The 70435-nt window shown below is 47.5% G+C and overlaps 2 protein-coding genes and 2 long non-coding RNA genes across 6 annotated transcripts in view; 1 reads left to right on the top strand and 3 right to left on the bottom strand.

Moving 5' to 3' along the window:
• Window positions 1–2267: 2267 nt before the first annotated feature.
• On the bottom strand, window positions 2268–6686 carry LOC309520751. The gene is made up of 3 exons (XR_014214374.1): window positions 6586–6686; window positions 5184–5407; window positions 2268–2880 (listed from the first exon to the last, which is right to left on the bottom strand). It is a non-coding gene; the product is annotated as an uncharacterized lncRNA (long non-coding RNA).
• A 4960-nt stretch (window positions 6687–11646) lies between these two features.
• ECM1 (extracellular matrix protein 1) lies at window positions 11647–23896 on the bottom strand. Its single transcript, XM_082202330.1, has 7 exons — window positions 23760–23896; window positions 18775–18876; window positions 17877–18220; window positions 15603–16040; window positions 14841–15061; window positions 13171–13258; window positions 11647–12873 (listed from the first exon to the last, which is right to left on the bottom strand). The coding sequence occupies exons 1-7, from the start codon at window positions 23827–23829 to the stop codon at window positions 12694–12696; spliced, it is 1443 nt and encodes a 480-aa protein (XP_082058456.1). The 5' UTR covers window positions 23830–23896; the 3' UTR covers window positions 11647–12693.
• A 6750-nt stretch (window positions 23897–30646) lies between these two features.
• Window positions 30647–34177, top strand: LOC309520767. The gene is made up of 2 exons (XR_014214393.1): window positions 30647–31521; window positions 33119–34177. It is a non-coding gene; the product is annotated as an uncharacterized lncRNA (long non-coding RNA).
• Window positions 34178–43364: 9187 nt separating this feature from the next.
• TARS2 (threonyl-tRNA synthetase 2, mitochondrial) overlaps window positions 43365–70435 on the bottom strand; it is a 37908-nt gene continuing 10837 nt past the window's right edge. Inside the window, exons 5-19 of one of the 3 annotated variants that reach the window (XM_082202177.1) lie at window positions 61304–61421; window positions 59494–59558; window positions 57866–57944; window positions 56688–56834; window positions 56119–56217; window positions 55001–55167; window positions 54705–54867; window positions 53939–54076; window positions 53510–53587; window positions 51969–52069; window positions 48801–48905; window positions 47459–47531; window positions 46214–46328; window positions 44634–44789; window positions 43365–43930 (exon numbers count right to left, since the gene is read on the bottom strand). In XM_082202177.1, coding sequence (XP_082058303.1) covers window positions 44641–44789; window positions 46214–46328; window positions 47459–47531; window positions 48801–48905; window positions 51969–52069; window positions 53510–53587; window positions 53939–54076; window positions 54705–54867; window positions 55001–55167; window positions 56119–56217; window positions 56688–56834; window positions 57866–57944; window positions 59494–59558; window positions 61304–61421 — 1597 coding nt within the window. In that variant the 3' untranslated portion in view covers window positions 43365–43930; window positions 44634–44640. Of the gene's footprint in view, window positions 43931–44161; window positions 44790–46213; window positions 46329–47458; window positions 47532–48800; window positions 48906–49536; window positions 49689–51968; window positions 52070–53509; window positions 53588–53938; window positions 54077–54704; window positions 54868–55000; window positions 55168–56118; window positions 56218–56687; window positions 56835–57865; window positions 57945–59493; window positions 59559–61303; window positions 61422–70435 lie in introns of those variants that run through there. The other 2 variants (XM_082202176.1, XR_014214252.1) reach the window with 2 other exon arrangements.

The following is a 70435-nucleotide window of genomic DNA, read 5'->3' on the forward strand; positions in this document are numbered from 1 at the left end:
GGTAAAAATGTTGAGCTTTCTTAAGGGGAACCAAAGTTGTTGAGCTTCTTTGGCGGGAGACAGTGATCTACCAGTGATCTACCACAGACATCTGGTGATCTATCGGTAGATACCTGTTGGACGTGCCTAAATTAGATGACTGATTGGTCCAGAAACATGGTCAATATATAAAATAAGAAAAGGCCAGTTTGACCCCTTACGGACTTTTTTCTTGAGGCACTAGTTTTTGCACCCATTGCACAGCTTGCACAACTAAGGCCCACTCTGTTGAATAGATTTTGGCCTCCCCCACTGACTCCCTAAAGCTCATAATAAACCTTCCACTGCCTCCCTGCCAAAAAATAATAATTCTTCTTTTTAAACCAGTTCCCAATTAAATGCTTTATCCTGGAGACTTTGTGTCCTTTAGGATGTCGAATCATGTTCATTATATGACCAGAACATGAGGCAGATGTGTCCTGTCATTCTCCGACTCCTCCGGCTTTCCAGGGGGCGAAGAGACAACCCCCCCAAAAAAAAAAATCTGTTCCCCAAACAAATGGCTGAGCGTCTATCTTGAGTGATGTGTCAGAGGTGCAGCTGAGCCAGGAAAACTCCAGTCCTGCTGAGGTGCAAATTAAACCGTGTCTAAAAGATCTGGCACTGCAGACCGGCTGCAAGTGGCCAGTGCCAATGCAGAGGCGCACCCTGGTGGTTAAATACCTCTGCTGTTTTTGCTGTTATTGGATGTTGTTCATACAATCTCCTTATATTCACCGTGCCGAAAGGATGTCGCTGTTGTTTTGCATGCTGTTATGCTTCTTCTCCTGTTGTTTTCTTATGTTATGAAACAGTTTTACAATGTCTGGTGTTGAAATGCATTCCTGCCTTCTCTGTTGCTTGCCACTTTAATAATAATAATAATAATAATAATAATAATAATAATAATAATAATAATAAATTTTATTTATATCCCGCCCTCCCCAGCCGAAGCCGGGCTCAGGGCGGCTAACAACAATAAAACAGTACAAAAGTACAACATAAACAACATTCTAAAATCATTCATTATAAAAATTAATTAATTTGGGCATTTCCTGGAGGCATTTGTACAAATAAAACATATGAACGAACATATATGTTTTTATTTTGATTATATGTTTTGTGGTGTTATATTTTGATTTTGTTCTGGGAACTGACCCGAAACCTCCCGGTATAGAGTGGTATATAAATTCAATTAAGAATAGGAATAAGAATATTCAATTAAGAATAAGAGTATTTTACGGCAGTCACCATCAGTGCTAGTAAAGGTAAAGGGACCCCTGACCATTAGGTCCAGTCACGGACAACTCTGGGGCTGCGGCGCACATCTCGCTTTACTGGGCGAGGGAGCCGGCGTTTGTCCGCAGACAGCTTTTGGGTCATGTGGCCAGCATGACTAAGCCGCTTCTGCAAACCAGAGCAGCACACAGAAATGCCGTTTACCTTCCCGCCGGAGCGGTACCTATTTATCTACTTGCACTTTGACGTGCGTTTGAAATGCTAGGTTGGCAGAGCAGGGACTGAGCAATGGGAGCTCACCCCGTTGCAGGGATTCGAACTGCTGACCTTCTGATCGGCAAGCCCTAGGCTCTGTGGTTTAACCCACAGCGCCACCCGCATCCCTACCATCAATAAAACACCAGTCATTAAAAGCTTCCCTAAACAGGGCTGCCTTCAGATGTCATCTAAAAGTCTGGAAGTTGTTCTTCTCTTTGACATCTGGTGGGAGGGCGTTCCACAGGGCGGGTGCCACCACCGAGAAGGCCCTCTACCTGGTTCCCTGTAACTTGGCTTCTCGCAGTGAGGGAACCGCCAGAAGGCCCTCGGCGCTGGACCTCAGTGTCCAGGTAGAACAATGGGGCTGGAGACGCTCCTTCAGGTATACTGGACCGAGGCTTTTTGGGGCTTTAAAGGTCAACACCAACACTTTGAATTGTGCTCGGAAATGTACTGGGAGCCAATGTAGGTCTTTCAAGACTGGTGTTATGTGGTCTCGGTGGCCACTCCCAGTCACCAGTCTAGCTGCCGCATTCTGGATTAGTTGTAAAAAACACCAGTGCCACTTATCCTGATTAATTTAGATTTTACACAAATCCAAAAGCAGGTTCTTTGGCACAAAATATGGTGCTTAATAATAATAATAATAATAATAATAATAATAATAATAATAATTCTCTAGAAATCTCACCAAGATCTGGAGGTATCTGGTTTGGAGGGATTGACTTAAACTTGGCCCACTATACAAGATGTCACATGCTATGAAGTCCTTTATTTTGTGATTGTCTAGGAAAGAATTGTCACATTGTTACATCGGTCATGTTACGTTGGTCACATTTCATTTGCCGGAAAACCTCTTTTCTGCAGTTTTCAAATAAACATTACCAATGATTTGGCACTTGGCCGTGAAACCCTAGTATAGTGCAACAAACAGAAGAAAAATTGATTCATACTTTCAGAGGAAAAGCTTGCGCATGTTACAGATAAGTTATTGAGGTTGCAAAGCTGTTACATTGGCTACATCTTTTTGAAAAAAAACACAATAAAAAGAAAACATTTAAACAACCTCGGCCATAATGATTGATTGTTTTTATAGGGAAGGATCGAGGCAGGTAAGAAACAGCTTCATGTTAATTGGAGTTACATAATACTAGTCAAATCACACGCAGTATATATGCAAAGAAGCTGCAAATGTTACATTGGTCACTACAGAATCGCTCATCAATTCTTGAAATCGTAATTTGGGAAGCGGGAGTTCTGGTCAAAACAGTTTTCCATGGCGGCACCATCCATTAGACAGCACTTATTATGTTCCATCTTTACTGCCCCTTGCTTTTCGCACATCTTCTTCAGGAGGGCTGACCACTGGACCAAGAGGGAGACAGATGAGATGGTCAATAAGATGGCTAAGTAGGGTTTCTTAATCTGGGCCACTCAGATCCTCTTTTTAATATGTGTCCGAATGTCTGTTTTGCAAAATGTGTGTGTGTGTGGATTTGCACACAAAACAGCAACAGATTGAGAAGAGGGCAGCTTTGGGTCGTCTGCAGAGCACTCTCTCGTCCCGAAGTAACCAACGATCACATTTGGCATTCGAGACGAGGCTGTTCTTTTGACTCCGTACAGTGGTACCTCAGTTCTCGAACGTCTCCGTGGACGAACGTTTCTGGAAAACCCGGAAGCAAAGGCTTCCGTTTTCAAACGTGCCTTGGAAGTCAAACGGCTTCCGCCGTGTGTTTTTCAGTTTTCTCCGTTGAATTTGCAGCCTGCCCTTTCTTTGCGCCTCGGTTTTCGAACATTTCGGAACCTGAAGGGTCTTCCGGAACAGATTACGTTTGAGAACCGAGGTACCACTGTACAACTGAATCCTAATTGCCTTCCCAATCACTTCCCATCACTTTGCCCGGACACTGAGGTCCAGCGAGAAGCCAAGGTACAGGGAACCCGGCAGAGGGCCTTCTTGGTGGTGGCGCCCGCCCTGTGGAACGCCCTCTCATCAGATGTCAAGGAAATAAACAACTATCAGACTTTTAGAAGACATCTGAGGGCAGCCCTGTTTAGGGAAGTTTTTAATGACTGATGTTTTATTGTATTTTTAATCTTTGTTAGAAGCCGCCCAGAGTGGCTGGGGAAACCCAGCCAGATGGGCGGGGTATAAATAATAATTTATTATTATTATTATTATTATTATTATTATTAGTTGGGAAATGAAGGCACTCTTGTCAGGAGCAAGAGCTAGTATCAAAAATGGACACCTGTCTTAATTTGGGAAGGGGTGTGATTGTCTTATTGTGGGTTTCAGAACCACCACCACCGACCGCCAGTCTTCACAATGTCTGGTTCCTGGTTCATCACACTGGGAGATCCTGACCCACCTAACGCAGGGGTGGCGAACATCTGTACCTCCCCAAATGTTGATGGACTCCAGCTCTCAGCTGCCCCAGCCAGTATGGTCGAGGCAACATCTGGAGGGCCACAGATGTTCCGAACCCTGATAAGATTAACAAATTTTGGGTGAGAACAGTTGGGCCTCGGAGATAGGGATTGTGTCCTTTTTTTAAAAAAAAAAGGATTCCCTCAGAATGCTTTATAGGGCATATTCAACACCAACAAAATCCAAGCACACAAGGAATGTTTTTAGACCCACCCCCCTTCCAAAGAAAGGAAGGAAGGAAAGTGAGGGAGGGTGGGTGGGAAGGAAGGAAGGGGAGGGAGGGAGGGAGGGAAGAAGGAAGGAAGGAAGGAAGGAAGGAAGGAAGGAAGGAAGGAAAGGGAGGGAGGGGGGGAGGGAAGGAAGGAAGAAAGGAAGGAAGGAAGGGAGGAAGGAAGGAAGGAAAGGGAGAGAGGGAGGGAGGGAGGGAAGAGGGGAGGAAGGACGAAAAGGAAGGAAGGAAGGAAGGAAGGAAGGAAGGAAGGAAGGAAGGAAGGAAAGGGAGGGAGGGAGGGGGGAGGGAAGGAAGGAAGGGAAGAAGGAGGTGTTATGTACTGAGTTGAATAGGATCCAAACTGCAGCAGTCTGATTGGTCCTAGAACAATAGGATCCAAATTGCAGCAGTCTGATTGGTCCTAGAACAATAGGATTCAGAATGCAGCAGTCTGATTGGTCCAAGAACAATGCAGCAGTATGATTGGTTGGCAGGAACCACCCAATCATGCTCCAGATAGAAGTGAATCCACAACCTGATTGGCTTACAATAGAATTCCAGAATTAACCAATCATGTGCGGCCCATTGTGTAAATAATGTATATAAAGCAGAGACTGTGAGGGGACTTCCATTCATTCCTCCTCACCACTATGAGCTGAATAAAGAGCATGAAATCACTTTGCGACTCTGAGTATATTTCAGAAGGAAGGAAGGAAGGAAAGGGAGGGAGGGAGGGAGGAGAGGGAGGGAGGGAGGGAGGGAGGGAGGGAAGGATGAAAAGGGAGGGAGGGAGGGAGGGGGAAGGAAGGAAGGAAGGAAGGAAGGAAGGAAGGAAGGAAGGAAGGAAGAAGGAAGGAAGGAAAAAGTTGGAAAGATTACAAGTCTTTCAAAGGATATCTAAGAGCAGCCACCCCCTTAACCTGGAATGAGCCTAAGAGCAGCGCCCCCCTGACCCCACAAGGCCCCCATATTAAAGCAGTTGCCATATTTGTCAGGCCAAGGAGGCCAATGAGAAGCACTCACTGCTTTCTGGGAGCAAGGGAGCTTCTCCTTTTCAGGCTGCCGGCAGCACTTGCCCAGAGCGTCTCCCAGATCAACGAGGACATTAGCCTTCTCATAGACGTTTGAGTAATCGGAGTCTTTCAGGCCCTGGGACAGCTTCTTACTCCCATCCTTGCAGATGTTCCCGATATTCTTGGCGCTGGGGCGGGCAGGTGGGAATTTTTCTGGCCCTCCTTCAACCCTTGCTAGTAATAGTAATAATAATAATAATAATAATAATAATAATAATAATAATAATAATAAATTTTATTTATACCCCGCCCTCCCCGGCCAGAGCCGGGCTCAGGGCGGCTAACAACAGTAAAAATTACAGTAAAAACATAATAGGGGAAAACCAAAAAACCCCAATTTAAATTACAGGTTAAAATGCAATTTAAAATGCAACCGCATTTTAAAAGTAGCCCATGGGGAAGATGAGAGAGAGAGAAGGATGGAAATCAAACTACGCTCATCCCAATAGAAGGAAGACAGCACTGCCAAAGATGACGAAGGAGATTGGCATAACAAACTAATGAACTATACTGGACACACCAGACAATTCCCCCCCCCCTTTTTTTTAAAGGGAGAAATGTTCAGGCACAATCAGTAAGCTTTGTGCATTGATTTCTACATTAGTCGAACTTTTAAAAGCTCACTTGTAATAATATATATAAGGTTTTAAAATTGGATAGTTAAGAGTGATTCTGCAGACGTGTATAAATAAGTAAAAAAATATTTTAAAATTGTACCAGGAGGGGGAGTTGGAGGGAAGTCAATTAAGATGTATGATTTTGATTGTGATGTTCTTTGGGGTTTTTTTGTTTTTTATCATAAAATTAATAAATTGTATCAAAATACAAGAAAGAAAGAAAGAAAGAAAGAAAGAAAGAAAGAAAGAAAGAAGCAATCTTTCTCTCGCCCTCTTTATCTCTCTATTATTATTCATTACAGTGGTACCTCAGGTTAAGTACTTAATTCGTTCCAGAGGTCTGTTCTTAACCTGAAACTGTTCTTAACCTGAAGCACCACTTTAGCTAATGGGGCCTCCTGCTGCTGCTGCGCTGCAGAGCACGATTTCTGTTCTCACCCTGAAGCAAAGTTCTTAACCTGAAGCACTATTTCTGGGTTAGTGGAGTCTGTAACCTGAAGCGTATGTAACCCGAGGTACCACTGTATTCCATTTGTTCACCGCTTCCTACCAAAGTCTCAAAGCGACATATGAAACAATAAAATACGTAGTAATGCCAATTCATATCAAATACATTGATTTGTTAGTATATGATTTTCTTTTGTTGCATGACCTAAGATTTCTAAATGACGGTTTTCCTAAGAAACTAGCCCCATCCCCCAACACGGATAGTAGTTAGAACAGAGACCCACTAACCTCGTCCAGGAATCTGTATCGGTCGCTGGCGCATATCTGTAGGGAGAATCAGGGGGGAAAAGATAATGATACATTAAAATTTGGTGTTTTGTCTTGTGTTTTTTTTAAAAAAATTATTATTATTATTATTATTATTATTATTATTATTATTAATCCCCCTCCCTTCCCTCTCCAAGGAACCTAGGTCAGCAAACAGAAACACAAAGCTAAAATAGTGTAAAACAGTTAGATCATTCTAAAAAAAACCCAACATAACTTATTACATTTGAAAGCATCTAAAAGCAGCTCCAGTTAAAATATTCTAAAAGCCTTTAAAGCGGAAACATGGCTCCATCTGATGACTGTGGTGTTGCCAGGACTTGATGTTGTGCATAGGGGCTGTAGCCCTGCTTTGCATGCAGAACACCTGCTTTGCATGCAGAAGGTCCCGAGTTCAGATCCTGGCATCGCCAGGTGGGGCTTAGAGAGACTTCCTGCCTGAACACTCAGACAGACACACACCCCCCATCAGGGATGACCACTGCTCTGGCTCAACACAGGCAGCTTCCGGTGTTCCTATTTGAAGCTGCCCTTTCCTCAGAACCATGAGGACTAGAGACTTACTTTATTTTAAAAGGGGAGTGCCACGGCTCAGCGGCAGAACACCTGCTTTGCACGAAGGAGCTTCCCAGTTTGACCCCTGGCACCGTACAACCGTACCAAAAGAACTTCCTTGACGACTTCCTTAATACCTGAGTTAAGGGACGCAGTGGCCTCTTCCCGGATTGGGGTGGGATGGGGCTTAGCTAGAAAGGGAGATTTTGTTCAGGGCGGGTCCTACCGTTAGGCAGAGTGACATGGCTGCTTCCAGCAGCAGGTGGACTGGCTCAGGGAGGTGTTGGGGGGGGGCTGCCCTGCCCTCCATCTTGCCCAGTGGAGGATGTGAGGGCGGGGTCCTACGCCAGGCATAGCGAATGATCCTAGTAGACATAGATTCATAGAGCTGGAAGGGACCAACAAGTCTCAATGAGTCCAGCATCTACTCTACAAATGTGACAGTCCCTAAAAAATTATGGGACCTTTTTGTGTGAGTTTCATATGGATGTAGAAACGGCCACGTCAAACAGCCCATAAATTGGTTAAATAAATATGAAGAAACCTGAGAAAAGGCAACTCCCCACAGTTACAGGCCCACAGGGATGCGGGTGGCGCTGTGGTCTAATCTTGGGCTTGCCAATCAGAAGGTCAGTGGTTTGAATCCCCGCGACGGGGTGAGCGCCCGCTGCTCTGTCCCAGCTCCTGTCAACCTAGCAGTTTGAAAGCACACCGGTGCAAGTAGATAAACAGGTACCTCTGCGGCAGGAAGGTAAACGGTGTTTCCGTGCAGTCTAGTTTCCATCACTGTGTCTCATTGTGCCAGAAGCGGTTTAGTCATGCTGGGCACATGACCCAGAAAGCTATCTGTGGACAAAGGTCAGCTCCCTCAGCCTGAAAGCGAGATGAGCGCCCCAACCCCATAGTTGCCTTTGACTGGACTTAACCGTCCAGGGGTCCTTCCCCTTTTTACCTTAGAAACCCCACATGTCAAGCCCTTTCCACAGGAAAGGCTCTCCAGGGCCAAAGCTCAAGTGGATACTGTCCCACCACCCAGACTCAGAGACCTCAGTGGACGCAGGTAATTTAGCCTCCCTATATTTAATTCTCTCTGTCTCCTCTGCTTTTTATCTCAGACACCACCACCTCTTGCTAAGTCCCAGGTTTCTTCCTTCACTTCTCTCTCTCAAATTTTCTTTTCTTGTGTGGTAGGCAGCATAAGACAAGTCTCTCTCTCTCTCTCTTTGAGGCAGGGTGGGAGAGGGCAGGCTCATTTCATTTAATTTGATTTACTTTTAAAGACATTTTTAATTTGGGTTTTATATATACACACACAGAGAGAGAGAGGGATGCGGGTAGTGCTGTGGGTTAAACCACAGAGCCTAGGGCTTGCCGATCAGAAGGTCAGCGGTTCGAATCCCTGCGACGGGGTGAGCTCCCATTGCTCGGTCCCTGCTCCTGCCAACCTAGCAGTTCGAAAGCACATCAAAGTGCAGGTAGATAAATAGGCACCGCTCTGGCGGGAAGGTAAACGGCGTTCCCGTGCGCTGCTTTGGTTTGCCAGAAGCGGCTTAGTCATGCTGGCCACATGACCCGGAAGTTGTACGCCGGCTCCCTCGGTCAGTAAAACAAGATGAGCACCGCAAACCTCAGAATCATCTGTGACTGGACCTAATGGTCAGGGGTCCCTTTACCTTTACCTACACACACACACACACAGAGAGAGAGAGAGAGAGAGAGAGAGAGAGAGAGAGAGAGAGAGAGAGATGGAGTGGGGAAGTGACTGTGGGCACGGTTGCTGACGCATTGGTGGCTGGTCAACTTCAGACATGTTTGGAAGAAAAGGAATATCTGGACCCCCTTTCCATCCGGCCTCAGGTCTGATTTGGTACCCAAAGAGCCTTGATGCACTGCCTGGTGACCTCTGAATAACGCCTGCCCTGCCATGATGCTCAGGGAAAGCAACACTGTGTCATCATCTGTCAGGGAACTGACATCGGAGGGAGAGGCGAAGGGGAGGCTCCCAGATAATGCTGGCGAAGGACCCAGCAGCAGGGGGAGAAACAGCTCAGTAGAGGGGGAAGCCAATCAGCGCAACACCGGGAATAAAGGGGGGGCAGACGGGGGAAGTGGAGAGAGGGCTCCAGGACCCTTCACTGGACATCAGTGAGGAGAGCCCAGGTCCTCCGCTACCCACGCCTTCCCTGCGCAGAAGACTCCCGCGCAGTGAGAGGAGGAGGAGACTGGGTGTCAAACAACTTTTATGTTGGAAGAGGTTCAAGAAATGCCCACTGACGGATTCTGCCAGTGACTGAGGCAGCCATGATGAGAAGGGGCTGTGCAGTCGGAAAGTTTTAACAAGGCAAATTAACCGAGAAAGGCACCAGTTTACGCACGAGTAACTCATACCCATTACATCATCTTCCAAGAAGCCTGCCTTGCAAGGGGCCATTCTGAAGCCCACCCACACTGTGCCAGCTTGCAGATCTCGCTTGGCAAGCTTTCTCCTTACCCCGCAGTACATGTTTGCCCTAGTCTGGAACAAAGAAAAGGAGTGGGAAGCAAAGCAAGTGAAATCTCAACTTGTAGTTAGTGATGGATTCTCTTGTAGGTCTACCTGAGCCTGGAACAGATTGCCCCAGGACGAACCAAGAGACCAAGAGAAGGACCTGTAGCTTCATAGCCATATTGAAGTTGGACGGAATTGGCTTCTCTCTCCTGGTTTGTGGTTCTGGCTCCAGACAGTTCCTCTCTGCTCCTTCTTCTCCTTCTCTCTGCTATAGGTGCTGATGGTTTTATAAGCTGCTGGGGGGTGGGAGAGAATGATAAACTGTTGCTGAGTGTACCCAAAATACAATTCTGTTTAAAGGTCTTTGTTGGCTTTAGGGATTTTTTAATATATACTTTAAAACATTTTGTTCTTTTATCCTTCTACGTGGCAGCTGATCTCCCTTGAAATTACAAGCCACAGAGACTCACATAAAGACTAGGAAGTGCAAGAGAAAAGTTTATAAATAAGTAATCTCCCCCTTTGGCCAAAAGAAAAAGTCCTATGGGGTAACTATGAAGATAAAATATTTTGAATGGGGGGTGGGAGTCAGGATCTCTATTTGGAAATAGATTACTCTGCCTACCCAAAATGCTTTGTCACTTGAGGCAGAAAATCCAAATAGTGGGTACGCCAATGAACCTTGAACAGGCAATAACATATAATTCAATTTTAGCATTTCTAATGCATTAACATTGGTGCATTAAACGGCCACCCAACCCCCCACAAAAATTGAGCGTCCTTCACACCTAGCTAATCTAAATTGGGTTTTAGTTTATTTGCACACACACTTCCACCACATGTGAAGTGTTGTACAAGTGTCCCTCCTCTCACTTATGTGGGAGTTACATTCTGGGCCCCAAAATCATGTAAGTGTTAAGTAAAAAGGTAAAGGGACCCTTGACCATTAGGTCCAGTCGTGGCCGACTCTGGGGTTGCGGCGCTCATCTCGCTTTATTGGCCGAGGGAGCTGGTGTACAGCTTCCGGGTCATGTGGCCAGCATGACTAAGCCGCTTCTGGCGAACCAGAGCAGCGCACGGAAACGCCATTTACCTTTCCGCCGGAGCGGCACCTATTTATCTATTTGCACTTTGACGTGATTTAGAACTGCTAGGTTGGCAGGAGCAGGGACTGAGCAATGGGAGCTCACCCCGTCCCGGGGATTCGAACCACCTTCAGATCAGCAAGTCCTAGGCTCTGTGGCTTAACCCACAGCACCACCTGTGTCCTAAGTGTTGAGTACTCTCTAGAAAACCTCTAAACACCTGTTTTCCCCCTTGCTACCCAGCTGTCTCTCCACAGAACTCGTCTCTTCAACTGGAGTTGTTCAGCGGGGAGGCTGAGCAACTGAAACCAAAACGAAGTCCCTTTCCATCCCTACTGATGTCCTTTTTGGGTTCCATGGAGGGTCCCTTTTGCACGTTATGTAAGTCTTTGTTACAGACAGACTGGGCTGTTGTGCCATTTGTGTTTTGGCAGAGTTCTGGGTGTCCCTGATGTTCCAGATTAAGCACCCGCTTCCGCATAACTTTTGCTAAATGCATTGGCACTCAAAACCCATTTTGTGGCTGTTCTTGCCATTTTGATCAGAGGCTGCTTTCTTCCTTATACCCAAAACAATGGCAAAACTACTTGCTGTGCATGGCTTTCTTTGTGTGTCTGTGTAACGTAGGTCTTTTTCATTCCATGGCATGTCCTGTCTCTTTGCGTGATTTAGGAGGAGGAGGAACAGCCAACACTTTTGTTCCCCTTCTATTGTTCACTGCCACATATGCATTTTGAGAGAATTTCAGAACTAGTACCAAGAGCGCATCACAGTAATCTGACCTCAAGGTCACTTAACGCATGTCTATCCCTGACCAGGAACAGAGCTGGTAGACCATTCCGACTTTTTTCCAGTGAAATTTCCCCAAATAAAGAAGTCAGATAACGGAAAGGATTCGTCTAAAAAGTGGTTTATTAGAGCCCTTTGCCTTGGGCAGATATCCATCCGTACAAGCACTTCACTACGATATGAAAACATGTTCTGTGAGCTCAGTTACAGCTGGGAAACAAAGATCGAGATGCAATGGTGTGACTTGGCAGAGTAACCCACAAACTCCCCTGTACAGTGTTTCCTTCTGGGCTAGTGTGTTTTCTGGGCATGTTTCAATAACCATTACACCACACCAACTCTTCCCTTGTTATTTTATCCACCGTCCCCACCATCATTCCTGATTGCTAGAGCCTTGTTGGTAGGGCTGTACCTGCCTAAGATCAGCAGAAAAGCTACTCAGAAATAGAAGTTCCCCTTCTCCAGTCCTTCAGGCCCTGTGCTCCTGTTCCGCTTTCTTCACTAAAAAAAACAAAAGCACCAGCACCCATCTACCTAATTGGAGACCATCCTGATCAACTTAAGTTTTGCACAAATCCAAAAGCAGACTCTATGGAGCAGAAGGCAAAGCTCCAAATAATGATGGTGACACAGACCCTCCAGATATCTCACGAAGATCTGGAGGTGTCTGGTTTGAAGGGAATGAATTAAACTTTGCCAGCTGGCCAATATGGTGGTGGGAGAGGGGGGGGAGGCACTCCCTAGCCAGAGAAATCCTCTCTCTGCTTTCTCCCAAACTCCCCTTTTGAATCAAAACGCCTTTTAGCACTTTAGTGACGGAAGACAAAAATCAGACAGAACTTTTTCTTTTAATAAAAGGACTGAGATGTTTTCCTTGGGTCGCGACTGCCTAGAATTTAAAGTGCGTACCAGTGAGGGCTTCCAGAGGCCCCCCTTAGTGAGAGGTCAGTGTGTGCAGATTGCTTTTTGCCCCCCCCCCACTCTGCTTTGCCTTGGGGAGGGAGCAACGTCTTAGATAGTTGATAGTCTATAGGTCAGGGAAGCAGCTAACCCACTTCTCGGAAGCATGGAACTGGAACCAGCCAGAGAGAGAAGAGGACAGAGGAAGGGAAGAGGCGCATTTCAGCAGTAGGGGGCGAGTCTGTTTCTGATTCACACGGACGGCACCGTTGGGCGGGTGATCTGCACAGAACTGGCAAGAGACACGTTGTTCAGGTAGTTGATGTTGAAGCAGTTGCTGCGGGCCTCGCCCTCCAACTGGGAACAACATTTCTTGGGGTCTTTCCACGTTTTCTTCTGGGAGCTGCAGAGTGCCACAATGAACTGGGATTTCTGCAGGGAGGAGAAATAACCACATCACGTTAAAGGATCAAGGATGTCAGTGTTACTCTCTTTTCTGAAACGGTGGGACATCATTGCCACCCATCACCACCTGTAGAGTCACAGGTCCCCATCCCTCGTTTATAGGCAGAGGAGGGAGGGGTGAAACAGAAGTTAAAAGTGGAACCCCTCGTGCTCAGCTCATACTAGGCTGCTCCTAAATCAAGAACCTTGCCAACAACCCCCCAACAACAACCCTTGCCTTGTTCTTTACAGATGAATAGCTGCTTCCTCCAACCGATTACTCACCACATCCTCAGCACACTGTGTCCTCTCACTGCCCTGCAACTTGCAACAGGGTTCTGTGATGTTCTGGACCAAAGCAGGGATGTTTTTCCTGGAGAACATGTGGAAAAGTTGGGGGGGTTGTAGTTATAAAAATATACTAATGGAAAATGCCCTGCAGATGGGCAAGGACGGTTAAACATTTATGCCACACATAAGTCTTGATCGACACGTCAGCCATTTCGGATGGCAAATTCTCTTCTTTCTTCCTTGAAATTTTCTATTATCTGTATTTAGAGACTGGCAACTCCATCAAATTTAAGTTTCCCTCATTCAGTTCACCATGTTTCCACATTAGCTTGCAAATATTTTTTTCCTTTAATGTCCTCACGAATGTTCATCAGAATTTCAGTGTGAATTTGTCCTAACATGCACATCTTTGCCAAGCAATTTCCTCTAGTATAATGCACACCTGTATGTTACATTCACTAAAATATGGGATTTTATTAGCATACTTCAACGAAATATTTGCAATTTTCTACACATTGCAAAATTTGAAGAAGCACGAATCTTGGCCGTGGTTCAATTCACATATCATTCCTGGAAGTGCAAATTGGGCTTATTTGAAAAAGCAAACAGGAGTGAAATTCTCTCCCATTCCTTCCTGTCTTCAGCTAATAAGACTACGTAGACTGGAGGAGGAGGATCTTGAACTGTAGACTGAGAATGGTTTGGGTAAGGGGGAGGAGAAGAGAGAAATCACTTTGGGTTTCAGCCACAAGGGGGAGCAACAACCCTAGGTCTGAATTAATTATCCAGCCTTCTTTAAATTAATTATTTCTGAACAGCACAGTTTAACTTTTTTGAAAGACACACACAAGGCTTGCTGCCTGCAAGGAAAATGTTGCTACCAGAGGTGGCTGCAATCTCCGCAATCTGTATTCCGCCCAGTTGGAATAACAGTCATTGCATCTTTATACCGCTTGCTACTGACAGATGCCCTTTTCACACTCCCACCCCACCCGCCACCAGTATAGGAATTCTTAAACACACTTTTTCTAGCCGGAGAAGTGCATGGCACAAATAAGAAAACCAAACTTCTCCAACCTCCCCTGCAATCTACTTCCCGACAGCCCAGCAGAAACCTGAAGCCCTCTTGATATTCCACTGCCCTCAGAAGTTTGGGAGTTCTGTGTGACAGCCCCTAAGTCAAGGAATTCCCTCCCCACAGAACTGCGTCCAGCACCAACATTATGCAGTTTCTGCCATGTATTGGAAGAAGATGCACCTTCCAAACCTGGTCTTTGATACCTGATACAGTGGTACCTCAGGTTAAGTACTTAATTCGTTCCGGAGGTCTGTACTTAACCTGAAACTGTTCTTAACCTGAAGCACCACTTTAGCTAATGGGGCCTCCTGCTGCCGCTGAGCTGCCGCTGCACAATTTCTGTTCTCATCCTGAAGCAAAGTTCTTAACCTGAAGCACTATTTCTGGGTTAGCGGAGTCTGTAACCTGAAGCGTATGTAACCTGAGGTACCACTGTATATATCTTTACAAGAGCCACCCTTTTCCAGTAACTGCCATTTGTTGGAAACTGTTTGTGATACTGAACTTTAAATTGCTGTAGCTCGACCGGGGACCTGAAGGGGAAGGGCAGGTAAGTAACTGAAACGGAATAAATAGCCATACTTACTGCTTGGTGAGAAGCGTGAATTGGCCACAGAGCGAGTCCAGGAGGTCTGGGGTGACCTGACCGAGGTTGACCTGTTGAATTTCCTGGTCGTAGGCTGGGTATGGAGCCAAATTGGCAAAGCAACCATAACGGGCCTCCCCTGCAGGGACTTTACAGCAGAAGTGTGGCCTGGTCTTCACAGAGAACTCCTGTTTGCAGTACTGGGTCAGAACCTTTTCCCACTGGAAAGCAAAGCAAAACAAAACAGGGGGAGGTCATGAGAGAGAGACAACCTCTAGAGGTGAACGAAAACCCACCAGTTTCTTGCAGCTCCTTGCGGTCTACCAATCTTAAGTTCAGTTCTCTACAGTCCTCATGAAAATTCGCCAGCCCTTTCATTTCAGTTTCTTCCTAATATGTACATTTTTGTATGCTACGTATGTGTTTGCAATTTCCCCAATACAAAGCATTTTTGCATTTGCTAATATGGACCATTATATGCACAATTTACGCATCTGTGTACCCGTTCCTTGGTTGGAAGAAGCGACAAACTTCCCAACGGTTAGCCTGCAGGGCTGCAAAATTCCAAAATGCCACACTGGGTGTTACCCCCAAATCAAGGACAAATCCTTCATTGTGAACTGCTCAGATACTTTGGCTGCACGGGAGAGGCAGCTTGTGTTCGAAACAGACCATAAATCATGGCATGCTGGGAGAGAAAGGGATGCTGGGAAAAGACCCAAGCAGGAGATTCCAGGAGTCCCTCCTGACTCACTCACTCACCCCTTTGCGGGCACAGCCGGCATCCTCCTTTCGGCAACATTTCTTAAACTCATTTTCCAAGCGGTTCACAGCCTGGGCTCGGCGCACCAGCCAGCCAAAATGTGACTCTGGGAAGATGCTGGCCAGGTAGGTGGGACGGAATTTACGCAGCTTGCAAATATTTTTGATGTTGGCGCTGGTGGGCTCTCCAGGAGGAAAGGTGACCTCGAGAAGCTTCAGTGTGTTGACCTGCTCCGAGGGTTTGCACTGGGAAGGATTGCTGCAGGTGACCGGCTGTGATGGACCTTGACCATCAGAGCTCTTGAAGTCATAATTCGGGAAAAGGGAATCCTCGTCAAAGCAGCGATCCCGGCTGGCACCTTCCAGCATGCAGCAGTGGTAAGGCCTGGTCTTTATCGAGAATTCCGTGTCGCAGAACTGCTCCAGAACATCTGACCACTGGAGCAGGGTGGGGAGAGATGAATGCGTCAATCAGATGGCTAACCAGAGTTTTTATCATCTGGGCCCAAACTCAAGAGTCTGCTTTTGATACCACATATCTGTCTGTCTGTCCTGGGATGTGCAAGGAGGCAGCAGACTGAGAAGAGGACAGATTTTGGCTGTGTAAAGCTGGGGTCAGGAAACTTTCAGCAAGGGGCCGGTCCACTGTACCTCAGACCTTGTGGGGGGCCAGACTATATTTTGGGGGGGGGGGTGATGCAAAAGCACCACGAGCCCCGGTAGCTGCTTACCTGTGTCTTGAGAGCGGCAGGGGCTGGTGGCAATGGGACGATGAGCCGTGTGCGAAAGGGCTCAGGAGAGGGGCTACTTAAAATGGCGGCCTCTCAAGCGCTGGTGCTGCTGGCACTAACAAAGCCCAGCCCCCTTCCTCCTCTAGGCAGGGCGGGGAGAAGCCAGGAGGAGGGAGGGAGGAGTGGCTGCCACTGCCGCCATGTGAGGGAGAGGGAAAGAACGTGCGCACTGGCGATCCATGTGATGATTCCCAGACTGTCCACGGGCTGGATACAGAAGGCAATTGGGCCTTATCCGGCCCACGGGCCTTAGTTTGCTAACCCATGGTGTAAAGAGTGACTTTGCCTCAACCACAGCATGCCCTACCAACACATCTGGAGGGAGAGGTGAAGCAGCTTCAAAAGCCAACCTTGTGAGACCAAAGCTGTGCAAAGGTGTGTGGGCCCCCAAATGCCCTTTGAAAGGAGTCCCACTAGAGTCCCACAGAGTCTCGGCTTTATGCTCCAACCTTTGAAAAGCTGAGGGTGCATCATACAAAGGCATTGTTGGCCTTCACAACTAGTGCAGTATCTGAGCATGTCACAACCAACACCGAGGGGTATGCTGCTATACTACATACACACAGCCCAGACAAAATCTCATCAGATCTCAGTTGTATAGAAGTCACCTTTTACAGAATAGAATACCTCTCTGCGTTCCTCTTACTGCATGAGGAAAAACGATGGCCTGGCCACAGACGGTCTCAACCCTGATAATAGCATAAGATTAACAAATTTGGGGTGAGAATGATCAGACCTTAGAGACTGGGATTGAGCCAACTATCCCTTTTTAAAAAGGTTTTGACCAAAATGCTCCCTAGGGCATGTTCAGCACCCACAAAATCCATGCATGCAAGACTCTTCCTGCCTTTTAAAAAAAACAGTGGAAAGAATTCAAGCTCAAAACCAGTCTTTCCAAGGAGAGATAAAGAGTCGGACATGACTAGATGACTAAACAACAACAAAAATATGCCTAAGAGCAGCAGCCCCTGCCCCCACAAGGCCCCCGTATTACAGAAGTTGCCGTATTTGTCAGACCAACAGTGACAATGGTAGATCAGATGTCGGACTGCAACTCCAATCAACCCTTATTCAGCATGGCTGGATGATGGTGGGAGCTGGATTCGGGCAACAACTGGAGGGCCACAGATGTTTCCCAACCCTGATAGACACGTAAGATTTACAGATCTGGGCTGAGAACTGTCAGCCTGCAGAGACTGGGACCGAACCAACAGTCCCTTTTTAAACGTTTTCACCAAAATTCTCAATAGGGTGATATCAACACCGACAAGGCGTAGAAGAAAGGTTTTTTAGACTTTCCCAAAAATATAAATAAATGGTGAAAAGAATTCAAGCTCAAAACCAGTTTTCCAAAGAGCGGCTAGGAACATAATGTGTCTTAGGAGTTGCAGCTCCTGCCTTGTAATGTACCTAAGAAAAGTGCGCCCGTTATCACAGCAATGTCATTTTTGTCAGACCAGGAACAACAACGGTAGCAACTCACCACACTCTGACAGCAATGGAGTTTCTCGCTGTCGGCCAGCTTGCAGCACTGGCCCACCCCGGACTCCATGTTGTTGAGGGCATCTCCCTGGCGGCTGAGGTGACCGAAACCCGTCTGGGGCACATTCCAGGGCCCGTAGTAGAGCTTCCTCCTCCCTTCATTGCAGATGTTGCCAATATTACTGATGTTAGGTTGGGCAGGTGGGAATTCGTCCAGTCTGTAGCGAGGGGGGAGCCGGGTGCACCCCAAGGCACTGCTGCAGCCGGGCCTCCTGCCCCTTGGGCTGAGGGGGGAGGATAACCGCGTCTGGGGCTCCCCATTGACTAGCAGCGGGAGATCAAACTCTGGGGAAGAGGAGAGGGATAGAAATCAAACAAGGCGCACTCACACCTCACACGCATTAGCTGGGAAGTGCCCGTTTTGAAACTAAACCTTAAAATATTTCTAATTTTTTCTTTTATTAGCTTGGAGACAGGGGAAGTATAAGTCTATGAACGTTCTTTCTTACTCTATGGGAAATTTCGTTATCAGTTGCCATGTACAGATAAATACAGGTGTTTGAGAATTTCCGAGACATCAGCAGTCATTATTTGGGTCACTGTTTGACGAAACATTTCCCTTCGGACTTACAAAACAATAAGATAGACATAGTAGATTCGTAGAATTGTAGAGTTGGAAGGAATCATGAGGCTCAAACCCTGAAATTAGGAGTCTCATGCTGTACTGACTGAGCTACCCCAGGTTGGTATTACCTATTCAAAACAAATACATCAATCTGTTCCTGTACAATTCTCTCTTCTTGCACAGCCCAAGGTTTTCTGAATAACCTTTTCCTGGAGAAACTGGCCCCAATCCCCAGCATGGATTGTAATTAGAATGGAGAACCTTGAACCCTCACCTCCCAGTTCATCATTATCTAGTGTCCTCTGAAGCAGAACTTCCCGTGGGATCTCGGCCGGAGGGATTTCCTCTTGGAGAATTGGCTTCCCAAGTTCAATAACTAAAAGAGAGAATTGGGAAGGAGGGATTAGAAGATGTTTTTAAGCAACAACAACATTGTTTACTGAATTGATACCCCTGCCTTTCATCTCTAAGGATTCCAGGGTGGCAAACAGACACACAATTTAAAAACAAAGCAAAAAAACGTTGTAAAACAGAACATTCTAAAAAAGAATTAAAAACAGTTTCAGTTGAAAACATGCTTCCATCTAACAATCATGGGGTTGCCAGGACCTATATCAGCAAAGTCAAACTAGATCCAGCATCACAAATTCCCCCCCCCCCTTATTTAATTTGGGACTTCTCAAGAGCATATAGTCTTGGTTTGCAAGGACAAAAGAAAGTTTGGCAAAAAGCAATAGCTATGGGACAGATCACCTGCTTGGCATGCAGAAGTTCCCAAGTTCAATTCCTGACATCTCTAGGTAGGGCTGGGAATTCCCCCTGCCTGAAACACTGGAAAGCCTCTGTCGGGCATTTGTAAACAATACTGAGCTAGAGGGACCAATGTTCTGACTCGGCATAGGCAGCTTCCTAACTTTTCTCCTTCCTATCTTTTTTCAGAACCATGAGGACTGGAGCCTTACTTTATTTTAAAGGGGGAGTGCCATGGCTCAGTAGCAGGTACGCTGAACCGCAACTCCAGAGTGGAAGTGGTGTGTTGATCAGGAAGCTGCACAAATACCAAAACAATAATTGTACCCCGTACTGGAGAATTCAGGACTTGGCCCCCAGGGCATCAAGACCTAATTAAAACAAGTAACCATAGCACAAGAACGTGACTTCCTTAATATTTGACTTAAGCCATGTGGCCACTCTGCCCAGATTTGGTTGGGGCAGAGCTCAAACAGAAGGTAGACTTTGATTGGGGCCGGTCCTACTATTAGATGTGGCTGCCTCTGGTGGCAGGTAGACAGTGGCAAGGAGGTGTTGGCCCCGAGTTTCCGCGTGAGCAGTGGAGGATTTCAATGGGTTTACTCTGAGCAGGATTAACACTGAACACACAACCCCAATATTTTAAATTGTTTTGCCCAGGGGCCTCATTGTGTGGGATAGAATTTATTTTTTTTAAGTAGATTTGGAAATCAGAATATAAAAATGATTTAGCACACATCGCTAGCTCCAGCAAAATTGCTTTTACGGACAGGAAGGCCAGCCATGTGTTGCCAGAACCAAGTCTTTCTTGCTACGGTTAATCAGCCTGGTTAATCAACTTCCTCTTGTCAATTACAAGCACAGTTCTCATGGATGAGTAAGCACAATCAATTCCAAAAGAAGAGGAAGTCAATACACTCTGCCACCCGCTAATTAACACTTGCGGCAATGATGGAAGTCTGGGTCGCTCCATGGGGCCAGTTTCCTGGGCAGACTCAGCCTGACTACCTTATCTGTCTCGTACATATTTTGTCCTTGACTTCCTGTGAAGGTTTCTACCCATTATTTTGCAGCATGGCTCCTGCAGCTTCAAAAACAGGTACTAGACAGGCAGAGATTCTACAGGTACAGCAATTGGGGGGGGGGGCGGAGAGAGAGAAATGGCCCCTGTTGAGTTCTTCAGCTCCACATCTGACAGGCCACACAGATGCTTCTCTACCCCTCATCCAGCGATATGTGCTATATGACATCACCACATTCAACATTTCATCGCAAGTCTCTGGCAAATGTGTGTCCTCCCATGTAATCTTCTTCTTTGGAGATCACTCCTAGTCAAGTAAGATAGTCTTCCATAAACACAGTATCACATTGTGTAGGGTGTCAATAGTAACCAGGGAGGAAGGAGAAGATTGCTGCATACACACCATACATTTTAAGCATACTCCCCCCCCCCCAAGAATCCTGGAAACTGTAGTTTACCTGAACACAGAACTGTAATTCCCAGCACCCTTAACAAACTACAGTTCCCGGGATTCTTTGTGGGGAGTGGTGTACTTTAAATGCATTTATGATGAGTCTAGTTGGTTTACGAACATAACGAGAAAAGCCAGCTTATTCTACTGGTCTTGCAGGGTGGCGTTGCCATTGTGGCAGGGAAAAGTCCTCTGGCATCAAGAGCTGCTTTAAGTTCTCTGCAAATAATGGCCTCAGAATCCACTCCCTGCCTAGGGAAGGTAAATATTGTATCATGCATGCCGAGAGAATGAGATCTAGAGGAAGCCACCCACCACAAGGTCTTGGGCTGCACCCGACATATGCATTCTTAACATGTACACCCCTTTTCAAAACAAATAACAGTTTACTCTCACAGTCAGCGCAGCGCTTTTGTACAGTTTGCACAGCCAAAATCCCTGCTGGCTGCTCCTCACGGCAAAAGAATGGCAGGCTGGTTGCACCATCATACCCTCACATCAAGGGAGGGGGTTCTAGGTTTGGTATGGACAGACTTTAGGTTTGTGGTATCTACTTTGTGGTGTGTGGGTTTTTTGTTTTGTTTTGTTTTAACTAAAAAACCCCGAAGTTCAACAACAAGAGACAGGTGCACAATAGAGACTGAGCCTAGTGGACATATGCTAAGAATTAAGGAACAAGGGTGTCTCTGGGCATGTACTGAGACCAGATGGTCAGTACTAGAATCAAGATAAGAAGTCCTTCCTTTCAAAATTCTACTTCTGGTCACCCTACCACCGAGCGTTCTTTTTCAGCATCTAATAGGGGGTGTTGGTGTTTGGGTCATTCTTGTTGCGGATCAGGAGCTCTTGCTGAACTACTGCAAATCACCCAGTAGACCATGATAGACCTGCGCTGCTCCCAAGGATGCTACTGTTGAAAAGGTCTCTGTAGCCAATTGTTTATGCCGTGCAAGGAGCCTGACCACACTGATGCTTTCAAACATCCCAGGTGATAAATAGCAGAAACTTCACTTCCTTCCTTCCCCGCAAGCCAGCTTGTCCTCCAAGCAATCACCAAGAAACAACAGACCTTCCAAAAGGAACAACCAGCTTCTGCACTCCCTTTGTTTACATTGAGGTTTGGGGGAACATGCAGTGCATGGTGGAAAATCAGAGCCACTGCGCTCCACTAGACAGAGAACTAAGCTTGGAGACCTCAGAGGCCTGGATCCCAGGGCTTGGCTCTGCCATGGGACAAATTATCCAATGCCTCAGCCTCAGTTTTCCTCATATGCAAAATGGGAACATCTGTAGTGGCCTATCAGAAAGGGTTATTGTGAGGCACTGTTTTGGGTTCTGGGTTTTAAATTTTTGGTTGGGACACACACATGCATTTTGGGAGGGCTATATTTTCTCTGTAACTCAAGATACACACAGCATCTTGGACACAGCAGTTGCAGCACTATTCTTTACAATCTATTATGTTATGGTATGTGTCCCTTCAATCCAGAGTTGTTCTTGTATCTGATACTACTTCTTCTTTTCCCCCTCTTTTTTTTTTTTTGCAGAGGGAAGGAATTGTTTAAATTTTAAAACATTGCAACACAATTTGGCTGGAAAAAACCAACACCAAACAAGACGACAGATTTCACAAGGTTAATCAGGAGATTTTTCAGATCCAAGGCCAGTGTCACATTTTTTTCCCAGTTAAAGCTACCGAAAACCATGATTTATCGCCCAGTTGTGCTAGATTTCACAATGCCTAGAGTGTTTGGGGTTTTTTGCCCGAAGGCCTTTAAAAAAATTATCAAATACTTAAGAGGGTCAGCAAGTGTGTAAATAATTGGTTTTTGGTTCCAAATCACAAGACTGATGATAGATGTGTTGTTTTGAAGCCTTATGCAGCTTGAGCCACTAAGACAACAGCAGTTCTGAAACACGATTAAGGAAAGAGAGGAACAATGTTGATTGATTTGGGAGCACCCAGCGACACAAATAAACATAAAAAGATAAAGTAGAGGCTGTGAATAGCCTCTGGATCTGTGCTCAGAGAATAAAATGAGAGCCGTCTTAAAATTTCAAAAGTTAGGGAGACCCAAACCTTTGAGAAAACTGAGGTAGATTGCAGGCCTCAGAATGGCTCAATCTTTGATTTACATCTCAACAACGTTCAGGGATTCTGAAGGAGATAACAGGGGTTAGCGTCTATAAAACACAAAAGGGGCTCGTGTGTGTGTGTTTGTGTATGTGTACAGTATGCTGAAAATTCTATTGCCTGTGTATTCATACACCCTACATTTAAAGCACACAAACCACTAATAACCCCACGAAGTGTAGTTTGCCAACTCACAAAGCTACAATCCCCAGAACCCTAAACAAACTACAGTTTCCTCAGTGTGGGGGTGTGCCTGAAATGTGTGGTGCCTGTGCAGCCAGTGGTTTTTCCCTGCAGTGACAATAAGGTACTCTCTCTGAAACAGCTGGAAGGTGGGGGAGAATAGGCAGTTTCAGAGAAGACTTGCAGAAGCAGGGAAGGACCCAGAAATTTAAAATGTCGTCCCCCTACTTGCTTTATAGGAGTGTGGCACTATCACACATAAGGCTGTGTACACGCCATACATTTAAAGCACATGGCTCTCCCCACCCACACACATAAGGCTGTGTACACGCCATACATCCCCACCCACAACTCCTGGGAACTATAGTTTCTCAAGGATGCTTGGAATCATGGGGCTGTAAGGGGGCAAACTACATTTCCCACGATTGTGTTTATGAGCGAGGGTGTTAATAGAGGAATAAATGTGCTTTAAAAGTATGGTGCGTATGCAGTCTAATGCACCAGTTGTTCCCGGCTAACAGGCAGCACGGAGGGCACGAGGAAAGTGCCAACCTGAAGCGCACTGCCGCCATGCCAGCTTGCAGATCTCACTCAGCAGCTGTCACCTTGCCCTGCACACATCTGCCCTAGTTTGCAACAGGGAAAGGGAGGTCAGGAAACAAGTAAGCAAGCAAGGTCCCAACTTGTCATAGTTAGTGATGGGTTCTTGAGTAGGCTTACCTTCGGGAGCAAGAGTGGCGGATTGCGCCAGGACTAGCCAAGAGGCCAGGAAAAGGACCAGCTTCTTCATAGCCTTCCCGAGTCAGGTGGAGTCTGGCTTCTCTCAGGGGTTGTGACTCCAGGTGGTTCCTCTCTGCTCCTTCTTCTTGCCTGAGCTGCTGTTGCTGACGGTTTGCTGGCTGCTGCTGTGCTCTTTTATAAGGCTGGAGACTGGCAGGCGAAAACTGAGTCATCGGCTGACGTAGGGAGACACGCCCTGGGTGCTCATGAGCCAGCAACCCACTACCACCAAAACCACAACTGAAGGGGGTGGTGCAGAAGGAAAGAAAAACAGAGGCATTTTCCTCCTCCTCCTCCTCCTCTCTCTGCCCCCTCCTCAGCCTCAAGCCCAGCCATGATTCCTTATTAAGGATCAGGTTTCAAAGCAACTGCTAACAGATAAATAAAAGAGGAAGGGAGAACATTCACCGCCGATTATGAAATTATCACCAGACCATTTCATAATACAGTACAAAGGAGTTGGGGGAGGTGATGAATACACCCTAATGCAAATCTGTTTAAAGAATGTGTTTGACTTTAGGGTTTTAAAAAACAACAACCCACAAGCAAACCAGTTCTGTTTTATCCTTTCATCATGTTGCAGCTGATCTCTTTGTTGCAGAGACCCACCTGGTGGTGCAGGAGAAAGACTCAAAATATGTAAATAATGTCTCTTCCCAACTCCCAACTCCACTCCCTACAAAATCAGGCAGTGCTTCTGAATAAAAAAACATGCAGTTGGGGACAGTCCATAGTGCAGAGGTGAAGCATCCGTTTTGCATGCAGAACGGCCCAGGCTCAAACCCTTGAATTTCCCGGTACAGTGGTACCTCGAGTTAAGAACTTAATTTGTTCTGGAGGTCCGTTCTTAACCTGAAACTGTTCTTAACCTGTAGCACCACTTTAACTAATGGGGCCTCCAGCTGCCACTGCTGTGCGATTTCTGTTCATCCTGAAGCAATGTTCTTAACCCGAGGTACTATTTCTGCATTAGCGGTGTCTGTAGCCTGAAGCGTCTGTAACCCGAGGTACCACTGTACTGTAGCTTCCTGTTGTCCCGTTTAACTCAGAACCGCAAGGACTGGAATCTTAGTTTTAGGGGAAGGGCTGTGATACATCACAACATTGTTCCCCCCTTTCTGACCTTCAAAAATATTTTTTTACTTAAGATGCCAATGCTGACAGATCCAGTTGTGAGTTACAGTTTTCCAAAGAAGTCACCTCATCTCTCTGAGTCCCCGCTGGCCACCGCTGAATGTGCTTGCCTTGGCTGATGTATTTTCCCCACAAGTTGAGATCTCCTTTGGATCAAACTTTGCAAAGAAGAAGAAGAAAGTGTCTGGTCTGTTGATAGTGAAATGTCAACACTGCTTTGCAGAAAAAGAAGCCAGACTCAGCAAAACACTGGTGACCTGGGGTTATGGCTGTCGTTTCACCGCAGGCCCTTTTTAGCATGCCTGAAATTCAGTCCCAACAGAAACAGTAGCTGCTGCTGCTGTAACTAGAAAACAAGACCCTGGCAACATCAAATGGTATATTTTAAGGGAGATAAGGCCTGCCCAGGCTTGCTAGAAGGGGATCTGTCATAGAACCAAGTGTAAGAAAATGCAACTCCTGATTCTTCTCTGTATTTGCAATTGGAACAAATGGTGGCAGACAGCTATGTGTGCTTGTGTTTGTGCTACACATAAAATCATCATGTTTGGGGGCATCTGGGTTTTTTGTTTGTTTTTTTACTTGTGTCCATAGTGGCTTGGAACTCACAGCTCAGGTGTTGTCTGAATGGTACAAGAAAGGTAAATCTCACATCAGTTTTATTCTACTTTTAACAGAGGAAATGGCCAAAAGACCAGTGTAAAATAAAAATGATGATGATTCCCTTGGACAGAGGAAGGTGTATATTCTGCATTTATAAGTTTAGCTGCAAATTGTGTGTTTCTAAGAGGCCCAGAATCAGCTCTCTCATTTACCACCATCACCAAATGAAAAAGTTTATCACCCTCAAGGCTGTGGAGAAGCTACGCTTGTAAAATTATGGCAATGAGTAGCAAAATCCCACTAACCTGAATAGGAGGCAGTGCTAGGTTTATTATGGTCAGTACTCTGGCTTAAGGTAAGGGTAAAGGGACCCCTGACCATTAGGTCCAGTCGTGGCCGACTCTGGGGTTGTGGTGCTCATCTCGCTTTATTGGCCGAGGGAGCCGGCGTACAGCTTCTCGGTCATGTGGCCAGCATGACTAAGCCGCTTCTGGCGAACCAGAGCAGCGCACGGAAACACTGTTTACCTTCCTGCCGGAGCGGTACCTATTTATCTACTTGCACTTTGACGTGCTTTCAAACTGCTAGGTTGGCAGGAGCAGGGACTGAGCAACAGGAGCTCACCCCGTCGTGGGGATTCGAACCGCTGACCTTCTGATCGGCAAGTCCTAGGCTCTGTGGTTTAACCCACAGTGCCACCAGCGTCCCAACTCTGCCTTAGTGGAAGTCAAAACAAATGATCTGGATATTATAGGCACATTTGGATTCTTGGGATCGTGAACAGCTTCTCCCTGAATTATGATCTATTTTGATTGTGTACATGTTAAAAATTGTTACAAAAACTAGGGTTCTGCTGCAGAATTATGATGAAAGAGCAAATTGTATACCTCTCCATTGGGGAAGGGTTGTAAGTCAAGTGATGGAACATCTGTTTTGCGTGCAAGAAGGCTCCAGATTCTGTCCACAGTGGCATTTACAGTTAGGGCTGGGAATATTTCCTACGTAAAACCCAGGAGAGCTGATGCCAGTCAGGGTAAACGTTACCAAGCTAGATATATCTACTTATAGGAACTGATTGCCTGGGGCTTCTCGTGGTGCTGGAGGGACATTTAGCACTCAAAAGGGTTTCTCAAACTTTGCTGAAACTTTACTCCCCTTCCAAACGGTTTGCTCAATCTTCCTGGACGGATCTCTTTACGCCCACAGCGGCACCACAAGCACCAACTGCTTAGTGGGTGAGCATGTGAAAGACCTCGTGAACGGCAGCATATCTCCCTGCCGCCTACGTGCCGAGATCTGTGGATCTGGGTAATAGGGCCAGCCCTACCCTGGAACAGAACGGAGATGGTCACCTCAGGGATCACATTTGGGTTGCCCTTGAAAGACATTCAGCAGGTTCCATTATGTATACCATAGTACAGCACCTTGGTTTCCAAACTCTTGGAAGTCGAACGTTTCAGTTTTCGAACGCCGAAAACCCAGAAGTAATTGCTTCAGTTTTCGAACGCTTTTCGGAAGTCGAATGTACCACGCGGCTTCCATATTGAGTTTTCCGTAAGCAAATGTTTCCGGAAATGCATGCTTCGGTTTTCAAATGTTTCGGAAGTCGAACGGTCTTCCGGAACAGATTACGTTTGAAAACTGAGGTATCACTGTATTTTAAAAATCATGCATTATATATTTTTTCAATCTATAGAGGGCGCCACTCGGATGTTTTACCCGAGGCAACCCACCTTGGCAGTGTGAGCAGTGGCTTTAAAAAAATGGTTAGACCTCAAAGGCTAGAAACTTGGGTGAATTGGGGTTTTGAAGTAAACAGGAACTGGCCTGGCAATGTCTAGTACCCAGAAACACAACCCTCCATATTGAGAGACAGGACACCTTTGCTAGGGCAGAAAAACAATGCACCAATTCGAAATTTGGTGATACTTCAGAATTCTTACATGTAACCTTCCTGCAATTTGAGTTTTTCTTCAGGTCTAATCATTTCTTTAAGCCACTAATGGAAATCATTCAGTACCTAACGGGTGTTCCTCCTTCCCTTAAAATCTAATAAGGTCCACAATTCAAGAGGGCTCAGGTCGCAGTGGTAGACTATGAGCCTTGTATGCCAAAATAATAATAATAATAATAATAATAATAATAATAATAATAATAATAATAATAATAAACATTTCAATCTGTGCAGGTCCAACTATAAAAGCACAGGGAAGGATGCCCTCTGTCAGAGACTCCGTAGCTGTTGTCAGTCAAAGGAAATGACGCTAGGTTTGATCAGGGGAGAGGAACAGTTTTCAGACCAAGGGCCACATTCCCATCTGGGCAACCTTTCAGGGGCCACACCTTAGTGGTGGGTGAGGCCTGAGGCAAAAGTTGGTGAACAATAAGCTAATTTCCATGTATGTGAAGCAGGGCTGGTCAGGGTGTGGACTAGGGAGATGGGGGATGGCTTCTGAGGTGGGAAGGGAGCTCAGTAGGGTCTAAAGGGCCAGGCATAGAGCCCTGGAGGGCCACCTTGTCCCTTGGGCACCAATAGACTGATCCAACCCAATAGCAGCTCCCTGTGTTCCTTGACTGGAAGATTGGAAAAGAAAGAAAGAGAGTGAGATTATACATCCAAATTTTCAGGGCGAGGGGAAATTAAAATAAAAAAGAGGATAACTGACGGGCTGAGAGCTTTCCTCACCCACCTCCTCCCCACAACCTTGCATTTTCAAACAGGGATGGATATTCCCATCATGCTTTGCTTGTGAGCATCCCAGGTGTGAAGGAAAGTGGCCACAGGCTGTGTGGCTTTTATACACCATACCTTTAAAGCAGCTTCAAAGCATACACCCATGCCCCAAAAAAGAAAAGAAAAAGGGAGTTGTAGTTTACCCCCCTCACAGAGCTATAATTCCCAGCACCCTTAAACTAGTCCCCAGGATTCCTTGTGGTGGAAAATGTGCTTTCAATATACTGAACTAGATGGGGGGGACACACAGAGCCTGCTGTTTTTATTATGCTATCCCGTTTGGGTACGCCAGCAAGCATGAAGAAACGGGCAAATAAAGCAAAGCAAATAAATAAATAAAAACAACACAGCAGCCAGGAAGAAAAAAATCGAAAACAACCGCCATCATTAAATGCTGTTAAACGAAGCCGCCAAGACTAGGATGGAGGTTGAATGAGCTCATTGTTTCCCTCAGTTGAGAAATAAGCCAGCTTCCGATCCTAGGAAACCACCTGCTAAAACTGCTTATTTGTGTGGGGAAAGGAGAGCGGGGGGAGGAAGAGTGTATTAAATGTGTGTTTTCTCACCACCACCCCCATCTTCATGGCGTACGTGGTTAAAGTTGCAAGGCTAGGCCCTGCTTGCATTGTGGGACAGCAGCAATGAGGCAATAAGGTTGCTTTTTCAGAAGAAGGGAGATTATTATTTTTTATATATAAATATTTTTATTGCTGTTTTTACAGATAAAGATATACAGTCACTTACACAGAGAAACATCAGCTATGAAAAAAGAAAAGAAAAAGAAAGAAGAATTGATCATTTCAAAACCCATTTCAGTCTATCATCGGACTTCCCCACATTTCCCCACAATGCATTCTTTACAATAAAAACATCAGCAAATTATAACCTTGTTTCCTGCGTTTCTTTTCTACTTTAAATCTTACCTTTTAGTTTAAATTACTTATTATCAATTTACTCTAAAAAGCCAATATAATAACATTTTTAAACATTTAAACATTGGTCCTTTCAATAATTTGTTATTTAGTTTCAATGTCCTCCACTCTCGTTGCTGGAGCTAATCTTTCCAAGTCGTGCGAGTTCTTATAATTCATATAATTTATAAAACTTTTGCAAATAGTCCTTAAATTTTTTTCCAGTCCTCCTCCATTGCTTCTTCTCCCAAATCTCGGATCCTGGCAGTCATCTCGGCCAATTCCATATCAGAAGAAGGGAGATTAAAACTGACACTTTCAGGGGATTAATTGCTCAGGTTGGAGGCTTTGGAGAAAGGTGGAGGGGATGCCCAGTTTTTGTAACCTACACTGTTTGCAGAGTTCCCAAAAGCGCACACTGGGAAAGCCAAGCTGCCTGGAAATTACAATCTTTTAAAAACTTTTCTCGTGTGGGGAATTGCCCATGGTTGCTCCATGCTGAGGACAATGCACTCTGCACATGCCCAGAGGCACAAACCTCGAGGGAATCATTTCTTTACACGGGTTTTCACACTCTTTCCATTCACAAAAGGCTGCCTCAGGTGTGGCGGGGGGTTGTTAGGAAGAGAAAACGTCTTAAAAGGCTGTCAAAATCACTACTAAGACGAGTCTGAGGAAATACTCTCCCCCATTGTGGTTAGAAACCTCCTTGAAGGGCAAAAGTATTAAAAATGATTTTGCAAGGTTATGCTTTTTGAATCCGCTGCCTGATCTTGTAAGATCAGAGAGAGATAAATTAAAATTACCACATGTGGATATTTGGTGCCGGCCTGAAACAATTTGTCACCTGAGGCACAAAACCCAAATAGAAAAATCCCTGCCTTGAACAGGCAATAAAATATAACTCAAATATAAATGGCCCAACGTTTCATTGGACTTTCATTATGCTATCTGAGGCAGCCATCTTAAACTTTACCTCATGGCAAGCAATGCCCCTTTCACCTTTTCAACGCTCATTGGTTTTCTGAATCAGAATTACCTCCTCTGTGTATGTTGCCCTTTTGAAACAAACAAAAAATCCCTTCAGATTTTGGTTGGGGTTTGGGGAACAAGTTTTATGCAATAAAAACACACACCAAATATCCGCCCATACAAAAATTTGTGAGGTGTTCTTTACACCCATCTTTACACCTGTCCCTTTACACCCAACCAATAGAAAATTGGGTTTAGATTCTGTGGTAAGCTGCCCAGTTTTCTGTCTGAAAAAAGATAAATAAACTTTATCTTTTTAAACTTTTATAAACTTTTATAAACTCTAATAAACTTTTCCAGTCTGAGGCGAAGTCGCACACTGGTTGTGTGAGAGAAAAGGAGCTCTTTTGATTGTTGTGACAGGAGAATAACTTTCCCCTCAGAACAAAACGGTTGTCGCCAAAATACCTGATAACTTTTTGAATTCACTGATGTAAGAGGGAGCCAAGAGAGGGCTAATCTTGATATTTCTGACTCAAAACATCAGTTTCCCTTTTAGATTACACAGATAATCCAGTTAAAGATTTCCCCCTTTTTTTGCTTTTTATTAGGGTCTTTATCTTCATCTTCCCTTCCCTCTCTTCATTTGTCATCAGTGTTGTTTTCCTTTAACACAGGTCAGCGCCAAGCGCTTATCAGTTACATTTGTTTGATGTTTCTACAATGATAAAACGCCTTGGTAGTTTTATAAAAAAATGTCAGCGGTGCCTCTTGAACCTGGCAAAACTAATTTGCTACCTGTATGCAGTTTCCTCAGAGAAAAAAAAACTGTTTTATTTTTATTTTGAACTGGTTACCTTATTTATTTACAACATATACACAGAAAACCTAGCTATTACCTAGCGGAAAGAATTGATTAAAACAAAAATAAATCCAATAAGTTAATATATCCCTTCCAGCAAAACCGAGCTGAGGAACTAGGTTGTCTCATGAATAAACAGCAACTACAACTGATTTGTTGTAACGGCAGGTAGCAAATAGTGAAAATTGTTCTTTGAGGACTAGATGCACAGAATTTAAATTAAGGAAAGGGTGGTGGGGATATAACTGCCATTACAACTTCTTTGCAGGAAATGCAAGCGCTGCCCCTTCCCGGTTTTTGTGACAGTTGCAGATGGGATGCCATTCATCGCAGCGACAATAACAGACCGATTATGAGACATTTTCCTGGATTACATGAAGTGCCAGTGAGAGAGCAAATTCCAGAGAACTCTTTCATTACGTGCCTCAGTTTCCCCACCCACCCTCTTTTTAAAGACATTAGGACACTTCCTCACCAAAGGATGAGGTAATGAAGAAACAAAGTGGCTTTGGGTGTTGCATTTGAGGGGGATAGTTTGGTTTAGTTTGGATTTTATTACAAATTTGCACTTCCTGGAGCAATACGTCAACCCCAATACCCACCTCTACACTGCAAGATTGGCACTTACACAAATTTTGCGCTGCAGTTCTGCAACCAAAGAATGGGTTTAAAAATGTGAATATCAGCGGACATTCATTAAAATTGCAGACAAAAAGGCATTAGTTTAGGGGAATGTGCTTGCAAAAGTGTCTATATTAGGCAAAAGCTATTTTTTTTAAAAAATGTATAATATGAGAAATATACACTAAATATTGACGAATTTTTGTGATTACCTTTTTAAAAAATGGCAAACTGATGTGGAAATGTTGCAAACTGAATTTATGACTGAATAAGAAATTGACAAGATTTATCCATCCCTTTATGTGGGGAAGAGGTTGTATATATCCTTGGCGAATCTGAGTTGCGTCCAAGCTTTTACTCAATAGTAGTAGATCCATCAAAATTAATGGCCTACTCTGAGAATGACTTAAGGTTGGATACAACCCCATTTCTTTGGTGTCAATACGTGTAAGAAGATTCCCAAAGGCTTCCAGGTCTTTGCAAAAAGTTGACCCAGACTAGCAGAGTCAGCAAATTTCTCATCCAGGGCTCACTTCCAGCCAGGAAAAGCCGTTGCTGGAGGAGAGGTTAAGCAACTCAGCCACACCCAAAACCAGAGTGACGAAACGGTTTAGGGACTGGTGTCATTTCCCACCTCAAATTTCATTTTATTTTTTTTAAAGGTTCACGGTCTGATCTGGGCTTGCAGAAAGGCCTAGCTAAGAGCAGGCATCATTTTCAAGTTGGCAATGTGGGTGTGGGTGGGTGGCAATGGGTATGGGTATGTACGTGCCATCAGTGGCGTAGCGTGGGTTGTCAGCACTCGGGGCAAGGCAAGTAATTTACGCCCCCTAACCCGTGGATTTGCGCCCCCTAACCCTAACCCCCAGATGTTGCGCCTGGTGCGGCCGGCCCCCCCTGCACCCCCCACGCTACGCCACTGCCTGCCATAAAGGCTGCAAGGGGATGCAAGTTGGTTGTGTTGTGTGGAGGCTTGTTTGGTTAGATTCCATCTCATATCCAGGAAGGAAGAAAACTGTTTTGAAATTGCTGTAAAAGCCAATGGTAGGGAAAGAAAAATTGAGCAATGATTCAGCAAAGAAACAAATTTAGAGTGCAGGAAGGTAGATTAAGCAAACAACATATTTATCTCTTCTGAACAGACGTGAACATTTGCAATTAAGAAGAAAGTCTACAGATATTCCAGAATTGCTCTGAGGATGTTATTCACTGAGAGATGTGAATACTCTGAAAATCTAACTTCCGAGGTACTATTCAAAATATATACAATACCTCTCATCTCTGGATCTGAAGATGTAGGCTGTGAAGAATTTGAGGAACACAAAAATGTCAGTTAGTGATTTTTCAGTCAGCACTCCTGAGCCTTTAATAGTTGCACAACAGGCAGAAATTAAAGAGGGACTGTTTCTCCAGAATTCAAAGTGAAAGTCATACAAGATTGTTTCCATTTGTTCCCTTTCAGGAACCCGGGGTGACTACAAATCTCTCCAGGGCACTCCCAAATGCTTTGGGTCGATGCCTGGAAGGCATTACAAGGTAGAAGATGGCTTTTCCATGTAGCTGTTTATCAATATAGCACCTTTTTGCCACCTAAAGGGACCCTTTCCTGCTTCTAAATCTTTCCTCTGATGTCCACAACTGTGGTCTCTCTTCTTAGCCTTCCTGGCTCTTTCGCCTCAACAAGCCTTTTCTATTTAAAAGCTACTGGCATGAAACATTTGCTTCAAGATGCAAGGAAAGTCTGGCATTAGCTTCTGCTGCAACAGCCTAAAACTTCTCTGGTTCCTTCCCTCTCACTTTTCACTTTTCAAGATTCTAGTCCTCATTGTGCAAACATCTCTCTCTGTCTCACTCTTCTCCCCACTTATGTTACTTTCTTTGTTCCTCACAATATCACTGGTGCTATGGGCACTGGACAGAGGCTTGAGGGTATTGTGCCAAGGGATGTAATCCCAATGGGGGTACTCTGGAGAAGGGTCATGTCGTTGGTACCAAAAATTGGGCAACACAGGGGTGTGGAACTTCTGGCCTGAAAGACAAACACAAGCATCCAAAGTTCTCTATTTGGCACTTGGGCTCTCTCCAAGCCACACCCTTCACTGGTCTTCACTGGTGTCTCAAGGTGGGGAGTGAGCGTGTGTACTTAAAAATGGAAAGCATAATGCTGGTGGTCAACAAAAGAGGTTTAAAGACTGACTCAAGGCAAATCTTTTAAAATGTAGTATAAACACTGACAACTGGGAAACATTGGCCTGCGAGCGCTCCAGTTGGAGAACAGCCTTTACCAAAGGTGCCATGGGCTTTGAAGACACTTGAACTCAGGACGCAAGGGGGAAATGTCCTAAGAGGAAGGCACACTTGGCAAATCCACACCGGGATCAACTCCCGCCTGGAAACCAATGTCCCCACTGTGGAAGGACGTGTGGATCCAGAATTGGCCTCCACAGTCACTTACAGACTCATTGTTAAAACCATGTTTATGGAAGACAATCTTACTCGGCTACAAGTGATCGCCAAAGAAGACAAGAAGAAGAAGAGTTTGGATTTGATATCCTGATTTATCACTACCTGAAGAAGTCTCAAAGCAGCTAACATTCTCCTTTCCCTTCCTCCCCCACAACAAACACACTGTGAGGTGAGTGGGGCTGAGAGACTTCAAAGAAGTGTGACTGGCCCAAAGTCACCCAGCAGCTGCATGTGGAGGAGCGGGGAATCGAACCCGGTTCACCAGATTACGAGACTACTGCTCTTAACCACTACACCACACTGACAAAGAACATTTGCATTCATTGCTCCATCCAATATTGTCTCTGGCCCTGTCCACCCATGGAAAGTTGCTCGGAAGGAAATGTGGTCCTTAATCTGGAAAAAGGGTCTGCACCCCTATTTTAGCACTGCTGTCTATGCATTTGTCTGACAGTCCAGCTCTGAGTGCAAATTCTGGGAAATGAGAAACTGCAGCTTGGCTGTCTAATAAGAATGGGCTGGCCCTGTCATGGCTGCTTAAGCGTTTTTGTGGCTTTAAACAGAAAATCCACAACAATGTCCTCTTTGCCTCCTGCCAATTAACATGGGCCACAATCCAGCAGCATCTGGGTTTGGGAGTTTATTGGTTTTTGCACAGTGCTGAAATAAGCAGTTGCTCTGTTTAGTGTATGCAGAATTCCTCAGAACCTGGTGCTTCCTACTAATTTTAATTTGCAATAAAACTAAGACAATCTTGCAAAGCCTGGATAAAAATCTTTCGAACTTCTCCCGTACTGCTCGGCCGAGGAGGAGTTTGGAATTTTTGAAAGCTTTGATACCAGATGCATATTGCATTTCTGTTCCATCACCAGCCCTTCTAGCAAGTAGAGAAGTGGGAATTATTTAAAGGGCATTATGAATGTAGGACGCTGTCTTAAGCCCAGTCAGACCACTGGTCCATCTTGCCCCATACTGTCTACACTAACTGGCAGTGATTCTCCAGGGTTTCAGACAGGCAATTAATCCCAGCCCTACCCGAAGATGCTGAGGGCAGGGATGTGACTTTGTTCATTGTGTCTGTCTCTCAATACTAGAGAATTTAAGGGGTGAGGAAAGACTGCGTGGAGGGGACTTCAAGGCCCAATTGTGGGCTTCCTGTTGGGATGGATCCAGGAAGGCAAATACTTGTGTGGCAATGTACCAGCTTGTGTATCTGAAAAAGGAGTGTGTCCCCAGGAGAACCTCAGAGCCAGGTGTGGGCTAACCTTAACACACCAGGTGTGCGAAAGTACATTGCAAGGAATGTTCTTGAGGTGTGCTCCTCTCGGTTCAGCTTTCAGGAACCAGTTTGGTTAAGGTAATTGAGCAGAAAAAAGAGCTCGCTGCACCCATCTCTCCCCAGAACCCCCCTTTGTGAGCATTAGTCAGGGGAATTTTATCTGATCTCCCCGATTCGAAAACAAAGGGGCAGCTTGATCTCCCCGGAAGGTATAGGAATGTTTACAGGAAGATGCAGAATACAGGAGGCTGGTAACTAGGGGAACCTCTCGTCTTTTGAAAGAACGTCTCATTCTTCTCAACAAAATGTGTCACAATGTTTGTGAAGAGTTCTCTGAAAACACGTATGTGGCAATGAATAATAGAAGGGGAACAAAAGCGTCCACTGTCCCTCATGTTTTAAAATATTTTTTTAACACCCAAAGGGACAGGGCATGCCACTGAATGAATGAGACATGCATTACACACATGCATCCAAAGCAAGTAATTGTGGCATCATTTGTTTTGGGTATAAGGAAGGAAGCAACCTGTGCTTCACATCTCCTCTGAAAGGGCAGCCTCTCATCTCCCAGCGAAATAGGACCTCAAGTGCCAACCAACTGAGCAAGTCATGCGGAAAAGGACAGTTAAGCTAGAACGTCACAGACGCCCAGACCTGTCCCAAAACACAGGCGCACACAACGCCCCAGTCTAGCCCAGCCTGTCGTGAAGTCTTACGTTTGTGCGAAGGGGTTTGTGCTCGTTCAACCTGTTTCCTCTCTACCCTGCTCTCGAAGCTGGAGTTTGTAAGCTTCTTGGGGAAAGGGCCTTTGGATTGCCCACCCATTTTTGCTTGGCCACAAGGCAATAATACTGTGTAAATAGTAAGGACCAGGGGTTAGGGGAGTTATAGTCCAATAACAAATGGAGGGCAGCAAGACTTGCGAAGTGCATTTGACCCTATTCTGGCCCCATTCATTACGTAAGACCCAACCAAGGAAATCAGGCACAGGGACTTCTTCACTGTGGCCCCACTCCTGTGGCACATACAGTGGGACCTTGGGTTACAGACGCTTCAGGTTACAGATTCCGCTAACCCAGAAATAGTACCTCGAGTTAAGAACTTTGCTTCGGGGTGAGAACAGAAATTGCCCGGCAGTGGCGGGGCAGCAGCCGGAGGCCCCATTAGCTAAAGTGGTCTTCAGGTTAAGAACAGTTTCAGGTTAAGAACGGACCTCCAGAACAAATTAAGTTCTTAACCCGAGGTACCACCGTACTAGGGAGATTTGCCAAGCCCGTTCTTTCCTGTTTCTCCCTTTCCTGTCTTCTGGAATTCTTTTTATAAATGGTTTGTTTTGCTTTTCCCAGCATCGTGTTTTGAACTCATGGTTGCTCTCTTACTGTAACCCCCTCAGGGATGGAAATTGCCTTCTCGTGCTTTACATAGTGCCATCTACTGAAATAGCTCTATAATTTAAATAGCTCCTCGACACATCACGCATCTAGTCAAGCACAATAAATTAAACTAATTTACATGATTAAAGTGTCCAAGGGATGCTCATCAGTTGATGTTGTTTATCCCTCTGTCTTATGAATATGGTAGCATATTATCTCCTTCTGTATTTGACCAGTATGTTGTTACTTCAGCAGTAAAGCCATTATAGTTGTTGGGTTTTGGGGGCGTGGGGCGTGTGTAAGTGTGTGTTCCAGAGTTTTATTTGTTTATTGGAGCTTCTGTTTGGAAAACTGCATTCAACAGTTTTTTATACTTATATATATTGAAACTTAAGAGTAAAAATCACATGAAGCTGAACATAGGGAGGATTCAGGCAAAAGACGGTATATCTTTATGCAGTGCATAAACTATGGAATTTATTTCCATAGGAGGCAGTGACAACCACCAAGTACCTCATAATGCCTATATTCTGCTGCCACAACTGGAGGCAGCCATGATTGATGCAGCAGAGAGAAAGAAAAAAGCGAACGCTATTCTAGGCTGCATCAACAGAAATAGTGTCCAGACCAAAGGAAGTAATAGTACCACTATATTCTGCCATTCATTCATCCATTCTGAAGGAAATGAGCCCTGAGTGCTCACTGGAAGGACAGATCCTGAAGCTGAGGCTCCAATACTTTGGCCACCTCATGAGAAAAGAAGACTCCCTGGAAAAGACCCTGATGTTGGGAAAGATGGAGGGCACAAGGAGAAGGGGGTGACAGAGGACGAGATGGTTGGATAGGGTTCTCGAAGCTACCAGCATGAGTTTGACCAAACTGCGGGAGGCAGTGGAAGACAGGAGTGCCTGGCGTGCTCTGGTCCAGGGGGTCACGAAGAGGCGGACACGACTGAACAACAATATTCTGCCTTGGTCAGTTCTGGGCGCCACAATTTAAGAAGGATGTTGGAACATGTGCAGAGGAGGGCTACCAAGATGATCAAGAGTCTGGAAATCAAGCCTTATGAGGAACGGTTGAAGGAGCTGGATATGTTTAGCCTGGAAAAGAGGGGACTGAAAAGAGATATGATTGTTGTTGTTTAGTCATTTAGTCGTGTCCGACTCTTCGTGACCCCATGGACCAGAGCACGCCAGGCACTCCTGTCTTCCACTGCCTCCTGCAGTTTGGTAGCTTCGAGAACACTGTCCCACCACCTTGTCCTCTGTCGCCCCCTTCTCCTTGTGCCCCCAATCTTTCCCTACATCAGGGTCTTTCCCAGGGAGTCTTCTCTTCTCATGAGGTGGCCAAAGTCTTGGAGCCTCAGCTTCACGATCTGTCCTTCCAGTGAGCACTCAGGGCTGATTTCCTTCAGAATGGATAGGAGATATGATAGCCACCTTCAAATATCTCAAGGGCTGTCACATGGAACAGGGAGCAAGCTTGTTTTCTCCTGCTCTGGAGGGTAGGACCTGAACCGATGGCTTCAAGTTACAAGAAAGGAGATTCCAACTAAACATCTTTGCGACAGTAATAACTGTTCAACAGTGGAATGGATTCACTTGTGGAATCTACTTCCTTGGGGGATTTTAAGCAGAGGTTGGATAGCCATCTGTCATGGATGCTTTAAGTTGAGTTTCTTACATTGCAAGGAGTTGGAATAGATGACCCTGGAAGGTCCCTTCCAACTCTATGATTCTGAATACCAGTTACTATTGAACTTGGGTCCTGCTTGCAGGCTTCACACTGGGGCATCTGGTCGACTACTGTGAGACTAGGATGCTGGACTGAATGGGCCACTGGTCTGATCCTGCCACAGGGCTCTCCTGATGCAATTATTCTTTCACAGGTTTGCAAAAATCCAGCTTTCCATGAGGCAGTACTCCCTGCACCCTGAAGCAGAAACCCAGCCCCACAGAGCATTCACAGCCCTGCTTATGGATCTCTGGAAGTTTTTTTTACCTGAAAAAGAGAGGGTGGGGAGGAGGAAGTTGCAAGAGTTGCCAGAGGCTCCATTGCACAAGGGAAGCCTGCACCACAATGAGCCCTGCTGCCGCCACTCCTGCCGAAGAAAAGCGAAATTGCATCAGGGGCTCGAAAGTCATCCTTTACTCACATGAGGATTCCGGCTCCTTGGAAAAGGGGGAGGGAGGGAGCAGGCATTGCGAAAGAGGGGCCATTTTGTTGTCTTGGGCAACCAGAGGCCGTTTAAGAAAATAAAATAGATGAATGAAGAAGAAGAAGAGAAGGAGTTTGGATTTGATATCCTGCTTTATCACCACCCTAAGGAGTCTCAAAGCGGCTAACATTCTCCTTTCCCTTCCTCCCCCACAACAAACACTCTGTGAGGTGAGTGGGGCTGAGAGACTTCAGAGAAGTGTGACTAGCCCAAGGTCACCCAGCAGCTGCATGTGGAAGAGCGGGGACGCGAACCTGGTTCACCAGATTACGAGTCCACCGCTCTTAACCACTACACCACACTGGTGAAGATGTAACCACTTTCCAAGATTGCTCCCACAATCCACGGGCTGGCTCCATGGCCTTGTTTCTGCAGAACAAGATCTCAAGGCAAGAGCTGGGATGCATCAAGAAGGGAAAGCACCTGTGTCTGTGGAAAGCGTAACTCTTAAAGAACCACCCCATAGCCACGTAGGAGGCTGCCTTATACAGTGGTACCTCGAGTTACAAACACCTCAGGTTACAAATGCTTCGGGTTACAGACTCTGCTAACCCGGAAGTAGTACCACGGGTTAAGAACTTTGCCCCAGGATGAGAACAGAAATCGCGCGGCGGTGGTGGGAGATCCCATTAGCTAAAGTGGTTAAGTTTCAGGTTAAGAACGGACCTCAGGAACGAATTAGGTTCATAACCAGATGTACCACTGTACCCAGGCAGAGCATTGCTGTTTGTAGCTCAATATCGTCTACACTGACTCCAGGGTTTGAGGCAAGGAGTTTCTCCCAGGGTTTGATTTATTTCATTCAAATGAATCTTAAAGTGGCGTACAATCAGTAACTATGACCTAATAGAACATCACAAATGCATACAAAATAATTAACAAATCATAAATAAAATAATCCATAAAACACTATTAACAAAATAGCAACTAAAAAAAGAAATAAGCTAAGCACTGCTAAGTTCATACACATTCTCCACACCCCGATGACTCATAATCTTTCTCTCTATTCAGTTCACTAAAATACAATAGTACCTCTGGTTGCGAACGGGATCCGTTCTGGAGCAGAACGCAACCCACGTCTGTCTGCGCGGGTCGCTATTTGCCGCTTCTGCGCATGTGCGTGACGTCATTTTGAGCGTCTGCACATGCATGAGCGGCAAAACCCAGAAGTAAACCTTTCCGGTACTTCCGGGTCGCCGCGGAACACAACCTGAAAAGATTTAGCTTGAAGCGTCTTTAACCCGAGGTATGACTGTACTTGTAATGTCTGTTGTTAAGCCAGCTCAGCCAAATGTTGTGTGAGATGCTGGGCACTGAAGCTGGTGTTTCCTGTGTGCAGAACAGGGGCTCTACTACAAAGCCACAGCCCTTCCTCTACTGGCAATTGACACCAGCAGGTTAAAATCAAGCTGGCCTTGAACTCTTGTCTGCTTCTGAAAGTAGAAAAGGGACCCACTTCAAGGCATGCACAGACGACGGCAATGCTAGGTGACTAGTCGGTCGGGGTCTGAAGGGTGGATTCCCCAGGAAGCTTGTCGCTCCCTAGGAGAGTGACAAACAAGAAACCACCCTCTCTGAACTGTGAGCCCAACTCTGTGGAACTCCCTCCCACTAGAAGCCAGGCAGATGGTGACTCAGTCAGGCAGGATATTTTCCATAGAGTTGGAAGGGACCCTGAGGGTCATCTAGTCCAACCCCCTGCAATGCTGGAATCTCGGCTGAAGTATCCATGACTGATGGCCATCCAACCTCTGTTTAGAAACCTCCAAGTAAGGAGAGCTCACAACTGCCTAAGGGAGACCGTTCCACTGCTGAACAGCTCTTACTGCCAGAAAGTTCTTGCTTCTGTTTAGTCAGAATCTCCTTTCTTGTAACTTGAAGCCACGGGTTCAGATCCTACTCTCCAGGAGCAGGAGAAAACAAGCTGGCTCCTTGTTCCATGTGACAGCCCTTGAGATACTTGAAGTTGGCTATCGTATCTCCTCTTTTCGAGGCTAAACATACCCAACTACCTCAAACGTTCCTCATAAGGCTTGATTTCCAGACTTTTGATCATCTTGGTTGCCGTCCTCTGCACAAGTTCCAGGTTGTCAATATCCTTCTTAATGTGCGGTGCCCAGAATTGGGCACAGTATTCCAGGTGTGGTCTGACCAAGGCAGAATAGAGTGGGACTATGACTTTCCTTGATTTGGACACTAGACTTGTGTTGATGCAGCCTAGAATAGCATTGGCTTTTTTTGCTGCTGCTGCATCACACTGTTGACTCCTGTTAAGCTTGTGGTCTACTATGACCCCCCAATCCTTTTCACATGTACTGCTAGAAAGCCAGGTGTCCCCCGTCTTATATTTGTGAATCTGGTTCTTCCTGCCTAAGTGCAGAACCTTAACATTTGTCCCTATTGAAATTCATTTTGTTACGTTTTGGCCCAGGTTCTCAAATCTCTTAAGGTCATTTTGAATCCCAATCCTGTTTTCTGTGGCGTTAGTTACCCTTCCCAGTTTGGTGTCGTCTGCAAATCTGATGAGCATCCCCCCAGTTCCTGCATCTGTTTATAAATATATTGAACAACAACAGGCCCCAGAGAGAATTCTGCGGCACTCCACTTGCCACTTTCCCCTCAGGGTGCTGAGGAACCATTAGTAAGAATTCTTTGGTTTCCGCCAGTCAACCAGCTACAAATCCAAATTTTGACCAATTAAATGTGCCTATTTCACAGTCAAGGAACACTGAGGTGGAAACATCAAGTGCTTAAGGGCAAGGCAAGATGTGTAAATATATCGTTCATTTTTATTTACATGCAGTTTCATGGAACGAGTTGTTGTTCCAGTGGAGAGTACCAGCCAGGAAACACCAAGACTGAGAGAGAACATTCCCACTCAGCAAGCAGTACTAAGCGTAAGTGCACTACAATACTACGATCCTATGATGGCTGTGTTTTTGTGCAGTCGTGTGAAAGCCTCGCTGACTTACTGCAGCAAGGGGAACAATCTACCAGTCCCCTGGGGTAAAGCAAAAACAGCATATGTACATCTGCGTTTGAACAGAGAGCATAACACTTATTACTCAGTCCACACTCCCTTTTCCCCAAGTTCCTAACTCCCTGCAAGTTGGAAAGTAAGTTAAAGATCAGAGGGTAGTGGGTGCCAGTCATCTAAAAGCCCCCAGGTCTCAGTCTCTCTCTGAAGAGCTGAATGCCAGGTTATGTTTGCAACAGAGTTAGCGGTTGCCTTGAATTTTTGATGGATGCCAATTACAGATTTAAAAGCACTTAGTCACTCATGCGCGGGTGATAAATCCTTTCAAACAGGTTTTTCCAACCTGCAGGGGAAAACCTGTATTCCTTCTGAGTTCAGGCCTTCAGCATCCCTTTCCCTGCTTTTTAACAAGCCAAACAACGCCCCCAAAGAAAATATTGAAGAGTCACTGAAGCCCAGTAAAAATTGACTCCTGGCCTGGCTCTTTATGAGACGCCCCACTATCCGGCTTGCTATCAGAAGGTCACCTGTCCTACTAAAAGGAAAAAGGGGGTGCAGAGCCGTGCAAAAGCCAACAACACAAGTTGATCTAGAACACCTGAACGCAATGATTTACTCAACTGTGAGTCAAGGGTTCTCTGTCCATGCTCAGGGACACCATGTCATAGCTTCGTTTTTGTTCTGGAGCTCAATTGTGGCATTAAGGACGTGCCTTTTCTTTTCCTTCGAGCGGATGAAAGCCAAACTGAGTCAGAGTTGGGTGGCGACCCACGTCACCTGTTGCCCCAACTTCAAGTATTCTTGAACCAGAAAAGAATCCTGCTCCTTCCTCTCCCCCCCTTTCCCCCTCCCCCTCCGCCAAGTGTTTCGTAAGTGTGTTACGTACGAAGAGGAGCCCGGCTGAATCAGATGCAGAGTGACCATCTAAAGTTTAATCTAAAGGCCGAAGTGGTGCCCCAACAGGAAACTTGACCGGAAGGACACCTTCTCCCCTCCCGTTTTCCGCAGCTGACGTTCAAGGGATATTTCCCCCCTAGCATTTTAGCAATCAATCAATCAATCAATCAATCAATCAATATCAAGGCAGACTGCCTCTAAGCATGGGAGGTTCAATTTTAAGCCACCACCATGGTTAAAAGGTCTTTGATAGAGCTCTCCTCTGTGAATTGGTTCCATCTTTTCCCCCCTGACAGTCACCTGAGCTTTAAAAGACAAGAGCTGCAAGACAGAACCTATCATTAGGCAAAGTGAATTATCATCATTATTATTAGCGTTCCACAGATAGACAGACAGACCAAGGCAGTTCAACTTTTCATGCCAAGTGGGCTGCAAGAGTACTTCCAACACAGGACCTGTGGGCCGCACACTGAAGTAAATTTCTGTATCATAAATAAAAAGTGTTCACAATATATTTAATATTATTTAATGTACACAATTAATATATTTAATTAAATATTTATAATTATATACATAATTAATAGGTTTAACTATTAAAGAAATTTTATACACCAACAGATGCATGTGCTTTCATTAGCAATGCATGACACACAAAAAAATTAATTTTTAAAGGCTTTAAGGTGTTCTTTCCTGAATGTTGCCGAGGGCCGCCAAAAAAAGCCTCGTGGGCTGCACCACCCTGATATATATCAAAATGCTAAAACCACTTAAATACTAAATGTAACTAAAACAACTTAAAAAGCACTTAACGTAAGTACCTAAAAAGACCCCAATGGACCTGCTACTGGGATGTTACGCAGGCTGGCCCTGAGTAACTATTTCCACGCATTAACTCACATAACCATTAAAGAGACCTGTTTGCATCTGATAAAGGATATTAGGGGCAGGGGGCAAGGTAGAATTTATGAGCCGAGCTGCTGTTGACTCAGTCCTGTGAAGAGGGGTGTGTGTGCGTCTCTCTTCCCTTCCCACCTGTGGGTCCTCCGCAGCTTTCCGGGAACAAGCTGCGACAAAGATGAATCACTTGAGCAGTTTGCACACACACCTGCCGTTAAATGCCCCCCTCCCCACTCTAGGCACCAGTTTCAGTGGGATCCCTTGTCAACAAGACACACCTTACGCATCCTTAGAAAAGAACAACTTGGCTTGACCCCGACCTCGACCCGCCAAGGGCCCTGGGGCTAATGCAGTAGTTCGCAGCGAGGCCAACCAATCAAGGAGACCGCCAGCCAAGCTGCAATTTCTCAAGAAAAGGTATTTTAATTACGGGCCCCCGCAGGGGACGCGGTGACCATGAAAGACGGGCTGGCCAGCGTGAAGGAGAGAAACTTGGCATCCCTCCAAGAATGCGTTTCCACAAACAGCTTTTCTGAGAAAGAGGGTTCTGCTCTCCTGCGGCCTGGTTGTTGTACATGCTGCTCTGCCAGTCAACCAAGACAAGTTGCAAGATTTTGAGGGATGTTCGAAGAAAGCAGCGGGGTGGCTTTGATATACGGCCTGGGCTGGTTCAGCTCTAGCAAACAAGGATTCCTTGCTTGATAAGATGACCTCAGTCTCCAAACTGTGGGGGCATCGATGCAACTTGGTATCGTGACCTTGAGGTGCCCCAAAAGCATGGCACTTGTGAAATGATTCACACACACACAGCTTTCGCTGTTGTTTCTGTTACTTGTGGATGTCCTGGCAAGTTGATGATGGGGGTCTCACCTCTCCTTTAGAAGAGATCTTCAGCATTTCTGACACGAGCTTCCCGGAGCTCGCGGAGCCTGCGCAGCACCTCGTGCGAATCCCGCTCGCCGTATTGGTGGTTGTTGCGGCTACGGACGTTGACGGTGCGGTTGGACTTCTCCTTCCGGCCGACCACTAGAAGCAAGGACATAAGATTAAGGGGAGGCTGCTGGGTCAGGCCAATGGCCCATCAAGGTCCAGGGTCCTGCTCTCAGGGTGGCCAAATGCCCCGAAGAACCCAGTAATCTCAACAATCGGCCTCTGATCCTGCAGGCTCCATAAGAATATCAGAAGAGCCTGTTGTATTGGACCAAAGGGGCTCACTCAGTCCAGCTTCCTTTTCTCATAGGTCACTATGATGCTTGTGGTGAACCCGCAAACAAGAGTAACACTCCCCTGCCTTGTGTTTTCCAGCAACTGGTATTCGGAAACATTGCTGCGTCCAGCTGTGGAGGAACAACACAGACTCTCCATCATGGCTAGTATCTATCAATAGGCGTCTCCTCCTCCTCCATGAATCTGTCTAATCCTACTCTGAAGCCATCCAAGCTGGTGGCCATCACTGCCTCCAGGGGTAGGGAGTTCCATAATAATAATAATAATAATAATAATAATAATAATAATAATAAACAATTATCTATACCCTACCCAACTGGCTGAGTTTCCCCAGCCACTCTGGGCGGCTTCCAACAAAGATTAAAAATACATTAAAATGTCACACATTAAAAACTTCCCTGAACAGGGCTGCCTTCAGGTGTCTTCTAACTTCTAGGTAGTTGTTTATCTCTTTGACATCTGGTGGGAGGGCGTTCCACAGGGCAGGCGCCACCACCGAGAAGGCCCTCTGCCTGGTTCCCTATAGCTTTGCTTCTCGCAGTGAGGGAACTGCCAGAAGGCCCTCGGAGCTGGACCTCAGCGTCCGGGCTGAATGATGGGGCTGGAGACGCTCCTTCAGGTATACTGGGCCGAGGCTGTTTAGTTTACCGTAACTACACACTGCATAAAGAAGTACTTTCATTCTAAGCAGTAGTAGAGAAGAAACAGGAAGAGACATGGAGATTTGGAGGAGACCACTTGGCCGCATGGATTGCAAGCTTTCAGGGGACATAAAACAGGGCTGCCCAAACTCCCCATTGTTTTTAAAAATTGCCCCTACATTTTCAAGCATATAGCCACAAGCGTAACAACTCGAAACTTGATTCTGAGATCACTCCAGAGACTTTGCTTATTCTTCACCCTTGTGGATGCTGCAGCTGTACAATAAGTTTGGATCAAGCCCATACTTTTAATCAACCTAAGACAGCTGAGGGGGATGACAATGATCCAACTTGGTATAACATAGCTTCCTACGATGGGGAAGGGCTTTAGCTCAGCGGCAGAGCAGAAGATCCCGGGCTCATTCGCCGGCACCTCCATCTACGGCTGGGGAAAGACTCCCCCCTGCCAGAAACAACGGAGAGCCAGTCAGTGTAGACAATGCTGAAGCTAGATGAACCAATTTGGTCTGACTCCGGGTTAAGGCAGGCTATTCCCACTTGCTTTCGGAGATGCCAGCTCACCAAACTGGAAGTTGTACTGGGCCAGCTGGGCTTTTCGGATCTTGCGGTTGAGGGTCAAGCTTTGGTCGGCACTGATGTCTGCCATGAATCCTGCCTGGTGGAAGAGCTGGTGGACCTGAAACACAAGGGGGAGAGTGTGTGAGAGAAGTGTCACATAGTTAACCCAGCTGCAGTCTGCTTGGAAGGAGGCAGTGGGAGAATAGGAGGTACCGTATTCTTCCATGTATAACACGGCCCCATGTATAAGACGATCGCAGCAAAAAATCCCAAAGTTGTTGAGCTTTTTTTGGGCGGGATCACCACCGCCAATTGCTCTACAGCCTGACTGCAAATACAAAAATACAAATCACACGCATCACCGTGGCCACCAATTGTCTGCACACTTGCTGCCAAAAGCCCACCTGTCCACTTGACGCAACCACAGCCAATTGCACACATGCCTCACCGCTGGCATAAATCACACACCCGATTGCCGCAGCCAATCGTCAGCAGGCCTTGCCACAGCAACCAATCACACGCCAAATCAGCGCTGCCAATCTCCTGCCCGCTGCTGCCACCAATTACCCAGACCCCCTCTGCTATCCGTGTATAAGGCGACCTACAATTTTTGCCTATTATTTCTAAGGAAAACTTACCGTCTTATACACGGAAAAATACTGTATTTGCTGTCCCCGCCCCCATCCCAAGCAGGTGATGGGGCTCTCATAGGAAGCTACTCGGCCCATTCCTCACTTCCTTACTGGTAATCACCCCCCCCCCCCAGTTCTATCCCTCCAGGGCAGCTACACTTTATAAATATATATATATGTGAATACTAAACATTCTGTGACAAAGCAATTCCAGGCCTTTCCATCTGCATGTCTTAACCCCTTTCACTGCATGAAACTTATTAACAGTATTTAAAATTTGACTAGGGGACATGGGGCGGAAGGGGTGATTAAAAGGAGGCCAAGCAATTAAACAGAAGTCCTGCCCACGATAGATTGGGGGGGTGGGGTGGCGCTTTCATCACCTCTACAGCTTTTCCCACATTTCAGCAGAAGCTGCTACGGCACACTTTTCACACCATGAGGACTAGAGTATTTTTTTTAATGCACTGAAATGTTAACACACTGAAATTCCTAGAAAGCTGAATTGCGAACCTAATACTTCTCCCCTTCACTGTTTCCTTACATGATTTCACAGCGTATAATGCTTTGTGTATAACAAACAGGCAGATCCATGCTAGTTCTTCTTGTCTCTCACCTGGCAGGCATAGTCCTCCACGTCTGGGCCAACAGGGATCACCATAATTTGGAACGGGGACAGCCAGAAGGGCCTGCAACGAGAGCAGAAAGCACAACACCCTCAAGTCAGCCTAATTCTCCCTTTCCCTCCTGCAGCTCCCACTTCCTGGGTGATCTATTGATTTATTAACTTTTATGGCTGGCACTCAGCAGCTTTCGCAGCTCCACAAAAACCCACGGTTCTAATTCCTTGACTGCTTTTGCCCCAGCATTGCAGCATTTTCTGTTCACGATAAACCTTGGAGAGCATATATAGCTGGCTCCACAGGGACAGTGCAAGCTTAACACTTAAAAGTTGGACATTTCGATTGTTGATTTTTCTTTGACAGGTAGAAGCACAGCAGCAGGGAGTGATCCGGCCTATTTATAAGAATGTAAGAAGAACCGGGGGACGTGGTTGGTGCTGTGGGTTAAACCACAGAGCCTAGGACTTGCCGATCACAAGGTCGGCGGTTTGAATCCCCGCGACGGGGTGAGCTCCCGTTGCTCGGTCCCTGCTCCTGCCAACCTAGCAGTTCGAAAGCACGTCAAAGTGCAAGTAGATAAATAGGTACCGTTCCGGCGGGAAGGTAAACGGCGTTTCTGTGCACTGCTCTGGTTTGCCAGAAGTGGCTTAGTCATGCTGGCCACATGACCCAGAAGCTGTACGCTGGCTCCCTCGGCCAATAAAGCGAGATGAACGCCGCAACCTCAGAGTCGGTCACGACTGGACCTAATGGTCAGGGGTCCCTTTACCTTTACCTAAGAAGAACCGGATGGATCAGGCCAATGACCCACCTAGACCAGCATCCCGTAGCCAACCAGATGCCCCAACAGGAAGCCTGCAAGCAAGATTTGAGCCAAGGGCAACCCCCCCTCCTGTGGTTTCCAGTTTTCAAAATTATTACTGACTCCATCTGTGAAGACACAGCATAGCCATTATGGCTGGAAGCCATCAACAGCCCTCTTGCTTCCGTGAATTTGTCTACTCCCCTTCTAAAGCCATCTAGGTTGGTGTCCTGCAGGAAGGAGTTCCATAGTTTAACTATGTGGCTCAATAGGAAGGACTTTCCTTTGTGTCCTGAATCGCCCAGCTTCATTGCATGTCCACAGCTTCTAGCGTTACGTGAGATAAAGCTTTTCCCTATCCAGTTTCCCCAGGCCATGCATCCTTTTACAAACTTCATCTATACGCATATGAACAAGAGGAAACGTTTTCAAACAATGGCAGCCTCCACTTGCAGTCGCTTTCACCACCTCATCCTGCAATATGGCGAGACCCAGCAAGGAAGATCGGTGGCACAGCCCCTCCGGTCACTCACCACTTCCCGCCGTAGTTCTCCGCCAGGACAGCCAACATCCTCTCGACAGAGCCAAGGACCGCTCGGTGGATCATCACTGGTCTCTCCTCCAAACCACTGTCTTTGCTGTATGGGACATGAGCACACAGAGTCAGCACCTAAACTCTCAGGGCTGTGTATGCTCCAAGTTCCTGAAATCCTTTTGGGTGAAGCTAACCTTGGTTTCTGCAGCCTACGCTGAACGGCAGAAATTAAGAAGGTAAGAAGGGCCCTGCTGGATCAGGCCAGTGGCCTATCTAGTCCGGCCTCCTGTTCTCACTGTGGTCAACCATCAGGTGCCTGTGGGAATCCCCACAAACAGGACCTGAGCACAAGAGATCTCTCTCCCCTGGGATTCGGAAGCACTGCTGCCTGCAGCTGTGGGCTGCGTGCGTTTGTGTAATCTAGGCCAGGGGTGCAAGCTTTGCTCAGGTGGGCCCCGTAGCTTCCCTGTGGATTTGTGGCAGGAGGCAGGAGATGCAACATGTTTGGGAACACAGGAAGCTGCCACACCTTGAATCAGATCATTGGGGTCCATCTACAATGACCGGCAGCAGCCTTCCAGGATGCCAGGCAAGAGATGTTCCCATCCCTTGCTGCAAACGCCGCTCAGAACTGAACCTGCCTGCAAAGCATGTGACCCTACCACTAAATAATGCTAATATTCCAGTCCTTGTGGTTCCAAATCAAGGGCTGACTTAGGAAAGCTGCCTTATACCCAAGTCAGATGCTTGGTCAGTATTTGTCCACATTGTCCAGCATCTGGTCTTCAGGGTTTCAGGCAGGGCGTGTTCCCAGACTTAACTGGAGAGGTCAGCAGTAAAACCTGGGACCTTTCGCATGCAGATTCTAGCAGCTATTCCTGACTTCCTGCTGGGAAGGTGAACAAGGATCTCAACCCCTCCCTTCCCCAAACCAAACCAAATCACGTCAGGTCTGGAACAAAATTTTATTTCAGGCTTTTTTTGCTTGTGCCTGCTTGTGTTGTTACTCCTGTTTTGTGGTTTAAAATTAAGACAATTGCTTTTTTTAGATGATAGATAGATAGATGTATAGATGATAGATAGAATACCAGTACTTTGAAGGGGCCCCGTCTCCCCACCTAGCTATTCCTTATTTCTAAGAGGGACCTTTGCCAAGATGCACAGAAAAGCTTGCCCAACAACAAGGTTACAGTCAGACCTCTGGCAGGCAAAACACTTCCCCATTCTTCCAAGTCTGACACCTAGAGCTGGCACACAGCTGGTGCCACACAGATTGCAGATTAGCTCCTGCAGCTGGCAAACCAATCTCCAGAAAGCTACTAAACAAAGGCGCCTTCACATTCCTAGGCAGTTCCTCTTTCCCTGTCCTGTGGTCAGACAGGGGTTGGGTAGGGGAAGGACCAGTTGCGAAAGTTGGGTGTGAGGAAGCGAAGGGAGAGGGAGAGAGTGAGAAAAGGGAACCTTCCACTCAAAGAGACCCGAGAATGAGGCTCCTCTGACGGAATCGCTGTGGAGATTTTGCGTTGGCTCTCTCAGAAGTTACGCACTCATGTCTGAGCTTCTTGCTTGATGTTATAAACACTATGGCAATGTTCTGTGCTCAGTGTAGGGCTTTGGGGAGGGGTGGGTGAGAGCAAGGGGTGCAAGCCCAGTGGTGGAGCATCTACTTTGCATGCTACGGTGCCAGGTTCATTCGCACAAAGCTCACTCCGTGTTTTGCTTGCACAATCTGGCAGGTCTGGAAAGAAACTCGGGTGCATCCGAGTCACTTCAACCAAGAACTGAAAATACAAGAGCCTGTAGCTCTGTGGCAGAAAGTGTGCAGAAGGTCCTTCGGGTCAATTCCCAATGGCATCTCCAGGGACGGTGGGCAAACACTCCTGTCTAGAGCAGGTGTGGGGAAAACTATGGCTCACCAGACATTGCTGAACTACAACTCCCATCATCAGCATCCCCAGCCTTGCTTGCTGGGGCTGCTGGGAGTTGAAGTTCAACAACATCTTGAGGGCCAAAGGCTCCCCACCATCCCCCTACAGAACCACTGCCGATTAGTGCAGGGCCACAATGGAAACCTGTGCCTCTCCAGGTGTTATTGGGCCTCAGTACCCATTATTTTTTTGTTTTGGTTTTAACCATTTTAACTACAGTAGTACCTCTGGTTGAAAACAGGATCCATTCCGGAGGCCTGTTCGCAACATGAAAAGAGCGCAACCCACAACGGCGCATCTGCACATGCGCGGGTTGCGATTCGCCGCTTCTGCGCATGACATCATTTTGCACTTCTGTGCATGTGTGAGCGACGAAACCTGGAAGTAACCCCCTTCTGGTACTTCTGGGTCGCCACAGGATGTAACCTGAAAGAACGTCTCATGAAGCGGACGTAACATCAGGAATGACTGTATTTATTTGTGTTTTCACCTTGTATTTTTACTGTGTGAACCGCCCTGAGATCTCGTGATGAATTGGTGGGATCTTAATAATGAGAAGAATGATAAGAATTCTAACCGGTAGCAATGCTGGCAGATGGGGAGTTGTGTGTCCTTTCACGTTGTTGAAAACCAGCCCTTTTTCCAGAACCATGAGGACCGGGACCTTGCTTTATTTCTAAGGGAATAGCTATAGCTGAGCAGTTGAGCTCCTGCTTTGCATGCAGAAGGTCCCAGGCAGGCAAGTCCAGGTAGGGCTCTTCAAGGCCCCCGACAGAAAACTCTGCCTTGTCAGCCTAGACCAAGGATCGGGATAAATCCCAGCCAGTCAGGGATGGTGGGAATTGTAGTCTGGACAGCTATAGGCGTGTCCAGGGGAACCAAGAGGAAGATCCAAAGTTGCCTCCTACCCAGTCAGACCATTGGCCCATCTACATCAGTAGTGTCTGAACTCACTGACAGCAGTTCTCCAGGATTTCGGGAAAGGAGACATGGTGATGCCATTGAACATAGGACCTTTTGCATGCAAAGCAGATGCTCTCCCGCTGAACCATGGCCTTCCCCTTAGACCATAATGGCCTGACATGGCAGGAGACAGCTTCCTCAGTTTCCAAAGCGCTTTCCTTTCATTAAATCCCCCGCATGAAAATCCGAAGGCAACCTGGGAATTTTAGGGGACGGTAGGAGCAGAGCGGCAAGTATGTGAAGCCCCCTGGCTATCTACCTGGAGCAGAGCTCACCTTGCGTATGAGAGATCAAACCGGATGGGCATCTGGAAATCCAGCTGAATGGTGGCACATTGGTGGTGCCGGCCGAGGGCATCTTTAATCTGAATATCAACCTGGGGGGGGAAATGCACACAGAGAGAATACTATGAGGATCAGGACCCATTACGTGCCTCAGCTAGCTTTGACCTGCAAGTGCCGTTGGGCGATGTTCAAAGAGGATCAGAAAAATCCACAGAGGATAAGGCTGTCAGTGGCTGCCAGCCCTGATGGGCATGTTCTGCCTTGACTGTCAGAGGCAGGCAGCTTTTGAATGTCAGTCGCTGGGACTCAGAAGTGAGAGGAGTGGGCTTTGTTCTCACTGTGAACACAAGCACATAAGAAGAGCTTTCTGGATCAGGCCAAAGGGGGCCTATTTGGTCCAGAACCCTGTTCTCACAGTCGCCAACTGGATGCCCCAATGAGAACCCGCAAGCAGAACATTCTTCCCTCCTGGAGTCGCCAGAGACTGGTATTTAGAACCACTGCTGCCTCTATGACTGTGGAAGCAGAGCAGAGCCACCAGGACTAGCAGCTGTAATAAACGAAAAACTGCCCCTATTCCCTTATGGGGAACACAAAAGCCCTTATAGAGTCCTTTGTAGGTTCTCCATCGGTCAGAGAAAATAACAGAGGCCAGCCAGAGAATACTGACAAGCAAAACAGCTCGTAAGCCTGATCTTTATTGAACTGTTGCAACAGGATGCTCCCCTCACACGCAGGAAAGGAGGAGGACCCAGAACAAAGGTGTGCCCGCCCTTATATAGACATTTTAAATTGCCCGCCCTGGAGTCCAAGACCACCCCCAGACGAATCATACCTACATCACAGAAGGGGCGGTCTACAACAGAAATCTGAGTGCTTTGTTTATCTCCTGTCGTTTATCTCCTGTCTGGCAGGTTACCTGCTAATGCTTACTTGATTGGATACCCTGGGGAGCCTGGCCAGTCTTTTGTAGCGACAAATACTTAGATCCTGAGCCAGGTCACGGGCTCACCCTATTCATACACAGATATACCCTTAAGACAGGTTTTGTGAATGAAAAGACAATGGGGAGGCTTTTCCATTTTCCTTTGACCTTGCAGATTAAACATTTGGTCAGTTTGGGAGCCAAAATGGCTCCAGGGCTGCCCTCCTGTGCTGCCTCAGACATGTGGCCCATACATTTATGTACGTGTTTGCCAGGCACATCCATGGACATTTATTATATATGTAAGACCTTAATTTTTTTTATTTCACAGCCATCCATGAATTTGTCCTGTCCTATTTTAAAGCCCTCCAAGGTGTTGGCAATCACTGCCTCCTGTGGGAGAGAGTTCCGTAGTTTAAACTCTGCACTGCACGGAGAAGGACTTTATTCAGACTGCTCTGAATTTCGCAACACTCAGCTTCGTTGGATGCCCACAAGCTCTAGAGTTAGGGAGAACCAGCGCCTAGGTGGGTCCCCATTGGCCGGATCCAGTTACCATGCTCTTCCTACTGTTCAGGATGTCTGGCAGGCGGGGCCACTCACTGACCTTTGGCCCGTAGAAGGCGCCATCCCCAGGACTGAGCTCCCAAGGCTGTCCAAAGTCCCGGAGGCTTTTTTCCAGCAGCTGGAAGGTGAGAGAAAAAGGAGGAGTCAGGAAACTGAGCTTGCTTTCCACTTGGCAGGCGCCCACCATCTGGGTGGTCAGGTCACGGGAGCTTCTTTGAGTAGAAAAAGGACCTCAGGGCATGTTTGCCTAGCAAACAGTATGGAACAAAGGATATTTTTAAAGGGGGGGGGGAATGTTTTGAGAACACACACAAAGCTAATCCTTCCCATCACTGCGAGGGATAAAACCCGCACGAATATGGATTGAAACATAACATTGAAAGCTATTTAAGTGCTTCTCAGGTTGATCAATTTGCAGGCAGGAAAAAAAATGGCTCTTCTAGGCAATGGCAGGGGGTCTCATTCTTACCTCCTCAGCCCGATCCCAAAGGTGAGGCTCTCCAAGAAATTTCTCGGGGCGGGTGGAGAGGTAGAAGCGCAAAGTGAATCCGAAAATAGAGTAGACAGCTTGAAGGAAGTCTAGGCAGCCTTGAATTTCTCCTTCCAGCTGAATTTGAGGGGTGGGGGAAGAGAGAAGACAAGAGGTGATAATATCCTGTCCCCTCCTGGTTTGTCCCCTTTAAAAGATGTTCCAGTTTTTGCCCATTTGGTATCTGAACACTTTTATGTTTTATTTTTTTACATTTTCTTTTTATTGATACTCATCAAAAGGTATACAAAAGTTTATACCCAACACAAATTCTATTTTTATAATATATGAGAATAAAAGAAATGTTTTAAAAATCCAACCAGAAAAGAAACAGGAGCAAAGAGGAGGAAGGTAGAAGAAAGAAAAGGAAAGAGAGAGAGAAAGAAACAAATGAAGTCTCAGAGCGCTGTTTCAACAGACAGGTGGAGCCTTTGGGTTCAGCCATGCAGGTACAGTGGTACCTCTGGTTAAGTACTTAATTTGTTCCGGAGGTCCGTTCTGAACCTGAAGCACCACTTTAGCTAATGGGACCTCCTGCTGCTGCCGCCACGCCACCAAAGCACAATTTCTGTTCTCATCCTAAAGCAAAGTTCTTAACCCGAGGTACTATTTCTGGGTTAGCAGAGTCTGTAACCTGAAGCGTATGTAACCTGAAGCGTATGTAACCCGAGGTACCACTGTACCTTGCCATTGCCCCATCCCTCACCTGATCCATGGCACAGAAGATGTGAGCGTCATCCTGCTGGAACCGGCGCACCCGCGTCAGGCCAGTCAGGGCTCCCGACAGCTCGTTTCTGTGCAGAACCCCAAAATCAGCAAGGCGGAGAGGCAGCTCTCTCCAGGATCGGGGGCGATGGCCAAACATGAGGCTACGTGGAGGAAAGGAAGAGGAACTTGCTTCTACCTCTCAAGGCACATCAACGGAGCTTTAGGTGCAAGCCAAATGTACCCCCCCCCAGGCCTCCATCCCTTCGCCCCCCCCCCCAATAATTCATAACTCACCAATGGCCAGGGCAGTTCATTGGCTTGAGGGCAAAGGTCTCCTCTTCGACTCTGAAGGAGAACATGTTCTCGGCATAGTGCTGCCAGTGGCCAGACGCTTCCCACAGCTTCACGTTGTAAATGTTGGGGGTGATCACCTCAGAGAAGCCGCGCTTGAGATACTCACTCTGGGACACCAAAAAAACAAAAGGGAGGGGGATACCAGGATTTGGGGGCAGAGAATTAAGTAAGAGATTGAGCATGAGTCCCAGACTAGCTAAAAGATATTTAAAATTAGTTTTCTTCACACACCAGCTCATTAAAAATAATAAACGTTTGTTTTTTTAATTCCTGACTTTATAAAGGTAAAGGGACCCCTGACCATTAGGTCCAGTTGTGGCTAATTCTGGGGTTGCGGCGCTCATCTCGCTTTACTGACCAAGGGAGCTGGTGTCCAGCTTCTGGGTCATGTGGCCAGCATGACTAAGCCGCTTCTGGCAAACCAGAGCAGCGCACGGAAACGGCGTTTACCTTCCCACCACAGTGGTACCTATTTATCTACTTGCACTTTGATGTGCTTTCGAATTGCTAGGAGCAGGGACTGAGCAACGGGAGCTCACCCCGCCAACCTTCTGATTGGCAAGTCCTAGGCTCTGTGGTTTAACCCACAGCGCCACCCGCGTCCCTTCTGACTTTATAACTCGCTCCAATAGGCTGACTATGTGGTTCGTCTTTTAACAAAGTCTGCATAGGAAATTAGGTCGTTTGCTTGCATCTCTTTGCTCACATATAATGGGCTGATGTAGCAAGAGCGGCAGAAACTGTCTTTTTCAAACTGACCATCCTATTCTCCTGTCCAGGACACAGATTTTCTCCAATTCTTACCATACAAAATCCTGACTGCGCTGTACAGGGAAGCATATTCGCATTGTATATATCAATAATGAACACTGGGTTTAAAGTCAACTTGAATTGTCATTCTACGGACTGTTTCTGATACTTAGCCAGGGAAGGATGAACTTAGATCAAACAGTGTGTGGCATCAGAGACCAGCTCTGGCCTTTGCACATAAGTCACGCACAGGCAAACTCTCCGATTTGGAACATTTGAGAAGCGATGGATTAGGAAGCAGAGCACACCTTAATGAAGTCCATGAGAGTTGTGTAAATGTGCGCTCCTTTGGGGAGGAAGAAGCAGCTTCCCGGGCTCAGTTCATGGAAGAAGAAAAGCTCTTGATCCTGCAGAGGAACAAAGTCAGTCTGTGCGGCGTAATTAGAACCGGGGAATAGGATCCGAGAGACCAGGGTTCAAATCTTCACAAGGAGACCTTGGGCCCAGTCACTGTCTCTATGGCAGGCATAGGCAAACCTGGCCCTCCAGATGGTTTTTTTGGGACTACAACTCCCATCATCCCTAGCTAACAGGACATGTGGTCAGGGATGATGGGAATTGTAGTCCCCAAACATCTGGAGGGCCGAGATTGCCTATGGCTTGCAGGAGTGCTGAGAGGATAAAAAATGGGGGAGAACCACGTACAACCACCTTGAGCTACTCAGCAGGAAGGCGGGATGTCAGTGCATCAATGTATATATTTTACAGGTGCTTGTTCGTAAAAGAATGTGACCCCCTGGACTTGGGGGGTGGGGAGAGAGGGAGGGAAGCATTTCCTCCCAGAGATTATACCAGACCCAACGGGTCTTAATTCCACCTTGCCTATCCGCCGATGATCCCGCTGCGCAGCCTCCTCTTGAGCACGTTCCCATTCCGCGAGCTGCTTGGGGCTGGGGAAGGAGATGCCGTAGACCCGCTGCAGGGACTCCTTCGAAGGGTCTCCGTGCCAGTAGGAGGCGGCGTTCTGCCAAGCCAAGAGGAATGACAAAAAAAAAAAAGCATGCAATATTGCCTGGTCCAGAAAAGAAGCCCCTGGGGTTTCTGAACGTATGAAGTTCAGGACAGGGGGAAAGAAAGCAGTGAAACTATGGAACTGGCTTCCGGGGGAGGAGTGATGGCGGCCAACTTAAGATGGCTTCCAAAGAGGATTTGAGGCAAATTCATGGATGGCTATGCTCTGCCTCCACTGCTAGAGGCTTCTGAACACCAGTTGGTGGGAATTGTGAGTGGGGAAAGTGGTTCTTGTGTTCAAACCCTGCTTGCTGGTTTCCCTTGAGGGCATCTGTCTTGCCCCTGTGGGAACAGGATGCTGGACTAAGGTGGGCCCCTGGCTTGATTCAGCAGCCTCTGCTTAAGCTGTTACATTAGCGCAACTTTGGCATTTCTACCACCTGGGATGATATTATTATTATTATTATTATTATTATTATTATTATTATTATTATTATTATTACAGTCATACCTCATGTTACGTTTGCTTCATGTTACATGATTTCAGGTTACGTCCTGTGGCGACCCGGAAGTACCGGAAAGGGTTACTTCCAGGTTTTGCCGCTCGCGCATGCGCAGACACGCAAATGTTGTCATGCGCAGAAGCGGCAAATCACAACCTGCACATGCGCAGACGCACCACTGCAGGTTGCGCTCTTTTCATGTTGCGAACGGGCCTCCAGAACAGATCCTGTTCGCAACCAGAGGTACCACTGTATTATTATTATTATTATTATTATTATTATTATTATTATTATTATTATTATTATTGCTATTTAGACTTCATGGTCACTTGCTACCTAACAAGCCTCCAAGTGACTTAAAAACATAAATACAAAGTGGGGGGGAATTATATGAAACATTAAAATGTTCACACAACAGCTATGCTTCATTAATATGCTTATCTTTATTTTATTGATTCGCAGCATTTGCACCAGGCCAAAAAACCCAAAAAGGCTCCCCACTCTACTCCCGGATGCAAGGATCTGGGATGTTAGCACCCACCTTCAGGAGCTTCAGTGCACGGATCTCCCCCGTATGCCGGACGTGCGGCCCCCGGCAGAGGTCAATGAAGGGTCCACACCTGCAGACAGGAAAGAGGGGAGACGGTGAGTATTGGGCCTTGATTATTCCTGATGCTTTGACTCCTTAGCTGGCGTACAGTGGTGCCCCGCAAGACGAATGCCTCGCAAGACGGAAAACTTGCTAGACGAAAGAGTTTTCCGTTTTGGAGGTGCTTCGCAAAACGAATCTCCTATGGGCTTGCTTCGCAAGATGAAAATGTCTTGCGAGTTCCTGCGGGTTTTTTTTCCTCCCCCCCTTTTCTAAGCCGCTTATCCGCTAAGCCGCTAAAAGCCGCTAATAGCGCTAATCCGTCAATGGGCTTGCTTCGCAAGACGAAAACAACGCTAGACAAAGAGAATCACAGAACGGATTCTTTTCGTCTTGCGAGGCACCACTGTACTTGTGCTCCAATTGGAGAACAGCCTTTAACAAACCTGTCATGGATTTTGAAGAGGCTCTAACTCAGGACGAAAGGGAGAAATGTGCTAAGAGGAAGGCACTCTTGGCAAACCCTCACCGTGATCAACTCTTGCCTGGAAAACAATGTCCCCACTGTGGAAGGACGTGTGGATCCAGAATTGGCCTCCACAGTCACTTATGGACACACCGCTAAGACCATGTTCATGGAAGGCAATCATACTTGGCTACGAGGGATCACCAAAGAAGACGACTTATGAAATTGCTTATATTACGTGCAAGAATAATAATAATTTATTATTACAGTCAAAGACGAGTTCATATATTTTGTGTATTTTAACCTGCTTTAAGATGCCTTGAGGCTTTTGTTTTTTAAAATATAAATATCTCTTTAAGAAATATAACAAAACAAAACTAAATTAGAATAACAGGAGCATTGACGCTGTGGTGATCGCAACAGGTCTGTTAAAGGGCTAGGTGGCAATATTGCTTACACCAATGCCCCTAAAGGGTTTTGTTACAATAGGAGGAGCCCATTGGGGAATTTAGTTGATCACTGTGAGGACAGGATGCTGAGACTAGGTTCTTACGACATATAAGAAATAAGATATGGGATGGAAATAAACTGATCTGCTCATCTCCACCACCAGGATTAAGCTCATATTTGCACTAAAGATCAGGAGGAGCTCCTGTTTTCTCAAAAGGCGGGTAAGGTAAAGGTAAAGGACCCCTGGACAGTTAAATCCAGTCAAAGGAGACTATGGGGTTGTGGCGCTCATCTCCCTTTCAGGCTGAGGAAGCCTGCGTTTGTCCGCAGACAGCTTTCCGGGTCGTGTGGCCAGGAGGACTAAACTGCTTTTGGCGCAACGGAACACCGTGATGGAAACCAGAGTGCACGGAAATGCCATTTACCTTCCCACCGGAGCGGTACCTATTTATCTACTTGCACCGGTGTGCTTTCGAACTGCTAGGTTGTCAGGAGCTGGGACAGAGCAGCGGGAGCTCCCTTGTCGCGGGGATTCAAACCGCCCACCTTCTCGTTGGCAAGCCCAAGAGGTTCAGTGGTTTAGACCACAGTGCCACCCGCGTCTCAAAAGGAGGCAACAACCGCAGGTCAGCCGTGGATGTCCAGAGTTGAGGGTTTCTCTCACCTGTACACGGTGGCAGTCGGAGATTTCACCTTTTCGTCGATAATCTGAAGTTTGAACTTGTTGTGCTGGAAGGGCAAAGCAATAGCCAACAATCATCAAGGAAGTTTTGCGATAGCCATTATTAGTTCCAAAACAGTGAGAGAAAAAACAATATTCAAAACACAGCTCATCATTTCAATAAGAAGTGGGTCGAAAGAACAAGCCTGCTTAAAAGCAACTCATGGGAGGGAGCAACACCTCTCCTTTGGGAGGAAGCCTCAGAAATGTGAGGCCATCACTGAAAAGGCCCTGTTCCTTGCATTCAACAGCCTAGTTGGACCTGAACTGCAGATACTTAGACCTGGGCTGGTTCATTGAAAATACATAGGTGAAGGCTGTCCTTCAGGGCTCTCTCTCTACTGTTGCATGAATGGTATCCTGCCATTAGACCTGGAGGCTGTGGGTTGTATTCTCTCTCTGCTAGTGCAAGGGCAATTCAGCACAACAAGCTGTGACAGTGCAAACTCGTTGCGCAACAGATTACACAATCTATGGGTCAACACAAGTGACCAGCAACCTACTTACATGTTCTCTTGTGCAAAACACGTCACGTATACGGCTAAGTGACTTTAACTTAGCACTGCATTGGATACGACCCCTCTAATCCTGGCAAGCACGGAAAACTTTGCAAATGCAATACTCTGGATAAACCAGTTAAATGGAGCTGTGCATTTCGAAGGCTGTGCCTGACTGTGAGTTTGCACCTGTGTTCCCATATCCAAGAGGGATTTGCAAGAGGAACCCTGCACTCTTTCTAAAAATCGACCACCAATGCCTTCTGGTGCCTTCCAGATCTTTTGGACTTCAGCTCTCCCCAATGACATACTAGCACAGCAGTGTTGGCTAAGGATGATGGGAGCTGAAGTCCAAAATATCTGTAGGGTATGAGCCCAGGGAAGGCTGAACTAGGCCATCGTTCTGTTTCCCCACAAAAGCCCAAACAAATTATCCTGGGAGGCCCCAAAAGAGAGGGTGGAAGGCAGATGTTTATCTCTCCAACAACTGGGATAGACAGCCTCTGAACATGGAGGTTCAGTTGACTAATAGCCACTGACAGGCAGCTCTTCAGAAACTGGTTTAATGCCCTCTTAAAAGCCTCTAGTTCATTGGCGCGTCCTGTGGCAGCAGATGCCACAAACGGCAGTCAACTTCCAGGAATTGTAGACAACTTTGCACCCGTTTCAGAAACCAGGCCATCAAAACAAAAACAGAAGTCAAAGCTTGAAGAACCTGTTGCCAGCCATTTTAGTAATTTTCACAGCCACAACGTTTTCAGGAGTGGAAATTCCAGTAGGGTAGGAAAGCAAAGGGAAGAATGCCCCACAGCACCTTGAAACTAAGGTGTGGAACATCTGTGGCAGCCCAGATGTTGCTGCAAGATTCCACCATAGTCAGTGGTCAAGGATGACAAGAAGAGTTCCCATCCATGAACACCAGGAAGCACCAGATCACAAACTGGAAATGGACTAGCAATACAGTAACTTCTGGACAACCATGGCCTCAGCTCAGGGGACAAATATGTCACATTTTACCTAAGCATTAAACTATTTTTCTTGTCCTTCTTGTGCTCCTAACACAGTACTTGTCCAGAAGTACTGTTCAGCCTTCCTGAACGCTCTTGCCATCCTCACTCATCTTGGTTTCAGGTGCAAAATCCAGTTATGTCACTGGCAAAGCAGAGGCCCCGGCACTTAACTAATCTAAGCTTCTTATTATTCCGTCTTTCTATGAAATGACGGAGGGCGTTTCTGACATTCTTTGGAGTTTGCACCTTAAAGAGCTCCATTAGTTCCTCTCGAGACACTTCCAGCCGTTCAAAGGGATGGTTCTCGGCGATTATCCCCTTGCAGATTTCCTCCAGGACCGGCAGGTCTTTACTGGACACAGTCCTGTGAAGAATAAAGAAATGAGAAGCTCTTTACAGGAAACATGGAGACATCAACAGATAATGTCAAGCAATTATAGGCAGCCCAGGCAGACACAAAATTACAAAGAGGGTGATAAAAGCCCTGATCTTCAAAGTTTTGATACCTAACCAACAGACAGAAAGATAAACCCTTGATTTGGACCAGCCAGTTCTGTGGACCAGGCAGTCTTTGTCCCTGGATATGTTGTGAACTGCTCCTAATCAAGTTTATTTACTTGTTTGATCTTAGAAACTTTGGAGATTAAGGCTTTGTTATCCTGTTTGCGTTTTCTGGCACTCACAAAGCTCCCCCCCCCTTCGACCAGCAACCCTTGCAAGTCTTCCGCTTAAGTCAAACTTTATGACGATTCAGAGATTAAATCATCAGGAGGATTTGGAAAGAAGTTTCAAGACTAGCAAAATTTCTCAGTACAGAAAAGTCATTGCTTGACCAGTGGCGACACCTAGTGGACAGCAAAGGTGTAACACACCCACCCACGGGATTGAGAAAGTCCCACAGGCCAATTCATTTGTGCAAGGCAAAAAGTGTGTGCAGACCACTTTCAGAAGGAGATTCTTTTTACATTCAATATCTCATGCACCATATGCCTATCCTGTCTCTTTTTTTTTCAACAACAAAATCTCAAAAGCAATGAACACATCAAGAGGAACATGTGAAGCTGCCATATACCGAGTAAGATCATTAGGGTGCATCTAGCACAGGGGTCAGCAAACATTTTCAGCAGGGGGCCAGTCCACTGTCCCTCAGACCTTGGGGGGAAGGCGGATTATATTTTGAAGAAAAAAATGAATGATTTTTGCCCGGCCGAAAAGAGGCCTGAAGATGCTTCGCTTTACTAGTTCCAGCTATCGTCCCAATAGCCGCAGTTGGACTTCTCCAGCCAGCCAGACACCATGGCGGGGTAGGAGGCTGAGTCGGCCGGCGAAGACAGAAACAGCAGCCCCGGAGGAGGAGCCGCGGGCAGAGATAGGGGAACCGGGGCGTTGCCAGAGCTTTTACCCACTACCTGCTGCTGCTGCTGCTTCCTGAGAGGCACTGCAGAGAAGAAGACAGAGCCGCCCTTTAACCTACAAGACAGTCGCCGCCCTGTGAGGGAGAGGGAAAGAACGTGTGCGCTGGCGATCCACACGGCGATTCCTGGACTGTCCGCAGACCAGATCTAGAAGGCAATTGGGCCTGATCCGGCCCGTGGGCCTTAGTTTACCGACCCATGATCTAGCACAATGCTGTTGACAGTGACTGTTGACATTGAACAAACACAAAAAACGTAACCGGCTGTGCATTCACATAAACAATTCTCTCTTGTATTTTTATACTTCTCTTGCACATTATCAACACATAAAGTACAACAGTGTAAGCAGACGTCCCAATAGATCAGTTCATTCACAGAGTCCAAATATCTGCTAGTTTCTGTTCCACGTACAGTGGTGCCTCGCAAGACGAAATTAATCCGTTCCGCGAGTCTCTTCGTCTGGTGGTTTTTTTGTCTTGCGAAGCAACCCTATTAGCGGCTCTCAGGGGTTCAGGAGCAGAGGCGAGGGCAAGGGAGGAAACAGAGAGCGAGGGGGAGGAGGCAGAAGAAAGGATGAGTGATGACGACGACCCGAGATCTCCGAGTCTTTCCAGTGAATCAGAAGATTCACAAAAAGGAGCACCAGTGGCCAGGGCAAGGGGGGAGACTAGGGGGACACCCCAGGAAGAAAGAGCCAGAGGGGACTCAGAGGGGAGCAGTTGGAGATCGGGACCAACGTCACCGCCAGAGAGTAGGAAAGAGGAAGAGCGCCAGGGAGCAAGCGCTGGCAGCTCGCAACAGGAGGGAGGGCACGAGTCAGGAGTGGCCACACCTTCATCGGGGAGCGAAGTGACGGTTAGACGGAAAGTGGAAGGTTGGGCGCGCGCGCCAAGTTCAAATGCACAGGAAGGTGGCGCAGTAGGCAGCCCGGAAAGGGAGCCAGGTCCTAAAGCCCGGCGCAAGGAGACAGGAGAGTCAGGGGGGTCAGCGTCAGAAGAATCCCGGAAGGAAGAGACCCAGGGGGGCAGAGGGACCCAGAGGAGAACTGTCAGGCGGAAAAGGTGGAGCAGGGCTAGGATATTAAGTTGGTGCGCAAGGGGCGGAGACTCAGACGGAGCTTCCCCGATCTAAGCATAAGACGTAGGGTTGCACGCAGCAGCTTGAGAATGGAGACTGTAACTCAATAAAGACTTTTATTTAACGATCGCTGGCTAGCGTGATCCTCTGTGAGCTAGGATCTGGAAGTAACCCTGACAGTAAGCTCCGTCTCATCAAATTGTGGGCATCCACGGCCTCGCGGAGAGGAGGGAAAGCGGGTGCCTACAAGAGAGCTCACGAACGGCAGACAATATGACGGCCGAACAGCAAATAACGGAACTCAGAGAAGCAGTTTCACGACTGAATGCCGAGGCGCTGGCGTCCAGGAAGAGAGAGGAGGAAGCAGCTGCCGCCTACAGGGATCTCCAGGTCAGGTTGGACGTGCTTACGAAGCAAGGGCAACAGACACCCAAATCAGAGGGGATTGGGTTGGGGAGACGCACAGGCGGTCTGGTCTCGCACTTCGATGGGAATTTGCAACAGTACCCCAACTTTAGAGCAGACGTAATGTGTGCACTGCAACTACTGCACAAAGACTTTAGAGATGAACAAGAGAAAGTGGGGTTCATCATGTCCCATTTGCATGGAGACGCAAAAGCATGGCTGCGCAATTTGTGGAGAGATAAGGATCCTGCGCTCCAAAATGCGGACGCCTTTATTAAAGCGATGGATGGCTGTTTTTTATCAAGCATTGACGTGGATCTTGCCCGAAAGGAGGTGCATGGACTAAGGCAAGGGAGGGCCAGCGTAAGGCAGTATCATGCCCGCTTTTTCGCTTTGGTCAGTGCCCTGGAATGGGACAGAGATTCGGCTCCTGTCAGAGACCTTTTTTGGGAGGGCTTGCACAACTCGGTTAAAGATGAGATTGCGAGGGGGGAGAGACCCCGGACCACGCAGGAGATCGTTCAGAGGGCGCTGGCGGTGGGGGTGCGGCTGGAAGAACGTCCGTGGAGCAGGGACGAAGGGCGCAGCGGGCGCGAACCAGCCAGGGGCTCCTCCTTCCTTCCCAGAGAAGCAGCGCGTGCGCAATCCACGCCTCCAACAGGGGGAGGGGTGGAACCGATGGAGGTTGGGAGTGCAAGGGCTCAGTCAGCAGCCAGAGCCCTAGCACCGGCAGCAGTGAAAGCGAAGCCTCCTAGAGGGAACAGGAAGTGTTATATCTGCGAGGATCCAGGGCATATGGCGAAAGAGTGTCCCCGGAGGCTCCACAAGCACACTGCAGCCTCAGCAATGGTGACTGCAGCAACGCAGCACGGAGAACCACAGCAGGGAAACGACGATGTCTGGCTGGAGGAAGAGGCACTGGGGCCCAGCCAGACGTGTCAGTGAAGCAGTCCCCAGAGATTTTACCGCCCATGGACCCCCTCCCGCCCAAGCCAGTAGTGAGGCTCACCGCATCGCTCCAGCTACCCAATGGAATCACCATGGACGTGCCAATCACCGTCGACTCGGGAAGCAATGCAGACTTCATAGGGCAGGACTTTGTCGACCGGCACGCTATACAGTTGCTGCCTGCCACGCTGCCCCTGCAGGTTGTCACGGTGGATGGCAGGGAGCTGTTAGGGGGGCAAGTGGTGAAGCAGACGCCACCTATGGTGCTGCGGCTTGGAAATCACAGGGAAATCATCAGCTTCAACGTCACTCAACTCTCGGACACGCCTATTGTATTGGGCATGAGTTGGCTGGACAAGCACAGCCCAACGCTGGCTTGGTACCAGAGGCAGCTGACCTTCGGCTCTTCCTTTTGTGCTGAACACTGCATCATGCCCCAGCAGGAAGGGGAGCAAGAGGAGTCACAGCTGCTGCTAGGCACGCTGCAAGCGGTTCCCCACAAGTACGCAGAATTTTTGGAGGTTTTCTGCGAGAAGGAGGCAGACAAGCTACCCCCCCACAGACCATATGACTGCAAGATTGACCTGCTGCCGGGGGCGGCGCTGCCCAAAGGGAAGCTGTATTCCATGTCTGAAGACGAACTGCAGGAACTCAAAGAGTTCATAGATCATAATTTGAAGCGCGGTTTCATCCGAGAGTCCCAGGCAGCGGGGGGCAGTCCTGTATTCTTTGTGAAGAAGCGAGACACGCCCCAAAAAAGACTCGTAGTGGACTACCGCATTTTGAACAGTGTCACCAAGCCATCGGACTTCCCCATGCCCCGAATCGACGACCTCCTCGCAAAAGTACGCAAGGGCAGCGTGTTCACCAAGTTGGACCTGCGAGGGGCGTACAACCTCATTCGCATGCGGGAAGGAGATGAGTGGAAGACAGCCATGTTCACGCCCCTGGGCACCTACGAATATAGAGTTATGCCTTTTGGATTGCAAAATGGCTCCCACGTTTTTCAAGCTTTCATGCATCACGTGTTGGCGGGGCTCCTCTACAAGACGTGCGTCTGTTTCTTGGATGACATCCTGATCTTTTCGGAATCGCAGCAGGAGCATGACAGACACGTCAGGGAAGTGCTGAGCAGGCTCCAGCAACATAGGCTTTACGCCAAGCTGGAGAAGTGCCAATTCGACGTGACGGAGGTGGATTTCCTGGGCTACAAGTTGTCTGACAAGGGGCTCGCCATGGACAGCGCCAAGGTTCGAGCGGTGTTGGATTGGAAAAGCCCACGCAACCGGAAGGAGGTCCAACGGTTTGTCGGCTTCGCGAACTTCTATCGCAAGTTCATCAAAGGCTTCGCTATGCAGACAGCGGCCATCACGGACACGCTCAGTTCCAAGAAAAAGAAGTTCATCTGGACAGCGCAGGCGGAGCAGTCCTTTCAGGCACTCAAGCGTCTTTTCGCGTCGGAGGAACAGCTGCTTCATGTCGACCCCAGCAGGCCGATGAGAGTTGAAACAGACGCCTCGGACAGGGCCGTCGGAGCAGTCCTGCTGCAGAAGGACCCGCAGGGGGTTTGGAGGCCCGGAGCGTTTTACTCCAGGAAGCTCAGCAAGTCCGAACAGAACTACACCATCTGGGACAGGGAGTTGCTGGCTATTCATGCAGCGTTCAAAGCATGGAGGCACTTCCTGATTGGAGCCAAGCACACGGTGCAGGTCTGCACGGACCACAAGAATCTGGAGCACTGGCGCACGGCACAGTTCCTGAACCAGAGGCAGATACGTTGGGCTGAGTTCTTTGCGAACTTCGACTTCCGAATAGAGTATGTCCCGGGGGACACCAACATCATGGCGGACGCGCTCTCCCGTAAGCCACAGTATCTGGAGGACGCCACGCCAGCGGCCGCCATGCACATCTTCGTGCCAACAGTGTGGGCGTGCGCGGCGGCGACAGTGGACCTGGAGGCGGTGCGACGAGCGTTGCAGAATGACTCCTTCGCGCAAGCAAAGATGGCAGAGATGCAAAGGGGCACGGCAGCGACCGACGGGTTCCAGCTGAGAGATGGATTGCTCATCCGCAAAGGGGCCATCTACGTGCCGGGAGACGAACTTCGCGCCAAGGTACTGCATCAGCTGCACGACGCGCCCACTGCCGGGCACTTTGGCAAGGAGAAGACGGTGGAATTAGTCGCCAGGGATTTCTGGTGGCCCGGAATGAGAGGGGAGGTCGCGGACTACGTGGCGAGGTGCGACACCTGCCAGAGGGCCAAACCAGTGCACAGACCGCCGGCCGGACTGTTGGAACCGCTGCAAACTCCGGTCGAGCCATGGGAGAGTCGCCCTGGACTTCGTCACGGATCTGCCCAGCTCGAGGGGCAAGACGGCCGTGCTGGTGGTGGTGGACTTGTTCTCCAAGATGGCACATTTCATCCCGTGTGCGAAGGTGGCCACGGCGGAACAAACCGCCAAACTGTTCATAGACCACGTGTTCAAGGTTCACGGTCTGCCACGGTCTATTCTGTCCGACCGAGGGCGGCAGTTCATCTCGAATTTCTGGCAGAAGCTGATGGGCTTCCTAAACGTCAAGATCAACCTGGCGTCGGCGAGACACCCGCAGACCAACGGGCAAGCGGAGCAGGTCAATGCCATCATGCAGCAGTACCTGAGATGCTATGCGAATCAACAGCCTGCGACGTGGGTGGATTACCTGCCGCTCGCCGAGTTCGCCTACAACAACACGAAGCACGTGTCCACGGGGGTCACGCCGTTCTTCGCCAACAACGGGAGGCACCCCAGAACCTTCCCGGGACTGGAAAGACTGGTGGAGGGGGAGCCGCAGACAGCAGATGCGTTCGCGTCGGAGTTGCAGGAGGTCCACGATCAGCTGCGGCGGCACCTGGAGCTGGCCAAACACGCATACAAGGTGCAGGCAGACAAACACAGAAGGGTTGGCGAAGAGATCCATGTGGGAGACTGGGTCTGGTTAGCAGCCCACGCAGTGCCGGCCAGGTCGTTGGCCAAGAAGAAACTAGGGCATAAGCAACTGGGGCCCTACCAAGTCGAAGAGCAGGTCAACCCGGTGGCCTTCAGGCTGGCGCTTCCGGAGGGTTCCAGAATGCATCCGGTGTTCCACAGATCGGTGCTCACTCCCTACAAGGCACCGCACAGGTTTCAGGAACCCGGAACGGCGCCGAGTCCGCTCCGAGAGGGAACCAGGCAACGGGGAGTGGCACAGGAGGTGCGCCTCAACGAAGTCACGGAGATTTTGGACTCCAGATGGGGGGAAGAGGGGGTAGAATACCTTCTCGCTAAGGAGGGCACCCCGGCCAGTGCCAACAGCTGGGTGCCGGGCTACGCTTTAGATGAACCTCTGCTCAAGGAAGAGTTTCATGCCCTCTTCCCCCATAGGCCAATGCCAGCGGACTTTTTCGACGACTGGCTTTTCACGCCCACGCTTTCAGCCAGCACGTTCCGGGGGTTCGACTCGGATGAGGAACCGACACGAGACGCCCGTTCCCCGGAGGGGTCGCCCTCGGGATCTGCTTCAGAACCCTCGTATTGGTGGGATGATCGACCAGAGGAGCAGTGGCGCAGGAAGTGGCTGGAGGGTCCAGGACGAGCAACGCCTCCAGAAGGAAGCGAGGGAGAGACGGACATGGACGTTTTCGGGGACGACCAGGGTCTCGAGCACGGCGGCACAGAGATGGAAGCAGAGGTGACCGTCGTCGACGAGAGCAGGGAGGAAGAACCGGAAGACTTCGGATGGAGGCCCGCCATGGGAAGCGAAGTGTACCCGACATTCGTCCCCTTGACACTGCAGCACCCAGTTCCCGCACCGGAAGGAGGGGAGGGGGGAAGAGGGGGCTTCGAGGGGGGGATGGATGTCAGGGGTTCAGGAGCAGAGGCGAGGGCAAGGGAGGAAACAGAGAGCGAGGGGGAGGAGGCAGAAGAAAGGATGAGTGATGACGACGACCCGAGATCTCCGAGTCTTTCCAGTGAATCAGAAGATTCACAAAAAGGAGCACCAGTGGCCAGGGCAAGGGGGGAGACTAGGGGGACACCCCAGGAAGAAAGAGCCAGAGGGGACTCAGAGGGGAGCAGTTGGAGATCGGGACCAACGTCACCGCCAGAGAGTAGGAAAGAGGAAGAGCGCCAGGGAGCAAGCGCTGGCAGCTCGCAACAGGAGGGAGGGCACGAGTCAGGAGTGGCCACACCTTCATCGGGGAGCGAAGTGACGGTTAGACGGAAAGTGGAAGGTTGGGCGCGCGCGCCAAGTTCAAATGCACAGGAAGGTGGCGCAGTAGGCAGCCCGGAAAGGGAGCCAGGTCCTAAAGCCCGGCGCAAGGAGACAGGAGAGTCAGGGGGGTCAGCGTCAGAAGAATCCCGGAAGGAAGAGACCCAGGGGGGCAGAGGGACCCAGAGGAGAACTGTCAGGCGGAAAAGGTGGAGCAGGGCTAGGATATTAAGTTGGTGCGCAAGGGGCGGAGACTCAGACGGAGCTTCGCCGATCTAAGCATAAGACGTAAGGTTGCACGCAGCAGCTTGAGAATGGAGACTGTAACTCAATAAAGACTTTTATTTAACGATCGCTGGCTAGCGTGATCCTCTGTGAGCTAGGATCTGGAAGTAACCCTGACAGCGGCTTAGCGCTATTAGCGGTTTAGCGGCTATTAAAGGCTTAGCGGCTATTAAAGGCTTAGCGGATTAGCGGCTAAAAGGCTATTAGCGGCTTAGCGGCTTAGTAAAAGGGGGGGGGGAGCGAAAAAAATCAGAACACTCGCAAGACGTTTTCGTCTTGAAAAGCAAGCCCATAGGGAAAATCGTCTTGCGAAGCAGCTCAAAAACGGAAAACCCTTTCGTCTAGTGGGTTTCCCGTCTTGCGAGGCATTCGTCTTTCGGGGCACCACTGCATGTCTTTGTATGTTCATAAAATCCAAATGGGAGCTTACTATAGTTCCAGAGAATCTTGACAAGGATTTCCGGAATAATGCCTTGTTTCGCCGTCTTGGGCTTTATCAGTTGTATGTGTTCATATGTTTTATATCAAGATAATGGGACTTATGAGATAGTGGTTTTGTGTTGATAATGCGCAAGAGAAGTATTTGATACCGTGATAAAAATACAGAAGAGAATTGTTTGTGTGAATGCACAGCCGGTTACGTTTTGTGTGTTTGTTCTCCGGTGCTTCAGACGGGGAGTCCTTCCCAGCTCAATCAGAGACAGAACCTGGAGCCTTCTGCATGCACCCTGGGTAATCTCCCACTGAGCTACAGCCCTGGCTCTAAGCAATAAAATTAAGATTCCAGTCCTCATGTTTCTGAATAAAGGGATGATTTAAATGGGGACCCAGGAAGGTGGCTTATACCAAGCTAGGCCATTGTTGCATCTAGCTCGGGGTTAGGCTGACTTTTCCCTATTTTCTCCAAGGAGCGTACTCCGTTCCCTTGCACCCCAGGTCAGCCCTCTAGCAGGAGAAATCATTTTCCTATTTTATATATTCGCTTCCTTCCACCCCACCCCCGAAAGGGAAGCAGGTGGGG

The sequence above is a fragment of the Podarcis vaucheri genome (assembly GCF_965113315.1).
Source record: "Podarcis vaucheri genome assembly, chromosome: 16".
Classification (NCBI taxonomy): domain Eukaryota; kingdom Metazoa; phylum Chordata; class Lepidosauria; order Squamata; family Lacertidae; genus Podarcis; species Podarcis vaucheri.

Bases quoted from the DNA above. Each gene is read 5' to 3' on its own strand.
- ECM1 (XM_082202330.1), bottom strand. From the start codon at position 23,829: ATGAAGAAGCTGGTCCTTTTCCTGGCCTCTTGGCTAGTCCTGGCGCAA. The intron at 18,221-18,774 runs GTGAGGGTTCAA...CCTCTTCCCCAG, and splicing joins AGATAATGATGAACTGGGAG to AGTTTGATCTCCCGCTGCTA. The intron at 16,041-17,876 runs GTGAGTTGCTAC...ACCCTGCTCCAG, and splicing joins TCCATTGCTGTCAGAGTGTG to TGGTCAGATGTTCTGGAGCA.